At 43.7% G+C, this 60,948-nt stretch overlaps 1 protein-coding gene and 1 long non-coding RNA gene across 4 annotated transcripts; one reads left to right on the top strand and one right to left on the bottom strand.

Moving 5' to 3' along the window:
- Positions 1–253: 253 nt before the first annotated feature.
- On the bottom strand, positions 254–41,944 carry LOC122433120 (coiled-coil domain-containing protein 166-like). Of its 3 annotated transcripts, XM_043455692.1 has the most exons (5): positions 40,786–41,944; positions 10,700–10,739; positions 10,467–10,485; positions 1,732–2,240; positions 255–1,638 (listed from the first exon to the last, which is right to left on the bottom strand). In XM_043455692.1, the coding sequence occupies exons 4-5, from the start codon at positions 2,167–2,169 to the stop codon at positions 913–915; spliced, it is 1,164 nt and encodes a 387-aa protein (XP_043311627.1). In that variant the 5' UTR covers positions 2,170–2,240; positions 10,467–10,485; positions 10,700–10,739; positions 40,786–41,944; the 3' UTR covers positions 255–912. The 3 variants fall into 3 exon arrangements, with proteins under 3 accessions (XP_043311629.1, XP_043311627.1, XP_043311628.1); XM_043455694.1 differs by lacking the exons at positions 10,467–10,485; positions 10,700–10,739; positions 40,786–41,944 and having other exon boundaries at positions 254–1,638; positions 1,732–2,111; positions 2,145–2,787; XM_043455693.1 differs by lacking the exons at positions 10,467–10,485; positions 40,786–41,944 and having other exon boundaries at positions 10,700–11,371.
- Positions 41,945–49,104: 7,160 nt separating this feature from the next.
- Positions 49,105–54,914, top strand: LOC122433125. The gene is made up of 3 exons (XR_006267032.1): positions 49,105–49,148; positions 52,657–52,795; positions 54,676–54,914. It is a non-coding gene; the product is annotated as an uncharacterized LOC122433125 (long non-coding RNA).
- The last annotated feature ends 6,034 nt before the right edge of the window (positions 54,915–60,948 follow it).

The raw sequence follows: 60,948 nt of genomic DNA, 5'->3' as shown, positions 1-60,948 counted from the left end.
TGTTTTTCTGGAACGCTCTTGCATTTTCTGTGATCCAGTAAATGGTGGCAATTTGATCTCTGGTTTCTTAGCCTTCTCTAAATCCACCTTGAACATTTGGAAGTTCTTGGTTCACGTACTGCTAAAGCCTAACTTGAAGGATTTTGAGCATTGCCTTGCTAGCAGTACGTTAGTCTGAACATTCTTTGGCATTGTCCTTCTTTGGGATTGGAATGTTAACTGACCTTTTTCAGTCCTGTGGCCACTGCTGAGTTTTCCAAATTTGCTGGCATATTGAGTGCAGCACTTTAATAGCATATCTTCTAGGATTTGAAAGAGCTCAGCTGGAATTCCATCACCTCCACTAGTTTTGTTTATAGTAATGCTTGCTTCCTGTATTTCTATATTTGGGATTGTTTATGCCATTTTTCTGTTCTTAATGTGGGCAATGGAGAATTAAGGGCACTAATTTAAATGAAACGGAGATCTTGAAGTGGACTTTTGTAGTTTGTTGACTTGTGCTGTTTTTTTTGGCTACGCCACAGGGCTCGTGGGATCTGAGTTCCCCAATTGGGGATCAAACCCAGGCCATCAGCAGCGAAAGCCTGGAGTCCTAACCACTGGATGCCAGGGAGTTCTTGACCACATGGAGTTCTGAGGCCACATGGCTCGCCGTCCTGGGAAGTGGGACGGGCCCGCATCCAGGGAAACTCTCGCAGCGCCATTTCAGCAGAGCAGAGCGCCTCCACTCAGAAGATGGACTCAGCCTCCCCCTGGCCTCCCTGCCTCCACCCGCTGTCCTCTCTGGGGCTCCTGAGGCATTCTGAACTGCACAGGGGAGCTCGCTGTGTACCAGGCTCCACTCCAGCATGGCTGACCCCCGCTCCCTCAGTCCACTGCAGCTGGGGCATTCCGGTCGTTTATGGATGAGGCTCAGGACGGAGGCTGCGTGGCCTGCCCGTGGAGAGTGGAGGAAGGAGTCACGCCTTTATTTACCACGGAAAGTGGACTTTTTTCCCGCCACCTTCTGGCCTCACTAGCCTTCCTCGAGGTAGGTTCGGGCTCTCCCGAGGCGGCTTCATCTTCGTCGCTGTCCACTGGGGCCGGTGGTGATGGGCTATAAGACCTGCGGACGAGCTTCCCAGGGAGGGTGGGGATCGTGTAAGCAACTTTAGAAGTGTAACCCTCAGAGTCCGGTCGGGACGGTGTAAAGGACGCGACCCCGGACCCCGGGCAGGATACACTTACCCTGGCAGGTCGGTGGGACACACACAAGAGCGGGAGCTTGGAGCCCGCATCTGATCGCTCATATCGGCCCAAACGGGCCAAAGACGCGCCTCCGTGCACGCACGCCAGGCCCCGCGTGTCCTCCAGCTCGCCCTGGTCCGGCAACTGGCGCGGCTGGTTCCGCAGCGCCTGGGCCCGGTGGGACGGCAGCAACTCCGGCCGCAGGGGCCCGCGGTCCGCCTGGATGGATGTGGCTTGGATGCGCGCCCGGAGCGCGCCCACCGCCTCCTGCTGGCGCGCCTGGCGCAGCGCTGCCTTGCTCTCCAAAACCCGCTGCCTCGCGCAGTGGAGTTGCTGCCTGTCCTCCACACCCATTTTCAGCAGATCCCGCTGCAGAGCCCGGGTCTGGGCCAGCTGCTGCCGCTGCAGCTCCTGCGGGCGGGGCACGGGTCAGCACCGGTCCGCGGCGCGCACCCACCTCGCCCGGCCCCAGCCCGGCCCGCCCGCGGGCGCGCGCGCACTGACTATGCCGAGCTGCAGCTTCTGCTCCTGCTGCTCCAACTGCGCCGCGAGCGCCTGCACGTTCACCAGATGTGCGCGCAGCCCGTCCTCATGGGCGCAGTAGATGGAAGTCAGCTCTGCGCGCTGCCTGTAAATCTGCGGCAGGTCCACGCCGCCCTCCCGATCACGCCTATGGGTGGAGTTGGTGCAGCGCTGCGCGCCCCTGCTCCAGTAAGTGACGGAAAACGGGTTCCCTTCGTGCAGGCGCGCCGCCTCGCTGTCAACCAAACGGTCGTCAGCCCTCAGTTGTTCCAAGCGCTGCCTGCAGGCCTGCAGTTCCTCCGAGCACTCCTTGTGCTGCCGATGCAGGTACTGACGGCGCTCCGACAGCGGCGGCTCGGCGCCCTCTCCCGCCGCGGCCCCCTGGCGCCCGGCGCGCAGCCCCTTCTTCTTAGGCGCCATGGGTCGGGCCCGTAGCCCCGACCCCCCAAGCCCGAAACTTCCGGCTTCCACTGACTCTAGGAGTCACGAACCTGCGGGAGGCAGAATCAGGAGTTTGGGGTCAATCAGGGTTCAGCGTATTGTCCCCAACCTTTACCAGTGGGGTCTTACCGGACCCTGGCCGCGTCCTTCTGAAAGTTCAGGGCTGGAAGGCCCCAGACCTTACCTTGAAGTCTTGTCATTGTGAGGGGACATACATCTACTTCAGACATGTCTGCTCTTCTCAGACTTAGAAGCTAAGCCCCTGGGCTTGGGGCCCACCCTTTCCAGAATCAGGCCCAGCTATACCCTGATTCCTCTGTCTTCCACACTGGGTCTCTGGTTTTCAGAGTCTTCTGTCCTTCCTCTGGCCCCCATAGCTGTTCCTTCTGTGCACCCCATCTCAATATCAACACAATAATGCCATATCTAGTTACAGGTCTGCTTGCCCTAGGGTAAGCTGAATTCCCCAAAGGCAACAGTTAGAACCGGACATGAAACAATGAACTGGTTCCAAATTGGGAAAGTGCAGTTCAGTTCAGTCGCTCAGTCATGTCTGAGTCTTTGTGACCCCATGGACTGCAGCATGCCAGGCTTTCCTGTCCATACCCAACTCCCAGAACTTGCTTAAACTCATGTCCGTTGAGTCGGTGATGCCATCCAACCATCTCATCCTCTGTCATCCTCTTCTCCTCCTGCCTTCCGTCTTTCCCAGCATCAGGGACTTTTCCAGTGAGTCATTTCTTAGCATCTGGTGGCCAAAGTATTGGAGCTTCAGCTTCAGGATCAGTCCTTCCAAAGAATATTCAGAGTTGATTTCCTTTAGGATTGACTGATTTGATCTCCTTATAGTCCAAGGGACTCTCAAGAGTCTTCAACACCACAGTTCAAAAGCATCAATTCTTTGGTGCTCAGCTTTCTTTATAGTCCAACTCTCACATTCAGACATGACTACTGGAAATACCATAGCTTTGACTAGATGGACCTTTGTTGGCAAAGTAATGTCTCTACTTTCAATGAGACATCAATGACGTCTAGATTTGTCATAGCTTTTCTTCCAAGGAGAAAGTGTCTTTTGCCCCTTTGCTCACAGGTGGGGACTAGGGAGGGGGACCTACCCAGAAGGATGGCAAATGGGTTGTGGGCAAGCTGAGAGCCATGAAGGATGTTTTATGGGAAGGACACTGAGGAAAGCAAGGCCCCTGACGCCTGCTCTGAGGCTGATATCAGACCACAAGGCTGTGAGATACACCCAGAGTCTTGCCTTTCCTCTGATAGAGAAACTGAGGTTTCCTGAGCCTTGGTTGCTTTCGGGCAGTGAAGATACCACCAAAAGAGATTAATCTTTCTTATCTCCCTTGCTGACTCTGTGCGACCCCGTAGACGGCAGCCCACCAGGCTCCCCCGTCCCTGGGATTCTCCAGGCAAGAACCCTGAAGTGGGTTGCCATTTCCTTCTCCAATGCATGAAAGTGAAAAGGGAAAGTGAAGTCGCTCAGTCGTGTCTGACTCTTAGCGACCCCATGGACTGCAGTCTACCAGGCTCATCCGTCCACGTGTGCAATGAGTGTGGTTGTGCAGTAGTTTGAACATTCTTTGGCATTTCCTTTCTTTGGGATTGGAATGAAAACTGAGCACATGAGTCATGATTATATAATTAAGAAGTATCCTGCTATGTTACTTCTGGGTTTACATGTGTGGAAAATTGCCTTCTGCAGGATGTAAGCAAAAACGTGTTCCACACTTAGTCTTGCACTCGTAAGAAAGGCGGCTTTGGGGTCTGAATAGGATTTTGAGAGGTAGAAAACATGAGATAATGGTGTAAAAACCAAGAGACAGGAAAAGAAAAGCAAGTTTGCGGAAGAATGAATATAGTGTTTTGGCTGAAGCAGAGCTACATTAAAAGATAGCGTTGGGGACTTACCTGGTGGTCTAGTGGTTGGGTAGAATTAGAACAGGAAAAAATTGAACAAGTGAGGAGGCAAAAGAGAAGTTTATTGTGCTCACCTAGGCATGAGGGGCAAGGGCCAGAAGGAATGAAACTTGGAGGGAAGAAAAAGGGAGTGCAGATGAAAGACAGCCTTCAAAAGACAAGTCAGCAGGGCTTGGACACATTAAATGACAGGTGAGCAAACGGAAGAAGACAGAATGACACCAGTATTTTCATTTAAGTTGGTGTGGTGTGTACATTGACATCAAGAAGAGCAAAAGTAATATTTAGAAGGGCAATGACAGGTTTGACTTTTTCATGTTGAATATGAATTAACAGAGAAACATTTGAAGTAAAATGTCCAGGGGCATTTGGAAAACTTACATTGCTCTGACCCGCAGATGGAGTTGGAAGTCATCTGCATGGAGGACAGAACTGAAAGAGGTCTTTATTATCCAAAGATTTATAGTGGAAAGGTCATTTAAATAACTTCATACAGAACACCACCACTACATACCTGTAAATGGTGGAAAAATTTAATAGGAAAAAAGTAATTACAGTTATTTGTATGTTATAATTAAAGCAATTTCTATTCTAATTCCAACTGGCCACTAATTCCTAGAATGAGCAAAGAATTCATTTCTTTTTGTCGCTGTTTTATATACCCAGTGAATCTGTGCACCAGTCTCTCGGAATCTACACTCTGTGTTACTTTCTAAAAAATTGTGTAAATGTACATTTATTTTCTAATCTTTTTGTCATCACAAAGTTTTTTTTTTTTTTAACAAAAATCATTGGTATATTGATTTGAGTTTTGTCTGGTCTCTTATGCACAAATATCACACATAGTAAAAAAGTCAGTCTTGGACTCTTCAACATGTAGTGAAACTTTAAAGACCCTTTTAGCAAGCAATCTGAATGCAAGATTCTTTGATATTTTATTATTGTTTGCCTTGAACTAGCTTTTTGATATTTTTTTTTAAATTGTAGTAAAAGACACGTAATATAAAATGTATTAATACCATCTAAAACTTTTCAAGTGTGCAGTTCAGAGTGTTAAGTATATTTTACATTGTTATGCAACCGATCTTCAGAAATCTTTAGTCCTGAAAAACTGAAATTTCATAACCATTAAACAATTCTCCATGTCTCCTTCCCCTTAGCTCCTAGAAACCACCATTGTGACATTTTCTTTTCTTTTTTAACTTTTTAACCACACTACAAGGCACGTGGGATCTTAGTTCCCTGACCAGGGGTTGAACCTGTGTTCCCTGCAGTGCAAGGGCAGAGCAAGAAGCAGGATTCTAGGTGTTTCTGGGTGCGCAGCTACAGTATCATTATAGTAGTACTAAAATCTCACAAGCACATGTCAAGATCAATATATTTTATTAGTCTAACGATTACAGGGAGTTAAGTTATTGGCCTTAAACAAAGGGCCAATAACTTTGTTTATGTGACATAAAGAATGGAATGAAAATTGGGGGATTTTGATGTCTAGTTCTGATTTTATCACAAAATATGTGACTTTACACAGGTCAGTTTACTACTCAGACTGAACCTCTCACATTTCTTCTGGCTGTGATTCTACACATAGTACGATACACCTTTCCTAAGGCTGACATCTAGTGGATACACTTAAATTTAGTATTTAAAAATGAATAAGCTTAGTTAAGCTATTTTAAGTAAAAGACTCACTAGGAAGCCTGGTTATGTGCAATAAGTACAATAAATTAGGAGACCAATATTGCTCCTTAAATGAAAGTGAACCATGATAAAATAATATTACATCAGATTGTCCTGGCATCTTTGAATTTGATTCAGAGATTACGGGTACTCTTCCATACACCCAGCCATTAAAAATTAAGCCACTAGGCAAATTAGCCGCCTGAGTTGCAAATTTAGAAGAAAGCAAAGAAATGCTTCCTGCTCGAGTGTCCTGCATTCAGGGACAGACACAGGATATGACAAGGGCTAGTACAAAGTTCTAAGTAAGTGACTTAGGAGTGTATAAGATGGTGTATGATGGAAACATGAAAAAAAAGTTCTGAAACTCAAAATTACCTATTGTATAAGGATTATGAAGGTTTTTCTTTAAAAACTATGACCACTGAACAAAAGCAGTATTCTGAATTCACTTTCTTAAAACCTACCACTATTTTGAAATCACGGAAAAATTACATATATCAATACCTGTATGTGGTAAAAATACATACATTGAAAGGCAAGGGAATGATAAACACAAAATCTAGGATACTGGTTATCCCTGGGAAGGCACAGGGCCACAGGAATGGGAAACTTCAGAGGTTTAGGGAATACTCTAGTCCCTCAATGGCTGGTAGATTCATGGAATTCTTTTTAAGCTTTTAAATTCCTAAATAAACTCTAGCCTCCAGCAGACATTCTATTATATAGTCACTACTCAATAAACATTAGTTGAATTAATCAATGAATTAAAATTCAAGTGAAAAAAGCTTGTTCATCAAAGAAGAGCGTATCTAAACCAAGGGCATCCGTAAAAGGTGCAGCTTTAGGTCAAATGAAACAAACTGCAACTTTACAAAGTAGGCGGTAAGCTTATGGAATGTGCTAACTACAAAGGAATAATTAAACTGTAAGTTCCACAAAAGCTGCTGCTGCTGCTAAGTCGCTTCAGTCGTGTCTGACTCTGTGCGGCCCCATAGACCGCAGCCCACCAGGCTCCCCCGTCCCTGGGATTCTCCAGGCAAGAACACTGGAGTGGGTTCCCATTTCCTTCTCCAGTGCATGAAACTGGAAAGTGAAAGTGAAGTCGCTCAGTCGTGTCTGACTCTTAGCGACCCCATGGACTGCAGCCTACCAGGCTCCTCCGTCCATGGGATTTTCCAGACAAGAGTACTGGAGTGGGGTGCCATTGCCTTCTCCGCCACAGAAGCTGAGAAACTTAATTAAGGGCAAGGCTAACAGGCAAAGGTTTACTGCTGATAAACTGCTGATAACTAGACAGCAATGTTATCTTCCCACAACACTCTTTATCACCTCCGAACAAATATGCATTGGTATTTCTCATGTTCTTATGCATTACAGCAGTGAGAGCCAAAATTCTTAAAATCTTGATCCTAAAATGTTGGGGTCCTTTAATGGACCGGAACCTTGTGGTGCGGAGTCGACGATAAGAAAGTGAAAGAGAGAAAGAGAGAGAGACAAAAAAGACCCGGGGACCTAAGCTCTGATGGAGCAAAGGTGCTTTAATGATTTTTCTATGAGTATATATAGGCTGCAGTACAAGAAACTTCTTTCGGGAATGATAGAGATCAAAAAACCAAATGTACAGCAACTGTTACCACAAGGTCAGGAGACAATCCATATCTCAAGAAAGGGGAAGGAGATTAAGCTGTTTTGTCCTAAGGAGAATGTTTACTAAAGGAGACTCATGCTTGCCTCACATAATGACCTCAGTCCCTGGGAGCAGCGTGCTGTTCCGCTTGAAGAGGGACAAAGGACTCATGAGAGACAGCATGTAGGAATCCTCCCGTCAAACATTCCCTGACACTAAAACCTAACATTCATCCTCAGAAAAATCGCCTCTTAACATATCTTGGCGGGGAGGGTAAGGGCTACAGAGACGTTTTCGTCCACTACATATACACATTCTGCCTCATTTTCAAGGAACTTGGGCCTCACTCCCAGGTAAGGAGGTCTCAAGGTGGTGAAAAGGAGGAAATAAGAACCCACCATCATTCTTTTCCCTCAGAGATTTCAGAGCAGAAGAAAAGGGGGAAAGCAGGAGACCTCCAAGCTCAAAGAAATCTGCCAGTATTTGATAAACACAAATAAGAATCTCTAGTTAGTACATTATGACTGTAATGGTTAAGAGGCTCTTAAAAACTGTCCTTCAGGGACTTCTCTGGTGGTCCAGTGGTGAAGACTCAATGCTTTCACTGCAGGGCGCACAGGTTCGATTCCTGGTTGGGGAACTAACATCTTGAATGCCACAAAGCACAGCTAAAATAATTTTTTTTTTTAATTAAAAAAAAATTTGTCCACTTTCCCTCATAATTTGAATACCTTTTAAGGTATTCTCTGAAGCAAGAATTCCATTTTTTTTTTTTTTTTTGGATGGACTGTGGTTTCTTCTTTTTTTTTTTGGCTGTACCGTGTAGCAAATTCGGATCTTAATTCCCCCACCAGGGATCAAATTTTTGCCCCCTGCACTTGAAGCACTCTTCCTAACTACTGGACCATCAGGGATGTCCCTGTGGTTTCTCCATAACGTTAACAGTCACCATGAGGAGTGAAAGATACCAGACAGAAAGGTTTAATATCCAATCATCAACGAGTAAGAAAATCTTAGACCAGGAAGGGACCATCCACACTGGCCTCGGACTGATTTTGAGCTTCCAAAGCAGTGAGAAATAAATTTCTGTTGTTTATGAACCACCTAGTCGGTGGTCCTTTGTTAAAGCAGCCCAAACTAAGACATGCATTAAAATGGAAGACTCAAGCTTGACCATCTAACCTTAGTAAGAATGTATTCTACAACATCTGTCTTTGCCAAGCTGTAATCGAGTCTCTGCTTAAATACTTTATTCTGCATGAGTACATCCAAAGAGGAAGTCATTCTGTTTTCAAATGACACCTTTCTAGACTTGAGTCAATTTTTTAAAACTTTTTAGAAACTTCAGCCAATAATCAAATGACACACTTAATCTGACATGAAGCCCATCCTCAACCACCACACAAAACCTGCATGAAGCTGAAACTTGCTAATTTCTCCTCCTTGGTCCCAGTTCTCACCGGCCTCCTGGAACCAAACTAACCAAACAATCCCTGTGCTGCTTGACAGCGCGGCTTTTAAGAACATCTTTAAAATATGGTATCAGAGTCAGATTACAATGATAGAAAGAATCAAAGGACCACAAGCAAAAAAAAAAAAACACCCAAAACAAAAACCCCACAAATGTTCTATTCAAAAAAAGCAACTGGCAGACACTTGGTGACATTTTACAAGTCTTGACCTTTTTTTTGTGCTTCGGTAACACAAACATCAGAGCACTTACTATTTGCATCCTCCCTATGACAGTTATGACATTTCTTGTGTTAAACTTTAAGTATCTCAAGCTGACATGCTATTTTTTACATGTTTATTTCATATTCCTTGAACTAGAACGTGAGTTCTCTGAAGGCAGGGTCTCTCCAAGGTATAACTCCTCTTCTACTCCCTTTTCTACAGACTAGGTTGCTGTTTCTGTGATTACGGATTAGCAACTAGAAGTTTTTTCAAAGCTATTTCTGTTAGGATATTTCCTAAGGAATGGATTGTAACTCTACTTCTTTAAGATTAGTTATACAGACATAAAAAACTCTACACTTACTCAAACATGATGGAGAAAGAAAGGTCTAATGGATTTTTCACTAATAGGAGTTCTTTATCTGAGGTTCAGAGAAAGAATTCGGTGATCTGTGAACCTGAACGGGAAACTTCTTACTAACCTTTATGTGAAATTTAGCAATTCCTTCAATTAGGATTATAGGCAACAAGCCACTGTAGGATTAGAAATATCTATTGAACGTGTTATTGGTGAAAATCACAGGTATTTTCATATTACAATTACTACAAATTCATCATTATTTATTTTTTATCATTATTTGAAATTACAGTACTTAACTAAATTGTCACTAAAGGTTATTCTCTAATGTGAGAAGCATCAAAAATTTGTATTTTTAGTATTTGTTAACTGTATTTCAATAATAACGGGTTTCTTTTTTAATTCTATGCATTTTACTTCATAAAACCATGGATCATTATTAGAATTCATGAAACAACAACAAAATAAAAGGGGGGTAACTCCTGCCCTATAATAGAGAGTGTGGGTGAGGTGATTACAATTCCAAAGAATGACCATAACTGTCATAATCATATCCATTATAATAAAATGACAGGTGAGTTTTAAAATATAAATACCTGCTTATGATTAGAAAAAACAAAAAGGGACTTTAAGCTGATCATTTTCACTTAGACAAGAAAAAGTATATCTATAGAAAAATTAATTTTCAAATACCTATTAACTTGTTATAATTAAAACAATCACAGGATTGTAAATGGTTAGGTACTCAGGACCCTTTAACAGCGACTATTTACTGTTGCTGTTGCGTTCTTTACTTTCACCATTTTATAAAAGGACCAAAATCCATTATAGCTAGAATTCTTATATTAAGAAAGTATGTAAAAATGTCTTTCCTTCTAGCTAGCTTCAAAATATACACATACATTTTATTTCTAACTACTAGAACTATGGCTTGGACTTTTCCTGCTCAACTATACTGGTGATAGCTAAAATGACTTAGAAAGGAATTCAAGGAAAAACACATACCTCTCCTATTGAAAGGAAGCTGTAAAAAAAAAAAGTTCCAATTAATCTACATTACTTCCCATTCTAAGACAGAAACTAAACAATATAAGGTATTTTCCTAGAGACATTTTTAGCAGTTCAATAATATGCAGAGAACATTTTTCTTAAATTATGTTTAGCAGATATCACTTTTCATTTAAACCATAACTTTTCACATGTATCTGAATAATCATTTCCCCCAAAGACATATTTACCTTCAGCCAGTGCTGGTGATTCTGTTCGTGTCCCTCCTATCTGTTTAAAGAAAGGAAAAAGGAAGACAGTCTATAACATTATTTTTAAAACAAGGTTTAATTTTATTAAAACTAACTTTAACCACTAAGTTCATCAATGCTATCATATATCACATGTATAAGCCATATCCTTCCCCTCTTGGGTTAACTCAACAACTCTTTATGGAGGACTTACTAAGGCGTTATCTTAAGCCCTGAGAAATATCAGTAAGTGATATACCCTAGTTGTCACCATCAAGATATTCAAAGACAAACAGGTGTACCAAGTACTCAGTTCTCATCAGAGCTTATGAAGCAGGAGGTAACAAGAGAAAAAAATAAAGAAATTCTTTACTCAGATGATAAGAGAAAAAACTAGCAATTCCTCCTTATTCATGTAAAATTATCAAAAGAGGCATGTTTCTATATTCTTATCACAATTTAAGTTCAGTTTCAATGTATTAGAAAATCAGTTTTACTACAAGTACTAAGATCCTTATATTCCATGACAATTATGCCAGAGGCACATTTGGCTAAACTCACTGAACCACAAAGTCCTCTCAAGGACTGGTTTTCCTATTTCAAAGCCTTATTAAATAATTTTAGGTGAAATAAAGTTTTCAGAATGAATTTAACTTTGCAACTAAGAACAACTATAGCCATATAACCAGCTGAATTCACATAGAATGAGGGGAAACATTTGACTAATGTAACTAACCACTTTTATGAGAAGATTTCTTTCCCTATTTATCTGGTACAACCCAAGAGTCCGAGATTAACAAATTTAACAAAACTTCCTATGTATAAAAAATTGGCAGCATCTTGAGGGAATTGGGCACAGTTCTCCCAGTGGTACACGATCTGACACACTCTTCCCAAGGTAGAAATGTGGTGCTATCTCTGATAGAGTAAAAAAAAAAAAGAAAGAAAGAAAGAAAGAAAATTATACAGATATAGGAACCAAAAGATGAACAGTAGATTGGCAACCTTAGGGTCCACTGAATTAAAATTTCTGATTCTAGGGGAGAAGGGAAGGCACTTCTGTCAGGAGATGCAAGAAGAATTCTGAAGCAGTAACCAACAGGAGAATAATGGGAGAGGGTCCTGTAAACTGACCCCTCACCATGAGGACTCATGGCAGCTCCTACACAAGAGACAGTGTACAGAGAACCCAGGGGATGGGACTGAGGCTGCCATGCCCACTGACAACCATAAATGGACAACTATCGCAACACAGCCCAGAAAGCATAAAGTAACCACAGGCGCTGATCCCTTCGGGAGGAAAAGTCTGGGTCACTCCACCAGGAAAATGCCTCAGCCTGTTGAAGGGGGCTGGCTGAAGGTGAGGACAATCTAAACTTAGTAGTTGACTGAACTAAAGAACGTCATTCCTTCTGTCGTAAGTCTAATGTAGAAACTGTGGTCAGCCACCATCTTGAAAGCTTAGTAGTAGGTGGAACTAAATGGCAAGCACCTAATGGTGGGCTGCACAGGACACCCTCCCGCCCCGCCTCTCGTTTTTACTCCAGCTGAGGCACCTCCCCTTAGCGGCTTGCTGCACTGGTGGGGCTCACTTCCTGCTCAGAGGCTTTGCAATAAGAGACGCCTACAGGAACTCTTAGGCCATCCTGAGTCATAATGAACCTGGAAGTATGAAGGTGTTAATACCAAGAGCCTGGGCAATCACTGGCCATTGGTGAGATGAAGTCTGGTAGACAAACACCCTCCTCCTCCCACCAATAGGCGTATTCTTCATATCTTCTCAGGGGGTTTCTTCAAGATCAAGCCCAAATGCTCACAGAAGTGACCAGGTCAATAATACTCCCTTAGATTGACTTTCCTTTTCTGTTTCACTTGCCCCAGTTCTCCAACTTGTGTTTCTCATTAACACTTCCCCCAAGAAATCACCTGTCTGAAGAGTCCCTGTCTTGGGCTCTGCTTCAGGAGGTGAAAACATGTCTAGACACTTGTCCTTCAGGACACCACACCTCCTTTCCTTTCTGTCCCACCCCACTGGATGCTCCCTCTTCATCTCCTGTGCTGAACTTTTTTGAAATCCCTGAATGCTGACATGTCCCAGGACTCAGTTGCAAGTCCTCCGCTCTCCTTGTGACTTCATCCTATCTCATAACTCTCTGAGTCTAAATTTAGCAAAATCTAAAACTTGCTCAAATTTATTTATCCAGTCCAGACACTTCTCCGTCTCTGCACTTTCATAGCATTCCCTACTCAGTATCTCCACTAGGATGTTTTAACAGATAGCTCAAACTTAACATGTTCAAAACTGAACTCATCTCACTCCCCATGCCTGACCGACCCCGCAGTCTCCCCCATCATTTGATGACACTTCTATCCTTACAGTTGCTCAGTTAAAAACTTTGGATTTCTCTGCAATTACTCTTTCTCACATATCCCTTTTCAACTACAACTCTCACTACCTAAAATCTTCATGCTTTCTATTCTACCTCCTGTCCACTCACTGTCGAAGGCTGAGCTGCATTAACATTATTAGATCTACTATTACTTTTGTATTCAAGAGCCTCCAGAACAGGTGGTGCAAAGTGAGATGCTGAGATCATGTCGGAAGTGCTAACTGGGGCTTCATCTATAGATTGCCACAGCTACTAACATGTCAGGCTAAAAAGGCAGGTGATCCACTGCTAGGTACTCATATAAAACCATTTTGAGATGTTATGAAGTAATTGAGTACGTTTTGGAAACATTCAGTAGGCCAAAATAAAGAGTCTGAGGGCTGTATTTGGTTGATGAACCATCAGTTTGCAGCTTCTGCTTCAGAACTTTGTACTGTTTCTAATTGCTGCTATACTATTAATCCTTAATCTGTTCTTATACTTTGCTCGATCAGATAAGAGATGAACAGGAGCTACTTTTGTTCAAAGCCTAACCACTCTGGTTTTTCTCACAAGCTCCTCATGGATCAACGCTACTACAAATGGAATGAATAAACACAGTTCTGCTTTTCCTGCCAAACGAAAACTTCCTTCCCTAAGACCTACTGCAGCCACCCAGAAATAAAACAAGTGGCTTGGCTGGCCACTTGCATAAACCGCAGAAGAAAAACCAGTGCCACTTACATTAACACCATGGGGGAAAAGCTCTGTTGATTCTGTTTAATTCTTAGTAAATCATGAAATAATAAAACACCTGTAATTGTTTTCACCCTTTGAAATCAAACGTCAAGTCATAAGTAGTGAATATTAGATGATATGTAAATTAGACAATCCAGGATCTTTTATCTACAAACCAATTTCTTTGCCTCCAACAAAACATAAAATAGAAGAGTTATGACTTCAGAGCACTGTCAGCCACATTTACAGCTTTGCAGTATTTCAAATGATGGTACATAAATCTAACTGCATTAATAAATGGTGTTGAAATAACCCCATGGAAAAGTCCAACCTTTTCCACCTAGGTTGCAGTTCTCCTCCACTTGGGTATATGATAAAACATAACTGAATTCAATTTTTTTAAGTTCCCCTTAATATACACAGAGCAATTTAAAAAGCTATCTTAGAAAAGAGCACTTGAAATAAAGGGCCTACTGATTATACTCACAGATCAGACAATATTACGAAAAGTGCATTATGACATAATTCCAACAAATATCTGATAAGTTTTAAATCTGAGAACTTGACAAGGTATTCTGTGTCTATTTGAGAAAAAGGAAACATGCAAGTCTATAAAAATTTTCTGAGAGACAGAATAACAGGTGAGATGGATCCATCCTACTCATCAGAAATTAAAATTTTTTGGCCCTGGGTTAGATATACAGTGAGGGGAAGAAATCAGAAATTAGAATAGGTCCAACTGTATATACATGTTTAAAAAAGAAAAAACCCAACACCAACTATTTATCACAAAGTCTGTTTATGTATATACCACTAAAAGAGATACCCTAGGAGATACTACGATGAAAAAGATTGTGCACTCTAAAAATGTCTAGTCTGAGTATAGCAATTAAAATATTTAAGGTGAAAATGAGTATCATGAGAAATAGCTACACAGAGTGCTGCAGCAATCATGGAATTCCAGCTAGGAGTAGAGCCTGGAAATCAGGTATTAGGAAAGATTTTATGACGCTATGGAGCTCTGGTAGCTGAAGCAGATTTTGGAAAATGAATACAATCTGGGCAAGAAGAAAAAGAAGGTATAAGGTATAAAAAGAACATTCCATGGGAGGAATGTATAATCATCACAGGGCAGTGAAGAAAGAAAACTTAATAAACTGTGGTGAAGTAGTCCCACACTAAACTAAGATACAACCTTCTCAGCCTACACAGACCAGGCAGAGACGAGTCTAAGTCCTCACAGAACGACACGCTGCTGCGCGCACTGGTGTGGCCGTGGAGCCTCAGCGCCCGAGTCCAGGCGCGCCTCCAGCGCTGCGGCGCTTACACACCAGGGGGCGCTGCTCCAGTGCGGCGGGAAGACCCCCATCCCCAAACCCACCCACGGCCCCAAAGGTGGCATTCCTGTGCTGCGCCTGACATACAGATGTGGCCCCTCTCTGCAGAGGACAATCTGAGGGGACCGCTGCTCCAGTGCGGCGGGAAGACCCCGATCCCCAAACCCACCCACGGCCCCAAAGGTGGCATTCCTGTGCTGTGCCTGACATACAGATGTGGCCCCTCTCTGCAGAGGACAATCTGAAGAATTATCCTGGCTACACCCAACACAAATCTTTGTTGATGTAAGTTAAAATGTCTTATGATATGTAGAGGTCTTGATACCTAATGCCAAAATGCTTTACAAAGATACATCTCAATCTATAATGCCATCAGAACCATGCTTCCTGGACATGAACTTCACTGTTTGAAAAGTAAAAGGTGTGCACTACGGTGTGTTTCTGCACATGCACATACAATATGGTGCCTTCTTTCACAGTGTTTTTAGTGAGCTACTAAATAACGTCGACTCTTTTTACTCTGCATTTGTAAAACTAGTCCTTTCTCGTTTTTCTATCAAGGCCTTACTTATTTTTAAGAGGATCACTATCACTTTTGAACTCCTAGTTCAGACACTGTTTATATACATATATATATAAATGCATATGATAAAGTCAGACACTGTCTTCAAAAACGATCTACTAGGCTGCCATTTCATACGCACTTACTGTGTTTGAGACACACCGTGCATGATTTATTTCACTGAAGACTAACAATCTAATCAGATTAAAATTATTTGCCTCTTTTCCTTGATGAGGCTTTAAAGCGTGAAGTAGCTTGCCCAGAGTCACAAGAGAGGGAGACGGGAAGGGAGGCAGGGAATGAGTTGGAAAATTATTTTTCAGGAAACTGTTCAAGCAGTACCAGTTATAATATTCCTCTGTGTAATTGTGACTTTCTGTAAAGTAAATATTGGGTTGGCCAAAAAGTTCATTCGAGTTTTCCTGTAATACCGTATGGAAAAACATGAACAAACTTTCTGGGGAACCCAATGTTACCTTCCCATTAACATCCTCTGTAAAATTACGATGATTCCTTAAAGAATAAACCACAGCAGCATAACTGGAAAGCCTGAGGCAGTAGCTTCATAAAGATGATATCACTAGGCTTTGGGAATGTTGTCCAGAACCTTCTCACTGATCTCCTGGCTGCTGTCATCACCAAGCCCTGATTACTGGACTTTCTACAATGGGATTTCTCTAAGACCTAAACTCAGGTATGTTTTGAAACACACAGCAATAAACATACTATAAGATGCATTTGTGGACAACAGGTACTGTGATCATGCCAACCTAAAGATTCTACAGGCTTAAGTACATTGTGTAAAACAAATACATAACCTATTTTGCAGTTGCAAAAACTCAAATTCTTTAAAATAAATGTTTGTTTCAAAGAAAAGATAGGAATTTTTACTGTGGCTCATTTACTCTACTTCATATATTCAAAATTCATCATAAAATTTACACACATGATTAAACCTTAAAGAAATTATAAATAAGAAGAGTGAAAATAACAGGCAAAATAAAAAATTACAACTCTATATATAAAGAAAATACATTTTCCCCATGGACAATTTTGGAAAAGATCAAATAAATATCTATTCATTTCATTACACAGCCTCCTAAGAATATACAGGCTCCAAAATAATCAGTGATTGTATTAGCACTGACATGACCATCCTTTCTAGCTTCTTCCCTGCTTCATCACCTCCCACTACCACCCCTCCTTCCACTCCTAGCCCTACTCTGAACTAAAAAGTTAAAAAAAAAAAAAAATTTGGCTCATCTCAGAAAAGCAAAGTTGGGTCAGAAAACCTAGAACTGTTTTTCACCACAGTAACAGATGTAAGCAAAAAGGACTGACATATGATCAGGTCAAAGATGCACAAAGAGCTTTTCATGAAGCTATACTTGTGATTAAAAAAAAAAAAAAAAAACCCTTAGCAAAGAATAGAAGAATAAAAGATATCTACCCTTACCAAAGCCTATAATAAATAGTCCTTAATGAAGAACTCTTAAAACATTCCCTTTAGAATCAAAATGAGACAAACAAGTCCACGATCAATACTTCTACTCAACACTGTATGCAGGTCCTAGCCAACTTTATAAGAGAAAGAGATTAAAGGTTAAAAAATTTTTAAGGAAAAAACAATTCATGAGTCTGGCAAGGTAACAATATTTTAATCAACATGAAAATCTCAACTGCATTTCTATTTTCCAGTAAAAAGAACAAAAGAGAATTTTCCCCACAGACACAGTTCACAATAACAAAAAGCAATCAGTAACTAGGAATAAACCTAACAAAAGCTTTGTAATTTCTGCATGAAAAACAATCATAAAACTTTAAGAAAGCCATAAAAAAATGTAAAGACATGTTCACAGACAAGAAGACAATACTGTAAGAAATGTCAATCCTTTCTAAAATCCACGTTAATATTCAATGCATTTCCAACCCAAATCCCCAAAGTATTCTTTTATAAAACTTAATACGTTCATGCTAAACTTTACATAAAAAAGCAAAAATCAAAAAACAGTCAAAATGCTCAAGGACTCAAAACAAGACAACCTGCTCAATCAGACATCAAGATATAAAATGAAACAACAGTAATTAAGACAGAATGGAATTAACACAAAGACAAACTGGCAAATGAAAGCATTGCCGAAAAGCAGAATGCACAGTCCAGGAATACATACAGACCTTTATGAAGAGGAAGCAAATCCTGAGGGACTGCACTGCAGATCACTGGGGAGAGACTGCGGCATAAATGGAGCCAGGGTAATTAACTGTTCATAAAGAAAGTCAAATCCCTATCCTATACCACAGATAAATCAATTCTCATGGGATTAAAGACTTTAATTTGAAAGGAAAAACCTCAAATTTTAAAAGAAAATACAAAAGTGGTTCTTTATAATCCCAAGGTAGGGAAGTGAAGTGAAAACGCTCAGTCGTGTCCGACTCTGCGATCCCGTGGACTCTAGCCTACCAGGCTCCTCCGTTCATGGAATTCTCCAGGCAAGAAGACTGGAGTGGGCTGCTGTTTCCTTCTCCAGGGGATCTTCCCGACCCAGGGACGGAGCCCGGGTCTCCCGCACTGCCCTTCCCCACCCAGGGACGGAGCCCGGGTCTCCCGCACTGCCCTTCCCGACCCAGGGACGGAGCCCGGGTCTCCCGCACTGCCCTTCCCGACCCAGGGACGGAGTCCGGGTCTCCCGCACTGCCCTTCCCGACCCAGGGACGGAGTCCGGGTCTCCTGCACCGCCTTCCCGACCCAGGGACCGAGCCCGGGTCTCCTGCACGGCCCTTCCCGACCCAGGGACCGAGCCCGGGTCTCCAGCACGGCCCTTCCCGACCCAGGGACCGAGCCCGGGTCTCCAGCACGGCCCTTCCCGACCCAGGGACCGAGCCCGGGTCTCCCGCACGGCAGGCAGACGCTTTACCGCCTGAGCCAGCAGGGAAGCCCCGAGGGAGGGAAGGAGAGCTCAATGTAGATAAAATATTGGAAGTATTAACCACAAATGAAAAGCCTGATAAATTTTATTCTATTAGCATCAAAAAAATTCTGCTTATTGACACTTTAAAGAAACTGAATATACAAACCACTAAGCTACAGAAAGCTATTGATGACATATATAACAGAGAAAGGATCAGTATCTAATATATAAAGAACTGCTAAACTCAGTAAGAGCAAGACAAATAAATCAATGAAACAATGGACCACAGTCATAAAGTGGCGTTTCAATAAAAAGAAACACAAAAGTTAAATCCTCAGTCTTGACGTTTATAAGCTAAAGCTGCATGAAATATCATTTTACACCCATGTGATTAGTAAAAATAGAGCTTTAACAAGAGTTTGACAAAAATGTTTATCAACAGGTACTCTCAGATACCCAGAATGTGGGATTATCAATTGACAACCACTTTAGGTGATAATTAAGTGATTATCAATCACTTTAGGAAACATTTGGCATTATCTTGTTAAAGTGAACAATCCTACTCTCAGGTATATACCTAGAGAAACTCTTGTATAGAGAAGCACTATTTGTTACAAAGGAAAAAAAGTAACAAAACACTGCAAACAACCTACGTGTTCAATGATAGGAAAATGAATACACTGTAGCTTTTTCACACAATGAAAATTTACAGAGCAGTACAAAGGAGCTGTAGTCATCGAGAAGGATATGGATGGAATTTCAGAAACGATGAACTCATCAGAAGTCTTAAGAAGACTACATAATGATTTTCACATAGCTCAAAAACGGCATACTTAAAATACATATTATTGAGAGACACAGACAATTGTGATTTTTTTTAAGCTATAAAAGTGATAAACACATAATTCCGGAAAAATATTTTCCTTTAGGGGGCAGCAGGGAGACTGTATAGGGAAGGAACAAAGCAGCTTCCTAGACCTTAATCAGAGGTGACTTCATGAACTTTCACTTTACGCTTATTAACAACTTATAACTTATTTATCTTTCATATATGAAGTGTTGAAGCACATTATAAGATGGTTCAGGTAAAATGATTGTGTGGATTCTTGGTCTGCATGTCGCGCTTATGCTGATAGGAAACAAGCATGTTTTCTCCTATCAGTGTTAAAACAACAAATCTACACGCAGAGCACAAAGGTGAATGGTACAATTTACTACTCTTTCAGGAAGCTGCTCCACTTTGAAAATAGCAGAAGTTTTTGAGATAAGCCTTGCCTCCTTCTAAGGTGTTTACAGTAAAAACCCCTCTTTTCTCCATTAGAATAATCAGAGTCAGAAGTTACTCAATTCAGAAAAATTCTTCAGATAGATATAATATACATGCACATTCATCAGCTAATCCTGTTATGAAGACCAAGACACATTCTTTGAATACAGGTCATTTCTAGAGTACTGAACATGATTTCCTGCATAGCCTACTGAGATTTTTCAAGCTCTCTGTGGTGAAGGACAGCTGTTTCATTTTTAAATTTTCCACCCATCATGGTGGAAAGGGAAAAAATCCAGAATACTAACATGCTAGAGTTAAAAAAAAAAAGAAGAAGAAGACGAAGACGGCTAAAAAAAAGAAAAAAAAAGTTTTAAAAAGACTTACAAAATACAAATCCCAATTCTCTGCAGATTGCCAACAGTTTATGAACTAGAGTTGGATTACAAAGCATAACATATAAAGCAGGAACTCTGGAGCCAGACTGTCAGGCTTAGCTCCAGACAAGTTAATCTCTCTCTGACTGTCTGCTTACCTCGAGAGGGGATAACAAACAGTAATACCTACTTCAGTGGGTTATTGTGAGGAGTAAATGAATACGTGCTTAGCACTGAGAACAGCCCCTGACATACAAGTAGCATGTAAGGGTAAGCTGATGCTGCTGTTATTACTGTATAAACCACACCCACAAATACACGTTTTCTAAAACATCTGGCTGCCTTTTTAAAATGTAATGAGAAATGAAGACAGTGAAAACAGAATGTTTTATATGTTTAGTTTCATAACTTTGTACCCATTTTTACATCATTAGTGCCCGATGACAACCCCTCTCACAGCCCATCAGTGATCAGTCACTGTGAACGTCTGCTGTCCAGGTCACACACAGACCGTAAAGCACAGAGGCGTGTTTCCTCCTTGTCCCCCAGCGACAAACCCGTGGGACATTTTACAAAAACGGACAGCCAAACAAGAGGACTTGCCAACAAAGATAAAATTACAGTAAAGAAACAGAAGTGGTAATGTCGGAAGTCAAACTGTAATAGAACATAAGTGGGGTTATAGAAAAAAATAGCTGACTCCAAGAATGCTGACACTTGTCGCCATGAAGGAGACTAAATATGTAGTCAGAGGAACTCTGTGGAGACAAACCTATCAACGTGAGTGAGGAAAGTGGTCGTGAAGAAAAGGACAAAGATGTCCCACAGGAAGTGATGCCAGCAAAAAAAAATTCTCATTGAAAGAACTCACGGGTGTGTCTTATGACACTGAGAAGGCAATGGGTGAAATGCTGGAAGCTGACCCAGACCTACAAGTATGACAATTTGGCCAAGGCATAAAGACGATACTCCATATTGCAAGCTACACCACAAGGGGGAGGGAAGGCCTGGGATTTCACACTTTCAACTGCAGCAAACACTATAGATCTAACCCATGTAAAAACACACAAACACCAAAAGGGCTGACCTACACTAACAAAAGAAAATAGCCTTTCAGAAGCAAAGAACACAACGTCCATCCACTCATGTCCCTTTCTACAGCTGGCTGTTCACTGAGTACCTCTGAAAACCACACTTCACAGTAACAGAATCAGAGACAAGTCCACCATTGGAAAATCCAAAGTCCCAAAGCTAAGTCCACTTCTTAATTTTCTCTAGCCATTTTTCCTACTGTTGGAAATATACAACATAATCAACTGTTTAGCAGCAGTATTCCCAGAGTGCTAAATATTGAGATAATGCTCTACAAAAGTATGTATTTAAGTACAGCGTGTTCTCAAACTTCTGGGTCTGAACTGCAATACCACAAATTTCAAAATACAGAGTTATACTGAGTCATCTATGCAATTTTTTAAAAAAGCTTTATTCCATAGAATGAAAAAAAAAACAATCTATGCAAAATAAAACTAGGAACCACTAATAAAATCAAATGTACACAACTCACTCTTAAAATTGCTTAATCCTTACATAACATTAAAGATTAAATGAAGTAACTGACAAATTCTGGCTGTTGTAAAAGGTAATTTGTGTTGCTTACAAACAACATAAGCCAGTGTGCCATTCAGCGTGGGCTGCTGCAGCATGCCGTGAACCAAGCCAAGACTAAAGACCTGATCATGCTGGGCCTGTGAGCTTCAGAGAGAAGGTCTGTGCCTGGGACGTCACACCGTGCTCTGCTAATTCCAGAGAGTTCTATGACCAAACCAAACATTTAATCATCTTCCCGACAAAAATACAGATCCACACGTAAGGTAATTTGACAGAAAGAAAATCTCAGCTTTTAAACTTGAAGCAAGAATCTTAAATCTCCCAAAGTTTCAATTTCTTCATCTATAGGAAGGACTATAATATGTATTCATGAAATTGAGCGACCCAGAAATAAAGTTCGAGGGGCACTTCTTCTACAGTCTGGCTCTTTTCCCCAATCTTAACCTGTCAGCATTAGGCCAAGAGCACTCCCTCTGCAGAGATGTGGTCACTGCCGTTCTTGCAGTTTTCAAGGCCCAAAGATTTTAAGCAGCAACAGAGGTTAGAGAGTTTTTGTTTGTCGATTCAATCTTTATTCTGTCCCCAGCGGTGCTTGAGATATGAAGAAATAAGCCAGTCTTTATCCTGAAAGAGGCTAATGACTTCCTGTGGAAATGATACCTGCATATGTACAAACTAACAAGTCCTGAACAATTCTGCCCCTACTACATCACCGTTACAGATCACAATTGCAATAGAAATTTAGAGACAATTCCACAAGAATCCTTTTTCATGGGCCCCATGACACGTCACATCACTAGTGGTAATGTCTGGCTCTTTTCCAGGACTGAACCCCTGTTCACTGTTATTGTATCTCCTGCACTAAGCACGATGCCTGGCACACTGCAGCCTCCAACGCATAAATGCTGGCCGAATGAGTGAATTAAGCAAACACGATACATGATTTAAGGGGACCTGAGTAAATGCGACTTTAATTTAGAGTTATGGCCTCATAAGATTGGCTGTTCTGCCAAAAAGATTTCTTTAGGAAAATGAGAGATAAGGAGAGGCCATTAAAAAAAAAAAAAAAAAGTAACGGGCTAACTAGTAACATTTAGAAAAATCTGTTATTTCCCCTATTTAAATTAATAAAAAAGATGTTAAATAGAACACTCTCAAGTGGGCACCATGGTTTTATAGATATTGGTTCTTCCAAGCTAACAGAATAATTCAATTGCAGCAAGCAGATAGCCACTCAGAAGAGATACTGTATGCCTGACATGTAATATTACTTCACAACTGTCTAAGAAGCCATCAAACCGTAGATTTCTTCAAAATCATTAAAAAATGCCTTGTCACACAATCTTCTTTAAAAAATAATGCTAACCTGTTCAGCAATGGCAATTTGACAAAGATTAGAAAAGCCAGATTGTCACATGCAAGGCAGAGTACATACTGAGTAATATAAGACCTGTCCTCAAGAAGCTCACAGCCTGTGAAGGCAGGTAAATAAATTGCGACCATACAGTGTAATTAAGTACAATGCTACGCTAGAGTTCTGTGGATAAAATACTTTAGGAAAACAGATGAAAAAGTAATTGAATTATGCCTAGAGGACAGTGTTAGAGAAAGCTAGAGAAGTGCTGACCTTTGATTTTGCCTTTTATGTTTAAAAACACTACCACCACTAACAACTTTCGAAGATATTTTTTAGATGCCCTGAGCGCCCTGTCTCATGCATCGAACCTGCCTGGCGATCTATTGCACATATGATAATATACATGTTTCAGTGCTATTCTCTCAGATCATCCCACCCTCACCTTCTCCCACAGAGTCCAAAAGACTGTTCTATACATCTGTGTCTAAAAGAAGCATTTTAAACGCTATCCACCTGATTCCTAACAAGGGGCACAGAATAGATTAATGTAAAAGTCCTTAAGAAAAAGCTTTGTTAAACTGAGACTGAGGCAACATCAAGGCACATCTATCTGTGGGAACAGAATAGATAAGATTTTTCAGTCACACTAAATAACAAACACTACGCCAATTTTTTCAACAATTATTATCCTATTTGCTATGCATGTTTAAACTTTAATTGTCTTTTATTTCCACTTATTGCAGAGTCTAGTTAATTTCAGATATTGACTATTCAAGTCTGAACTTACAAGGGGGAAACATATCAAAAAAGGACACATACCTTTTATTGGAATTATTTCACAATATATGGAAGTCAAATCATCATGGAGTATGCTTTAAACTTATGCAGTGATGTATGACAACTATTTCTCAATAAAACTGGAATAAACAAAGAATAATGGGAAAAAATGCACTACTCTAAAAATTAGTCTTTAATGACCAAAGTGTGTGTGTGTGTGTCTTAAAGCTTTATGTTTAAAACACTGTCCAAACATGCTACACATCCTAAGATAAAATTGATGTTTTTTCTGTATCTTCTCTTTCAAGAAAAAAAAAACAAAACCTTACATATCTTACAGTTTTTCTCTTAGGAATGAAAGTAGCCATATGATATCTAACGGATTTAACAGATACAAAACATCAATACACACAAATACAAAAGCATCACATCATACAGCTTAATTTCTCAAAACAGCTGGTACTTTCTTAATGGAATTCTGCTTTTCCTAATTTCAAGAGGCTTTGCAGAGATATACAAGTGGAAAATAATCAGTATTTCCACATTTTGGCATACATAGTATATTACCTCGTGTTGCCTATTATGCAGTAAAGAGGAACTGCCATAGCCTGAAATGAGTCTATACATCTATGAGTCAAGGCCTGAAATGAGTCTCTACATCTAAACATGTACACACACCATTCTGTGGGACATGCTCAGAGTGCTCACAGCACTGTATCTGAGTGTTACTCTCAAACATTAGTATAAACACAAGAAGACAAATCAATAAAATAAAGCTTCTCCAACCATTGCAGAGAAAAAAACAGCTAGTACTGTGCTATCTTTATTGTCTAGACTTAAACTCCTTAAATGATTTAACAGGTTAATATCCACAAACCAAATGAATGCATCATTGCAACACAATAATTATTTGCCATAATTAATACTTTCATATCATCAATAATTTTTATGTACGTATTTTAGACTGAAAAAACAAACAGAAAAGGCTGGTAAGCATCACTTCAAATGAGGGATCAAACTCAGTATCACCAAGAAATGTGACAATCATTGGTATGCCTTCTGATGTGACACATGGGGACATTCTCAATACTATCCTCTGTAAAATACTTGTCAAATATGCTGTACCTCAATCTATGTATAAGGAGACATAAAACAGAAAAATCCAAACTACAGAACAACTTCTCAGACCACCTGCCTGGGTGGGAAGGAGCAGGTGCGTGCATGCCCAGCTGCCCAGTCGTGTCCGACTCTTTGGGACCCCACGCACTATAGCCCACCAGGCTCCTCTATCCACGGGATTTCCCAAGCAAGAATACTGGAATGGGTTGCCATTTCCACCTCCAGGGGATCTTCCCAAATCAGGGATCAAACCTGTGTCTCCTGCATTGGCAGGCGGATTCTTTACCACTGAGGTCAACAAAAAAAAGCAAGAGTTCCATTCATGTTAAATGTGCCAGGTCAAGGACCTCGGAGAGTCACAGGAGCACAAGTGTGTAGGTAGGTCATGGAAGGCCAGCCCACAAACACTGCACCTCCACCCCCATGGCTTCTGACTGATCGATCCAGAGAGGGGCACCTGGGGAATCACTGGCAGCAGCAAGAGCCCAGAGCCAGCGTCCCAACCAGACGATCGCCTGGGCTGGGCTTTCCTGGGGCTCGCCCTCCTTTCACGACTGCTCACGCTTTTTGAGGCTGCATTCCTAGTCTCTCTGCCAGTTTTGTGAGTTACTTGCCAGCCTCCCAATACATTCCTTTTCCATCCAAATTACCCTGTCAATTTCTGCAGGCTGCAACCTAAGATGCTTGAATGAATTATAAAGAATATTCTGGACTCAAATACAATGCTAACTATAACTTCCTTCCTAATTTAAAGCCATTCCTATAAATACACACATCTTAACTATGTTACAAATGTAACTCTGAGATGCAGACTGTAAAGATCTTATGAAATTAAAAGTGACATAAATCAGCTTTTTGAGACATTTAAGAGGTGCCTGTATTCCTAAAAATAACTAAAAAAACTTTAAGTTTCAAAGTACAAAATTTGAATGCTAGAGTATAAGAACATCCAGAAAGAAGAAATGACAAAACACCAAGAACATTTTAAACAGTATCAATCAAATAAAAAACTAAACTAGCTTTCCAGAAAAAGAAAACACTGATGCATGTTTTGAGAAAATAGGAACACTAGAATGGTACTGGTTTTTACAAAGTGTTTTCCCTGGGGTAAGAAGGCTTCTTTCTCCTTTATGAAAACCAAACCGTGGGCTTCCCTGGTGGTTCAGTGGTAAAGAATCCGCCTGCCAATACAGGAGACATGGGTTCAACACCTGACCTGGGAAGATCCCACATGCCAAGGAGCAACTAAGTCAGTGCACTGCCTGCCCCCCCGCCCCAAAGAAAGCTCCAAGAACAGTAATGAAAACAATTCTCCACCTGCGTCTACCTTTTCTCTAGATCCCTACTTCATGCTTCCTCACTAAAAATTAACACGTAAGTAAAACTACATTTCACTGTTTCTGAAAAGTTTTCACAATTCAATTCAAAACTGAATTTTTAGCTATATTAAAAGCTCACACTTCTTACATTCTTGATAGTAGTATCCAGTAGTCATTTAAATCCTCTAATCTATTTGGTATGCTAAAGAAATACATTTAGAGGAAGTAAAACATATGTGAAGGGGAGTAAGAACATTTAAAGTTATAGGAAACATCTGCTTCAGAGAGGAAAGAGCACTAGTAATATGTGTGCGCACCTATGTGTACCATGAATTTTGCTATAGACCAAAATCTCTTTGGAAAACACTAGAAAGCAGATGATGCTACCCCTTTTATGAAAAGTAAATGACAGAAATTAACCTAAAAAACTGGTTTACTCACCTCATGTCAGTGCTAACAAGGTTTTGGTTTGACTCAAGCACAGATCTGCCTGGCCCTAAAGGCAGTGTTTTACCCCCAACAAATGTCTCAATGGGCACATTCTTCTTATAAAAATTTGTTTTCACTGATATTTTTCTTATTAGAAAAGCAACAGTAACCATTACCCCGAACAAGCAGAACCTGTGGGATGTAACCATAAAGCAAATTTCTGTTCACTGCTGCTCTTTAAAGTTATTCTCTGGTGATAGTGCCCCGAACCTTTATTATGATTTTAGTCATTTTCAAGTTATAAAAACTGAGCTTAGAAACTGATAGACCCTGTTTAGTACCATATAGTTGTCAAAATTGTCATTCAAGGTTACAGCTTCTCCCCTATGCCCGGCTCTGCCTAAGGCAGGCTGCTGTTTAGTCGCTAAGTCGTGTCTTACTCTCTGAGACCCAATGGATTATATACCCTGCCAGGCTCCTCTGTCCAAGGATTTCCCAGGCAAGAATACTGCAGTGGGCTGCCATTTCCTTCTCCAAAAGCAGGCTAGCAGGCATTATTAAGAGGACTGCACTTTACCCCTCTTCCTTCCACCTTAGTAACCCTGGGTGAGGCAATTAAGGGTCCCTGTAGGACATGGGCACTCTCTTAGCTCACAAGGGCATAAAGCCAACCTGTGAGGAACTGCTTCCAGGATCCTGGGACGCTCTCAGCCACTCCAGCCCTTTGAGATCTCTCACTGCATTTCCTTGATGGAGAACATGCAGGTGCTCTGGGCATCCAGTCGTCTAGTCCCTGCTCCACTCCACACCACTTTGTTCCAGCGGGCTTTCTCTCACTGGTGGCCCTCACAGGATCCGCAGGAACCACGCAACCCTCGCCCCAGAGAACAAGGACCCACACAGGTCCTTTGCGTGTGCTGCCAGAGCAAACAGCCTCTCCTTCACCCAGGCATGAGAGAGACATTCATCAACCCGCTGTGTCCACGAACCGAATCAATCGCTGAGTAAGCTCTCCAAGTCACCCCATACTTGGGGTGGGGGGAACACTGAGATGGGAGCGGGAGTCAGAAGAAACTCACATCAACCACTTGGTTCAAAAACGCTTCCAATTTCCAACTTCCTGAATCTTTATATACCGACAGATGGGATAGGTGTTAGAAGTCACAAGATCCGTTTTCTGGCTCTTTCTCTTGCAGGACCTGCATTGTGTTCTTACAACGCATTTCAGAAATGTGCATCTACTGACTTAGAGCTCAACTCAGAACAAAAGAGCTTCATTGTAACATCTTATTACATAATATAGTTAATATTTTTTTCTAAAATTTCCACCAAAAGCAGGAAGAAAAATCTATAATCCCACCAGTTAGTCACTGCTAACTGGTTTTCATTCTGTAGAGTCTAGTTGTCATCTCAAAGTTTCTTATTTCAAGTTTTAACTTTTAAAAACCATGAAAAAAGCACTCATTTATATAATTTCATTGAGCGATCCAGTTTCCCACATAACCTAAGCATGACATTCTCAGACGAGATTGGGCACATTCAGGGTGATATGGCCATGGACTAAGCATGACATTTTCAAACACCAAATTTACACTGAACCAACCAATGTGCGCGGTGGCTTTTTGAAACTTGGGACGATAAGAAAGCTTGAGGATAGCCCCTCGAGTTTCTCTGATGCTTTGCTCCCCATTATGAGAGAAGAACCTGTGTGAAGTGAGAGGCAGGGGCCGGGGTACAGCCTGGTTCCAGCTGCCTGAGCCCCACGGCAGCCCTGCTCTTCCCAAGGCCTTACTGTTCAGGTCTTCTTGACCCCAGGAGAACTCCCTTTATCTTGCCTTTGATGTTGCTGCAGTTGTGGTTTCTGTTTAAATTAGTCTGAGTCCATTTCTGTTGCATACATCCTAAAGAACTTAAACTCATATTTAATAATTGAGCTTCCTAGCTTAGTTATCTAAGTGAAAAAAATGTTGCTGTTGTTGTTCAGTTGCCAAGTCATGTCCCATTCTTTGAGACACCATGAACTGCAGCACACCAGGCTCCTCTGTCCTCTACTATCTCCCGGAGTTTGCCCAATTCATGTCTATTGAAAAACCATTTGGTCTGATCTTATTTTTAGTCTCTTTCTAGAAGTTATTTCTAACCATCCAACCAGACAGGTTAGCACTACTTGGTCTTACATACTGCAAGCTCAGTAAGTATACTGCATACAATTTAGTAGACAGACAGTCCCTGACTTACAATAGTTTGACTTAAGATGAGCAGAAGCCATACTTTGAATTTTGTCCTTTCTCCGGGGCTAATGATACGAGGCGTGACATTCCCGTGTGATGCTGGGCAGCAGCAGCAGCCACAGCTCCTACTCAGCCATGCAGTCATGAGGGTAAACAGCTTACAACCTTTCAAGTTTTCACTTTCAGGACAGCATTCAATAAATTACAGATGTTCAATACTGTATAATAAAATAGGCTGTGTGTTAGATGATTTTGCCATCTGTAGGCTAATGTTAGTGCTCTGAGCATGTTCAACGTGGGCTAGTCTTAGTTGTGGCTTCCCCGGTGGTAGAGAATCCACCTGCCAATTCAGGAAATGTGGGTTCGATCCCTGGGATGGGAAGAGGAAAATGCAGGAGAAGGAAATGGCAACCCACTCCAGTATTCTTGCCTGGGAAATCTCATGGACAGAGGAGCCTGGAGAGCCACACTCCATGGAGTCGCAAAAGAGTCGGACGTGACAAAGTGACTACAGAACAGGCTGAGCTGTGACGTAGGTCAGGGTACTAAATGTATTTGAGTTGATATTTTCAACTATGAGTTTACTGGAACATAACTCCATCATAACTCTATGAAGATCTGTAGTGGTAAAGAACCTGAACTCTGAAGCCAGACTGAAGCTTTGACTCTCAGCTCCGCCTGTGGATTCTGTGACGTGCCGGCCACACACATCTCCTGTTAGAACTAACTAATTTAATCCCCCAGTTCTAGGGAGTGGTGCCAACAGCAGCTGCCTAGAAACTGTCTTCTACAGAAGAGAAGACAGCGGCTTACCCAAGGTCACAACCCTTTTCCAGGGACAATTTGCAGAATAGAGAAGCCCGCCCTGCTCCTCCCCACCCAGCAATGCTCCACCCCGATCCTCCCCACCCCATTCCTCCTGGCTCCAGAAAACTGCAGGACCAGACCTGCCCCAGAACTCCCCATGAGGTTCACTAAAGCCTCTGCTGGGACTGCATTGCACCCCGACTTTTTCTGCCCAGCCCCGCTTCCTTCTCTGCCCCCGGGGAATGATCCCGGGAGCGCTCCCTGACACCTTGGGTGCAGATCTCCAGACCACAGCCCACGTCCCGGGACACCCAACCCACAACAGCACACTTGCTGTGAGATCCTGCAAGTCGCTCAGCTTCTCTGTGCCTCAGTTTCCCCATCTATAAAAGAAGGGTGATGGTATGACCCACTTCACAGTAATAGGAAGAGGATTCAGTGAATGAATATATACAAAGTGCTCACGACAGAATGGCATCCTGCATGATGTGACACTAACTCTCACTCTTACACTTACCTCACAGTAACAGGCTGACTCTTACTTCCTTTTTATACAAGTGAAATTGATTGTAAAGATTAGACTAGTTCCCAAGGGACCCTAACTTTGAACACAAAGAAGTTCAGGCTTTCCAAGTCCCCAAATCATTTCCCTTCCGATTTGGTTCATTAAGAGTCCAAGGATGTAGGCCCTTAGGGCTCACGGAAGGAGATCCATCTTTTTTTTTTTTTTTGAGATCCATCTTTTAACTGGCGCCTGTGCCTGAGACAGGGCGATGGGGATTAGCCTTGGAGCCTGACTTTTGCCAATCTGTTGTTTTTGTAAGTGGTGCTTTATACTTGTGCCCAGAGGTGTGGATGATGAGTGCATTGCTATAAAACTCAACATAAAACATGTGAAATGGAGCCTAAATCATAAATACAAAAACTCTAACAGCAGGTTAGATTTTATGGCTCTAATCTGTCTTAAATTGACATGTAGCATGGCTCTTGGCATCACTTGTAGTGCCATATGCAAATCAAAGGTAAATATGTGCCGAGATAGTTAAATGTAGCTCCAAAGTGAGGTCAGTACTAATAAATGAGCACTAACCATAATTTTTGATGAAGGGATGCATTTTCTTTTTATTATTCTGTTGTGAAAGATAAGTAACATGTTTTACACTTGCTTTCACCTAGAAAGTGATTAGTGACTATTTCAGTGAAAGTTTCCTATGAATCCAAGGCAAAAAAAAAAAAAAAAAGGAGATTCTGTTAGCAAAAAAAAGGCAGGATCTGAACCACACAGAATTTGCCCCTCCCACAATTTAAAGTCATCACTGGCTGAGGGTCCTGATATATCAGTGAGGTGGGAATGGAGAGAAAGCAGGTATCAAAGGAGGCCAGCTGGCTGCAGCCTGGAGAAGAGGTTCTCCTGGGCAGTACTGTGGACTTTGAAGTGAAAAGTGTTAGGCACTCGGTCGTGTCCGACTCTTTGCGACTCCACGGACTGTAAGCCCACTGGGCTCCTCTGGAATTCTCCAGGCCAGAATGCTGGAGTAGGTAGCTGTTTCCTTCTCCAGGGGATCTTCCCAACCCAGAGACCAAACCTGGGTCTTCTGTACTGCAAACAGATTCTTCACCGTCTGAGCCTCCAGGAAACCCCTAAGTCCAAGACTGTTGATAGGTCGATAACTCCCACATCTACATCCATATCCTCTCTGTAAAATATGGGTCTCCTACCAAAAGTTTCCTTAAACAGCAAGTAAGTATCTCAAATATCACATGATGCTTGACTTGTCCTCAAAACCTGCTTCTCCCTTGGGTTCCTCCTCTCAGTAAATGACACTAGCATCCTTGTGATTGCTCAGATAAAAAACCTAGGCCTTATCCTTGGTTCTCAACACCCAGTTAATCTCCAAACATGCTCAGAATCCACGTGCTGCTTTCTGTCTTCAGCACTGCCTCCTGCATCCAGCTCCCACCTCGCTCTCCTAGGATGCTCCAGCCCCGCTGACTTTCCCTCTGTCCCTCAACCACCAGCTCTCTGCTCTTCACTCTGATTATCTCAGGTCACCCCCAGCTTCACACCTCTTTTTAACTCATTCCTTTGCCTCAAGGGCAAGAACTCCGGGTCTGCACCTCAGAACCTCCTTTTTGCCACTCCAATCTTTGCTTATATGTCTCCTCTCCAAAGATGCCTTCCCTGATCATCCAAAATAAAAAAGACATCAAGAACCTGTATCTCCTTAACTTGTTGCAAATTCCTCATTTCTATCTGATAGTTTGCACTGTTTATTTATCTTATCATCTGTCTTTCCTACCAGACTGCATCTTACAAGAAAACAGAGGAACTTCCCTAGTGGTCCAGTGGATAAGAATTCACCTGCCAATGCAAAGGACATGAGTCATGTCCTTTCAATCCCTGGTCTGGGAACATTCCACATGCCATGGGGCAACTAAGCCCATTTACCACAAATATTGAGCCCATGCTTCACAGTGGGGTGCTCCTCAACAAGAGAAGCCGCCACAAAGGGAAGTTCCCACACTGCAAGGAAGAGAAGCTCCCACCAGCTGCAACCAGAGAAAGCCTGTGTGCAGCAAACAGAGACCCACCACAGCCAAAAATTAATTAACTAATTTTCAAGAAACGGTATCACTAAAAAAAGAGAGAGAGAGAGAGAATAGGGACCCTGGCTGTCTCTGTCCCCACTGAATACCCAGTGCCAAAAGGAGTGCCCTGCCAGAAATACAAACTCAGCAAGCATTTGTTGACTGAGTGACCAGGTAGTGGTCACTGAAAACTGGACAATCAAGTCTAAAGCCAGAACTGCTTGATAAAGGAAGCGTTCTATGTTCACCACGTATGAGTTTTATCTTATTTAATCTAATCCACATCTCTGAAGTGGACTGTGTTATGATCATCTCAAATGCCTATGTCAATGAAACAAAAATTCAAAGAAGTTAAGTAATTTTCCCAAGGTCAGACTGCTAGTAAATACAAAGATAGATCTGGCTGTAGAACCCAGACCCTTCCTACAGTCACGCTGGTTTGCTATCAGCTTATAGTCTTACACTCATTTCTCTTTTTTATTGACAATGGGAAATAGGCAATCAAGATGAAAATTATTTTTCCATATCCTACTTGTGCAAAATTTCTCAGATTCCACTTATATTCTATGCAAAGAATTACCAGTTCTCTGTTCTTCATACTACTCAAGGAGAAAAAAGATTTGTATAGGAATAAAGTTTAATAGTAAAAATGCATTTTATATTTGTCTCTGGGAAAGAGACAAATATATTTTTAGCCCATTGAGCTAAGCTAAGCTCTGGCTGAAGCTTGTAGAGAGACAGGCTGGGTTCACGCTTCCTCCATCTCCTCCTCCTTCTGTCCGTTCCTCCTCTTCTTCCTCCCACTCCTCCTCTGTTGTCTCCTCTCTCCTTTTCTCATTAATACTGCTCCTGGAATTTACATCATAAATGTTATCTGGGGAACACAAGCTGGGGGAACCACAGACAAGAGACCCAGCATCTCTGTACTTCAGTTTCTCCCACTATACACACCCCAAGGGATCCCAACTGTTCCCACATTTGTGGTGATGCTGGGGAAGAAAAAAAAATCTGTAGACCATTCGAGTTTCCAAAAGTAAAACAGTGGTCATTATCCTTAGCTGGATTCCGTTGCTTCTCTGGAATGTAGAAAGCACAGCACATTTTTACAAATAGGACTGTTTTTATCTTTTGGCCCGCTACATGTGAAAAGAGGGGGTGGGACCAGATGGCCTCTAAGACCCCTGCCAGCTCTAGCCTCCCAGGAATCAACCAGCAGAATGAAAGAACTCAGGCTTTGAAGTAAAACACACTTAAGTTGCAACAGTGACTATCTCGGAACCTCTATTATCCTGTAAAATTGACATAATAAATGTATGTCTCATCGTGGGTTAGAGACCAATAAGGGCTTGCTACAAGGACCAGCACACACATATTTGAGTGGGGCCCACTTCGATTATTATGGGTTGAATTGTGTCCTCCCCCCAAAAAAGACACATTGAAGCCCTGAACCCTAAAGAACTCAGAATGTGACCTTCCTTGGAGACAGGGTCTTTTCAGAGGATATCATGTTGAAATGAGATCACTAGGGTGGGCCTTGACCCACCATGACTTACAGAAAGTCATGATTTTAGAGAAAGAAAACCCGGACACAGAGAGAAACATGTGCAGAGGGAGGATGCTGTGTGCAATGAAAGCAGAGATGAAAGGGATGGACCTGCAAGCCAAGCAACCCCAAGGACGGCCAGCAAAGCCCTGGAAGCTGGGAGAGAGGCAGGCAACAGGTTCCCCCTCGCGGCTTCAGAAGGAGTCCACCTCGCCAATGCCTCGATCGTGGACTCCCAGCCTGCAGAACTGAGAGACGGTTCATGTCTGCTGTGTAAGACACTCGGTCTGTGGGACTCGGCTACGGCAACCCTAGGGAATGAAGACACGATTCATAGAGGCTAGTTGCTCCTGGTGTATTTGTAGTAGCTTTTCCACCTGGAAGTCAAAGTTTTTCTGATGCTTTTGACAGCAAGCTCAGGGAGCAAAGGATTTGAGAGTCACAAGTAATATAAAATGATATTGGTTGTTATGATCTAAAATTCACTCTGACGTTTTCTATGCTGTTACTTTCAATCTGGTGGTGACCTACTAAATTAACTTCACAACCTGCCTGAGAAACACTAAGCTGGACCTCAAACTCCTTCAGAGCAGAGATTCTTCTCTCTTCTCACTCCTCTAACCCAACACAGGACTTGTCGTGAGCAAATAAACCTTTGACACAGAGAACAAACCTACAGCTGTCAAAGGAGAAACTGGGAGGGAGGGATGAGTTAGGAGCCCAGGATCAGCGGACGCACACTGCTACACATGAACAGATCAACAACAGGGTCCTACGGTACCACACAGGGAACCGCATTCAGTATCCTGTGATAAACCACAATGGGAAAGACTCTGAAAAAGAATATACACGTACATCTGAAGCTCTTTGCTATATGCCAGAGACAAATACAACATTGTAAGTCAACTATACTCGAAGTTAAGAAAAAGACAAACTAGATCTGGGAACTGTTCATGAGCCAAAACAAATTATCGCTCTGACACGGCCCAGGAGGACCCAGTAGCCAATGCCCCAAACTTTTCTCCTGGGGTTAGAAACCACACTCCCCCCACAAAAACCACCCTCCCTACCCTGATCCCCAGGGCAAACGTGGCAACCTCAGAGCTTCACCTCTGCAGCCTACACAACATGATTAGTTGGACATACGTTTTGAAAACTTACAAAAGTAAGACATTTTAACTATGTATGTCCTCTCTGAATTCCATGGTCTTTCCCTAATGCAGGGTGGTGTGGGAGAGGCCTCAAGTGGCCTCATCTCTTCCTGTCAGCCAAGGAAGGGTCAAGTTTAGGACATACTTGCGGGTGTTGTGGGAACTATTTGTGTGACTCAGTCAATTCTGAGGTAGCAAAGCTAACCCCCCAGTGGAAGAATGGCTTCGGGGAATTCTAAGGCCCACTCTGCTAACTCACTCAGCCTCAGGACATAAAGTTGGAGGGCCAGAAGTTGCATCATGATGTCAATGCTTCCTATAGCCTCCAACGCCACACAGACACAGGTTATGGAGGAAAAGCACTGTATCTCTCATATTTGAAAGAAACTTGATAAAAATTTTGCTAAATTTGACAGCACTCAAAATGCACATATTACTAACAAGTTGGAAGTTGAAAGAAATTTGCCAAATAACAATGAAAAATTAGTAAAGCAAAAAATTAATTTAACAACAATAAATTAAGCAAATACAATGAAATACCAATAATCTATTATAGAGGAAATAGTAATACATCTTCCTATTCTCTCTGAAATAGTAACTGGAAATCACGTAGACAAAAAAATTGTAGGAAAAAAAAACTCCCAGAGGTGTGTCAAGAAGTATAGCAACTGCCATGCACAGAAACAGTAAATAAAGTCAGCTTCATGGCAGGAGGTCTCAGAAAATCACACACAAACACACACACACACACACACACACACACACACACACACACACCCTTTCTGAAAGAAGGGTTTACCCTAAAGTGAAATGTATAGCTTTTGCAATTGCTAAGGATGTAGGGAAGACAGGTAGGAGATGGAGAAGGGAGATAAATACAAAAGGACTCAAAAAGGGTAGTGAAATAGAGGCAAAATACCTCAAAACTAACCAGGACAAATTATTTCCCTAAAGGGAATGGCTATAAAAACCTAGGCCAGGAAAATGCAACTCATTCTTTCTTGAAAAAGTAGTAAAAAATTGATATAACCTCAATATACTACAAGAATACTACAAGAAAAATGACAGGAAAAAGTAGCAAAACTTACCAGACAAAAAACATCCACCATGGAAAGGTTGTCACAGAACAGAGAAAAAGAGTGATGAAATACTTTGCCACAAATTTTTCTTTAAGTTATTTATTTAAAAAGTAAACCCATAAAGCAGAACTGTAGAAACTAGAGAATAGACTGTGAGAAAATAAAGAGCAAAGGGTGAGCAAATGGATTGACATGGATGAAATATTGTGAGAACTCAAGGAAAAAGTTAAAAGGAAAGGGGCTTTAAATAGATAAGAACTAAATTAAAATGAAAGCAAGAGAAAATAAGAAAGCAAGCGGCTTCAACAGTATGTGAACCGTGAAATTCCAGATGATTAAGCTAGTTTTAGAAAAGGCAGAGGAACCAGAGATCAAATTGCCAACGTCTGTTGGACCATAGAAAAAGCAAGAGTTCCAGAAAAACATCTACTTCTTCTTTATTGACTATGCTAAAGCCTTTGAATGTGTGGATCACAACAAACTGTGGATAATTCTTAAGGAGATGGGAATACCAGACCACCCTACCTGCCTCCTGAGAAACCTGTACGAAGCAACAGTCAGAACCGGACATGGAACAACAGATTCCAAATAGGAAAAGGAGTACGTCAAGGCTGCATTTTGTCACCCTGCTTACTTAACTTCAATGCAGAGTACATCATGCGAAATGCCAGACTGGATGAAGCATAAGCTGGAAATAAGATTGCTGGGAGAAATATCAATAACCTCAGATATGTAGATGACACCACCCTTATGGCAGAAAGCGAAGAACTAAAGAGCCTCTTGATGAAAGTGAAAGAGGAGAGTGAAAAGGGTGGCTTAAAACTCAACATTCAGAAAACTAAGATCATGGCATCCAGTCCCATCACTTCATGGCAAATAGATGGGGAAACAATGGAAACAGTGAGAGACTTTATTTTGGGGGGCTCCAAAATCACTGCAGATGGTGACTGCAATCATGAAATTAAAAGACGCTTGCTCCTTGAAGGAAAAGCTATGACCAAACTAGACAGCATATTCAAAAGCTGAGACACTACTGTGCCCGCAAAGGTTTATTTAGTCCAAGCTATTATTTTTCCAGTAGTCATGTATGGATGTGAGAGTTGGACTATAAAGAAAGCTGAGCACTGAAGAATGGATGCTTTTGAACTGTGGTGTTGGTGAAGACTCTTGAGAGTCCCTTGGACTGCAAGGAGATCAAACCAGTCAATCCTAAAGGAAATCAGTCCTAGTGTTCATTGGAAGGACTGATGCTGAAGCTGAAGCTCCAATACTTTGGCCACCTGATGGGAAGAACTGACTCATTGGAAAAGACCCTGATGCTGGGAAAGATTGAAGGCAGGAGCAGAAGGGGATGGACAGAGGATGAGATGGTTGGATGGCATCACAGACTCGATGGACCTGAGTTTGAGCAAACTCTGGGAGTTGGTGACGGACAGGGAAGGCTGGCATGCTGCAGTCCATGGGGTCGCAGAGTTGGACACAACTGAGCGACCGAACTGAACTGAAATTAAAATGAAAGCAAGAGAAAATAACTATTTGGAGGAGAATAGTGATTAATAATAATTATAGGTATTAAAAAAGCAATCAAAATAAGACAAATAAGAGCTTAAAAGGAAGAAGGAGTAATTGGGAGATGAAGGGAAAAAACAGGCAAAAGTTTCTACCATAATGTGCAATCAACATTCCATATGCTCAGGTACTGCATCCACAGATTCAACTAACTGTGGATTGAAAATATTAGGGGGAAAAAAAATCCAGAAACTTTCAAAAGGCAAAATTTGAATTTGCGACACCCTTGTAACTACCTACACAACATTTACATTGTATTAGGTATTATAAGAAATCTAGAGATGGCCAAAGTATTGGGGCTTCAGCTTCAGTATCAGCCCTTCCAACAAATTTTCAGAGTTGATTTCCTTTAAGACTAACTGAAAATTCAGCTCTTTTTTTTTTTTTTTTTTTATCAAATTATAGTTTCAAAAATTTGTTCAGAAAAGAAGAGTTGATCAGAGCAAACTCTGAAACTATAATTTGATAAAATTTCTGGAAAAAAGAGTTGAATTTTCATGTTGAAATGGCATACAATGTCCCTGAGGACGTTTACCCAGAGCAGTTAGGACTAAGACAAATCCTAGCAAAACTATTGGAATCTAAAGATTAAAAAAATAATTTCATTTGTCAGGCAAATTGACCAAGACACTGAGAAGGGAAAGAATTAGCCTCAGATCAGATTTTTTCATATCATTCAAAGTCAAAGACAGTATAAAAATTTCTAGAAGACTCTCAGGGAGAAAAGTGTGAGCAAAGGAATTTATAGCCAGCCAAGCTGTCTTTGTGAATAAAGCCTATTGGAAAACACCACTGCACATGTAATTCAGGCAATGTCTCTCTCGTGAGCCCTTCTTAAGGAAACACCTAGACAACAAATTCCTGCCAACTGAGAGATGACTGGGGAAACCACAGCAAAATGACTTCATATATTAAATGAATTTAACTGTAGAACCAACATTTAAAGAGGTGTGAGAGTTATGGGAACATCAAATTATAAATATCAAATATATATACACTCTGTGCCAAGCAACTGCCTTCGTGGTTATATTCCCTAAAGCAGCACATGTATCCAATGAGCTGTCTTCAAGAATTTTATTGCAGCTTTGTTTATTTAAAAAAGAAAACTGAAACAACCTAAATTCATGAAAATCTATATGCATGCAAAACAGTACAATACAATGCCTATGTATAAATACACAGTTAAAATCAGGATTAGTTACATAATTTTCAGGGCTTAGTGAAAAGTGACAATGCCTTAATATATTTCACAAGTACTGTCTTGACCTAGTTTTGAAGTCCTGGCAGAAAAACCTCAATTTCCCGTTAGCAGCAGTTCGCTGAACCCCCGCTCCAACCACTTCCTCTATCAGACTCTCACTCCTTGGGGCTGCTGTGCCCACACCTAATCAGGGACCCCACACCCCAAGGCCAAGTCCAGACCACTAAGGAGGGACCTTTCTTCCCTATCGTGTGAAATTATTCAGATCAGCCAACCCACGGGGTCCCCAGGAAACCTAGCTCACCCCATCACCAGTGTACCTTGCATAAACTGTTATATTAAACAGCTCCGACTTTGTTACCCTATGGGGGCCATCCTTTTTGAACCCCAAGTGGCATTCTTCTCTCATTTGCAGCTCTAAGAAAGAAATCTGCCCTTAACCTATCTGAGCATCTATCTATGCATCACACCATCAAAATAACCTTTAAAACTTACAAAACTGGGGCCACTTGCCTTGTTCAAAAATAGGAACATCAAACCAAATATAGGACCCTTCTAAACACAGGCCCTATACACACCTGTAAAGCCTTTCCTGGTTAAAAGTTTGAAACACATGTGATTCGGAAACAATGAATTCAGAACAGTATGGACTTCTAGAGAAGGAAAGGGAATTAGACTAGCAAGAACTTCACCTAGGATTTTTAATTTTGTCCAAAGGGGGAAAAAAAAAAAAAAACTGAGCCAAAGATGATGAAACATTAAAATATGATGAAGCTATAGGTGATGGTTATACGGGTGTGTGTCATATTTTCTGAATGCTTGAACTATTTCACTTTTTAAAAACTGATGCTTACAGTAATATAATTCATGCAGAGAACAGTTTACAATTAAATGCTAGGACAGTATTCAAAATTCTTTACGATGGACTATAGAGCTCATGAACTGTAAGACAGATTTTGAAAGCAGACTACAAATGAAGGGTGAGTTTGGAAAAGTTAGAAAGTAAATGGTGTTTGGAATTAGCTGGAGGAGGAGAAATGAGGACCTGCTGATCAATGGGCATGAAATCTGTCATGGGAGATGAAAAAGTTCCAGAGATTAGCTTTAGAATAAAACAGAGTGCTTATATTTAACCATACTAGACTGTACACTTGACCATCTGTTAAGAGAGTAGATCTAGTTATGCAGTTTTTATCACAATTAAAAAAAAAACCTACATTGGAGATTAGGGTATGTCCCTAAGTTTTAATTTATCCAACACTTAAATGACTTAAATTCTATTTTCAGCATTAGAGTAAGAGTCAAAGAATATATATTACTCATTTAGTACAGTCTTAATATTTACCATTGGTACAATTAGCATATTAGCATAACCCTATTATTGAAAAATACAAAGTAAGCTGTTCACAAACAAGGAAAACAATAGCAAACAAACCAAGAAAGTGGGAAGATGTTATTGTAACATAAAGTGTAAAGGGGGCTGGATCAAAATAAATTACCAATACCTCCCCCCAAATTACAGAAAATACCTTTACAATATACGTGCTTGTTTCTGAACTTTTTCCCCTTTTCTAGCAGGAAAGGGAAATTGAGATTCATGATTTCTCTGCATAAAGTCTACCACCTATTGATTTTGTTAATATTTTTCGTTTTTAAAACTGCAACATTATAGTCTGAAGACTCAGCGACACTTTGGTGTCGAGGTCTGTGAGAGAACACAGGTAAGACGGCTCAATTAGACTAGTTACCTAGAGACAGGTAAGACGGCTCCAGACTCAGTAGGTTAACTGCCATCTTCCGGGGCTTTTAGTTGAGTTTTAAATTCACTGCTGAAGACGCACGTGGGGCGAACGTGAGGTATCTCACTTCTTCGAAGAAGTTGAGCCATTTCCCTTCTTCGGAGAAGGTGAGGCATCGCCCTTCTTTGGAGAACGTGAGGAATCTCACTTGGAGAACGTGAGCCATCTCCCTTCTTCGGACAACGTGAGGCACCTCACTTCTCTGGAGAACGTGAGGAATGTCCCTTCTTCGGAGAACGGGAGGAATCTCCCTTCTTTTGAGAACGTGAGGCGTCTCCCTTCTTGGAGAACGTCAGGAATCTCACTTGGAGAACGTGAGCCATCTCCCTTCTTCGGACAACGTGAGGCACCTCACTTCTCTGGAGAACGTGAGGAATGTCCCTTCTTTGGGAACGTGAGGCATTTCCCTTCTTCGGAGAACGTGAGGAATCTCCCTTCTTTTGAGAACGTGAGGCGTCTCCCTTCTTGGAGAGTGTGAAGCGTCTCCCTTCTTGGACAGCGTGAGGCACCTCACTTCTCTGGAGAACGTGAGGCGTCTCCCTTCTTGGAAAGCGCTGAGGAATCTCACTCCGTTTGCAGGCCGCACGTCCCAGCCGCACGTCCCCGCGGGCAGCAGGCAGGACCACCTGGGCGCCGAAGCCCTGGCTCTCGCTGTCCAGGATCGCGTCGGTGACGCGAGACGTCGCGAGATCTGACCTCTGGCGGCACGGGCCGGGAGCGGGATGCATTCTGTGCGCTCCTCTGGACCGCGCTCTCGCCCCATGCGGGGCCCTGCGCTGTCGCCGACCTGCGCGCGCGGCAATGGGCTCGCTTGCAGCTCTCCCGTCCAGGTGGCTGTAGCCGAGCGGGCAGGAGTCTAGACCGGGGCGACGGCGAGGTCAGGGGTCTGCCCCTGGGTCCCGCACCCCGCCCCTGCACGGTGTGCCGGGGACACCTGGCTCCCCACCTGAGGCCGGGGCGCGGCGGACAGGCCTCCGGTGGAGCGCCCGCCCTGGCCGGCCTGTGCGGAGGTGGACGTCTGCGCTGCCCAAGGTGACTAGCCTCCTCCCCGCACTGTTTCCTCAAATCCTGCGGCATCTTTATTAGGCTCTTCACTAACCACCCAGTTGGAAGGTGCCGTCCATGTCCTGTTGAAACAGGGAGACAGGGAAGTGCAGTATCAGAATGACTCAGCCATTAAAAAGGAAGGAAATTGTGCCACTTGTGGAGACCTGGATGGACCTAGGGATTGATATAGAGAGTGAAGTAGGTCAGACAGAGAAAAACCAGTATCATACATTAACGCATATAGGTGGTATCTAGAAAAATGGTACAGATGATCTTTTTTGCAAACCTGGACTAGAGACACAGATGTAGGGAACTAATGTATGGATACCAAGGGCGTAAGGCGGGGAGGTGGAGGAATTGGCATAGATACACTCTTGATATACATGATAGATGATGAATGAGAGGCCACTGCACAGCTCAGGGAACTACTCACTGCTCGGTGGTGACCTAAACAGGAAGAAAATCCAAAAACGAGGGGACATATGTGTACATACAGCTGATTCACTTTACTGGACAGCAGAAACTAATGGAACGTTCTAAAGCAACTATACTCCAGTAAAAATGAATGCCCCACGGGTGACTCGGCCCTCCCCCCACCGCTCACTATCACTCTTTTAGTGGGGAAAACAAAAGAAAAAAAAAAAGAATTAAATATGCAGTTAAATATACTATATTATTAGCAATACCATAATTATAATTATTAAATGCTTCTGAACAAGTTAGTATTTTGTGGAAAACTTTACATCACTTAGGGCTTTCCTGGAAGTTCAGACAGTGAGGAATCTGCCTGAAAGGTGGGAGACCCAGGTTCGATCCCTGGCTGGGGAATATCCCCTGGAGAAGGAAATAGCAACTCACTCCAGTATTCTTGCCTGGAGAATTCCATGGACAGAGGAGCCTGGTGGGCTATAGTCCACGGGGTCGCAGAAAGTCAGACACGACTGAGCAACTAACCCATCATTTAGTCATTTATACCCTCATCCCCAAAACATGTAAGCAGCTTAAGACAGAGATTAGTCGCTCTTAAAGAAATAAAGAAGCAGAGCCCTGGTCCCAAACAACCAAATGAGTTGGAATACAAGTGTCTCACAAGAGGTTGGAACCCCCACTGGAAGTCTGTAAATCAGTACAGGGCTCCTAAGTGGTCTCACTGACACTCCCACCCCACTTAAACTACTACCTAGGAGCTTTAATGCACCTGATTTAACACCTTCCTTAGCTCAGGACCATAAATAATGGCTTTCATTGCCTGACAGTCTGTGTTGCAATAGGAGAGGTGAATCGAAATTAATAAGACGCTATGCAGGAAAAGCTGGCTGCCATGTCACTCCCAGCTAAGTATTCTGGGTCAAGGGACACTTATTTCCAGAAGGAAATTAGTCCCAGAATTTTTCATCTTCTTCTTTGCAAACCAAACCCAGAGTGCCCCCTGTGTATAAAGTGAAAATAAATGCCTACAGTTGCCATTATTACCAAGATAAGCTGATGCATGACTGCTGAGTCTTCTGACAAAAATACACAATTATGCTGATAGTTTTCAAGCACAATGTGCTTGAAAGTTGTCATATGGTGAGCATCATTACTTACAGTCCAAGCTATGTTTTGTTTATTGGTGGAGTTCCAGAAAACTCAGAATCTCAGAAATGGAAACAAGACTAGTTTTATGCTAAATTAAAATTAAAGGCCCAAATATCTAAGTGTTTTTCACATCTTGTAAATAGTTACCATTTGAGATTAAAAATTGTTAGCAGACTGTTCAAACACTTGAAAACTTATTATGACAAAATTTAGTAACCCTCACCATGGATGTCAAAGGTTTTTCTCTCATCAGGTCTTTTACCTAAATAATTTGCCTGGGGTAACTCCCTTTGGCAGCAATTAGAATCCCTGTTTTGGGGGGTTTTTTCCTGTGAGCCTTACTAAGTTCTCTGTGTTCAAAGGGCTTGTCAGAACAAACCCAGGTCATCAACCTGCAAAGGACTTCATCCGTCAATGAAGATTTAATTAAGGTTAGGCTATTAAGCAGAACTTCCAAAGCAGATTCCTACACAAAAATGTAAAAGTTACTAAAACAACTTCTGTATTTACCTCCTGGAAAAGTCATTCATCAGCCAATTCTAAAATTACAACTCTGAAAGACGAAAAGCATCAGTGATAGAATTTGTTTTTCAATAGAAATATTGATAATTAGTCAGTTCTGTAGGTAGCCACGAGTTTAATTTTGGAGAGGACACTGCCTGCCTTTGTGCAGAGGATTTACCAAGTTCCTTCTGTATGCCTGCATTCTCATCTATTTGCTGTGCTCTGGTGTCCTCCAATGGATGTTCTCGATAGTACTGCTATTACAGAATCTGTTTGAATCTGAGGATCACCAGGAGGCCAGGTGGACAAGAGCTTTGTGAGCAAACAGTCCCTAAGAGAACCCAGTTCTCCCCATCTGAGCTGAGATCAAGTAACACTTGAGGTACATTCAGAAATCATTCTCCCTGATAAACAATGAGTTCCAGAGTCATTCAGATTAAACTTCCTTTCTCTCCTTATCATACTGAACAATCTCAAACGTTGGACCCATATGTATGAAAGTTGTTGAAAATATAAAAAGAGTATGGCTTTAGAGGTATGTAGTACAGGGTTAGACTTTGGATGTCAATGAAGACACAATTAATATTGTTTGCTTAGCCTGGAAAATAACTGAAGGTACTCTAGAGCCCAGGGCTTCCCCGGTGGCTCAATGGTAAAGAATCTGCCTATAAAAATAAATGGGAAAAAAATAAAATAAAAAAGAAGGAAAACAAAAAAAAGAATCTGCCTGCCAATGCAGGAGACTCAGGTTTGATCCCTGGGTCAGGAAGATTCCCCTGGAGAAGGAAATGTCAACCAATTCCAGTATTCTTGCCTGGGAAAGTCCATGAACAGGGGAGCCTGGTGGGCAACAGTCCGTGGGGAAGAAGGAGAAGGGGACGACAGAGGATGAATGGTTGTATGGCATCACTGACTCAATAGACATGAGTTTGAGTAAGCTCTGGGAGTTGGCGATGGACAAGGAGGCCTGGCATGCTGCAGTCCATGGGGTCACAGAGAGTCGGACACCACTGAGCAACTGAACTGAGCCGAACTGTACTTGGGATCCAGAAGCTTATGACTTTTAGAGGATATAGCTGATCTCTCTGCTAAGTATCCTAAATACATGGACTTCCTTCTCTATCCTTTAAATAAATAAACCTTACTTTACTTATCCATGAGCTATCTCTGTTTCTCCATCAATCTGAATCTAGTATTTTCGTTTAACAATGCAATGATCACACAGTAATTTAAAGAAAGATAAAACCTGCATGTAAATTTCATTATGAAATTTCTATAATGCATACACTGTCTCTTGTGATAATCACATTTACTCTGCAGACTCAATAATCACACATTTCAGAAAAGTCACAGCTCCAGATAGCAAACTAGTCACAAGACATTTCAGAGTGAATATTCTGATAGCATGGCTACCTGTCTTATTCTATAGCCTAGGCTGTAGGGCTATCTGGTTCTTTTCATAAAAATGGAAGAAGTTAAAAAAGGCAAGCCCAACCATGCAAGTAAGTCCATTAGCCAAAGCAAGTTACATAGCCAAGGGCAAAGCCAAGTATCAGGGAAATACACTCTGCTCATCATGAAGTGACGGATGCATGGATGTGTGGATGCATGCCAAGTCATTTCAATCAAGTCGTGTCCAAATTCATGACCCCATGGCCTGCAGCACGCCAGGCTTCCCTGTCCATCACCATCTCCCAGAGTTTGTCCAAGTTCACGTCTGTTGAATCAGTGATTCCATCCAACCTCTTCTCCTTCTGTCTCCAATCTTTCCCAGCATCAGGGTCTTTTCCAATGAGTCAGCTGTTCAAATCAGGTGGCCAAATTATTGGAGCTTCAGCTTCAGCATCAGCCCTTCCAAAGAGAATTCAGGGTTGATTTCCTTTAAGATTGACTGGTTTGATCTCTTTGCTTTCCAGTAAAGGAGGCAGAGAGCTAAAGAACTGATGCTTTTGAACTGTGGTGCTGGAGAAGACTCTTGAGAGTCCATTGGAAGGAACAAGTAGACTGAATGATTTATGAAGTTTTATGAGATCCCAGTTATTCTCTGAGCTCATTATCTGTCACTTTAAATCAATTCCTTCTCCTATCATGCATGTCATTTTCAAAGTCATCAGTCTCCAGTTCAGGATCAATAGATTAATGCTTGATTTCTGTAACTGAGTAATGACTCACTCCTATTAACATCTCCTTTCAACTATATTTTCTGTAGGCCTCAGCCCCTCATATATATTCCTTCCTGTCCTTGACATTTAAATTTAATCCTAAATTGTTGAACAAATGTCCTAGAAGATGTCATAATTCTTGTATCACTTAGACTACTTATTTTTCTAAATAGCCCTTCCTCCAGTCCACATCCAAACCTTTAATGAATTCCTCCCCACTGTTCCCTACAGGCCCCAATTAATTAGCCCATTGTTCAAAGATTTCCAAATTCACCTCTCCTTTCTTTTTGCTGTTCACTACAGCCACTCCACTTGAAGGAAACAAAATCATCCAAGTATGCCAACCTTCTTTCTGTATGCTAACTGTCCTACTGTTAACTAAAAACTCATCAAACACATGGAACAAAGGTTGAGTACCATATCCATTCAATGCCATTTGGAGGCATTGCTTAAAAGGTCCACCCGAGGATTATTTAAAGGCATATACTTTGTTCAGCCACTGTTTACCATTAAATAAAGACCAAGATGTAAAGAAGTGGCTGGTGTTCTCAGATGGTAAAGAATCCACATGCAATGTGGGAGACCTGGGTTCAATTCCTGCGTTGGGAAGATCCCCTGGAAGAGAACATGGCAACCCACTCCAGTATTCTTGCCTGGAGAATCCCATGAACAGAGGAGCCTGGGGGCTACGGTCTGTGGGGTCTCAAAGAGTTGCACATGACTGACCACTGACACAATTTAACACGTATGTTGACATCCAGATTTTTGTCTAGCAGGAAAGATAGCCCAGTGTTACAGTTTACTGTCTTACAGAACATTATCTAGTTTTGCCTCTAACCCAGAAATCATATCCTAACTTTCCTGCATTGAATTTCTGAGGATACCCAGCATCTCGGATGCTCTTGGAAGCAGTCACTCCATTACACTGAATTCTTCAGTATATGAATTAATGAGATGAATAAGATCTTTGGCATGTGTTCATTTTAAATTTGTAAAACAGCTGTTTTTAACTTTTTGAAAAGTGTCCCTTATCACTAATCTCTTTTTGAAAACTGCAGGCTCATGGGGAACAGAAGAGGGTGAACTGCAATGTCACTCACGCGTGACGCTGAGGGAAAGCACATTCACAGCCTTGAAAGTTCGCAACTTGAAGGTTTGTGTGTAGGGGACTTGCTGTAATTGTTACCTTGGTATCTCATAAAATATTACAGAGTGCTTTAGAAAAGAAGAAAAAAGTTGAATGAGGAGACATTCAACATCAAAAACATATTCATTAACACTTTTACTACTTTCCTAGGTCAGATTAGACAAGATCTGGGAAACGCTCTAAATAAAGTCTTTGCAAAGTGAAAAGGAACCAGCACAGACAGAAAGAAGGCGCCAGACACAGCGATGGAGTCAGCCTTCTGTGGGAAACTCACTTTTAGAGAAGCACTTGTAAATTTATGTAGCGCCCGAAACACTGTCATTTCAGAAAGAAACCCACTGGGAAGCTCCCGGGGAGGGGAGTGTGAGGCTTCTTGCACTCACTCAGCGGTGGACCAAGGCCCTCCTGTGTGTTTGTTTAAGGTCTTCTCCCTCAGCAGGTAGATGTTGGAACAACTATACTTGGGCACAAAACGACGGGAAAATTCAATTCTGAGCTTCAGTTACAGTTTCATGGAAAATTCTTTTTATTATTAGCTAGTTGTTTCAGCTGGGAACACCATTTAAAGACACTACCCACATAAAATTGAAATTCTACATTTTTAAAGCCGATCTAGAAGGAAAAGAAGATGTCCTCACTATTAGCCCATTAACCAAGTTTCTCTTTCTGGAGAGCTCCTGGGAGGCCAGGCTGATGGGTAGATGAAGAGCAATATTAAAATCAGGCTTCACGAACCAGAAAGTTTGCCTGACTCTCATCTCCAGGGCCACTCCACCTTCCTGATAAGGCCATTCTAAGAAACCTTCAGTAGCCACACACTGGCCCCTAAAGAAACTCCCAGCTTCTCATCCTGCCACTCAAGACTCTCACCCTCTGACCCCAAACTACCTCTTCTAAGGTGTGGGAGGTCTATAGGCTATGCTACAATATTGCTTATATTTCTTCACATCCATATCTTGGTCCTATTCTTTTCTCATTTAAAAAGACCCTGATGCTGGGAAAGATTGAAGGCAGGAGGAGAAGGGGATGACAGAGGATGAGATGATTGGATGGCATCACCGACTCAGTGGACATGAGTTTGAGTAACCTCTGAGAGATGGTGAAGGACAGAGGTGCCTGGCATGCTGCAGTCCATGGAGTCCCAAAAAGGTCAGACAGGACTCAGCGAGTGAACAATTCTTTTCTCTGCTTACCACATCCTTTCCCAATCATCTCTGCTTAGTCTTCTAGGTTTTATTCAAATACTGTGTAATCCCTGAAACATTTCCCAGTCACCACAATTCAGAGTTATTTGTTTTTCTAAATTCCTGTATCTTTTTGTTTTGTATTCGGTTGACCAAAAACTTTGTTCAGATTTTTCCGTAAGATCTTATGGAAAAACTTGAACAAACTTTTTGGCCAACCAAATATTATTTTGTTTTGTTAATCATATAATAGGCACATGTATTTCCTCCCTTATACAATGAAGAGAACAGCAATCCATATCTTATATTACTCTCTCTCTCTCCCATAACATAATAGACCCTCAACAATTTCTTGTTGAGTGAGTGAACTGAAAAGAAATGATAATAATGCTTTATGCTGGTTTTAAAAATTCAACTTTTTAGAATTCAATCACTTGACAATTTTTGTGTTGGGTTGATCATTTGACCATTTTTCTGTTTTCTCCTCATCCGTGCTTACAGGCGTTCATGCTAAGTTGCTTCAGTCATGTCCAACTCTTTGCGACCCTTTGGACTATATAGACCACCAGGCTCCACTGTCCATCGGATTCTCCAGGCAAGAATACTGGAGTGGGTTTCCATGCCCTCCTCCAGGGGAGCTTCCTGACCCAGGGATCGAACCTGCATCTCTTATGTCTCCGGCATTGGCAGGTGGGTTCTTTACCACTAGCACCACCTGGGAAGCCCATTCTCTTCATAATCAGGCAATGAAAATGTCTTTCATGACCTGAAGGTTGACAAGCCTATAAAATTCTAGTTTATTTAAATCAACCTCTTGGTTTGACCTTAGCATAACTTTCTGACAACATGGTACAGAATATGTAGGACACTAAGTTTCCCTTCCAAGAAAACTGTTTAACAGTTTTAATCATTATTATTACATGTGAAACAGATCGCCAGTCCAGGCTGGATGCATGAGACAGGGTGCTCGGGGCTGGTGCACTGGGATGACCCTGAGGGATGGGATGGGGAGGGAGGGGGCAGAGGGGATCAGGATGGTGAACACATGTACACCCGTGGCTGATTCATGTCAATGTATGGCAAAACCACTAAAATATTGTAAAGTAATTAGCCTCCAATTAAAATAAATAAATCCTTTAAAAAAGCTAATTGCAGTTGCCAGAAGAACCCTCAGGAAAATCTGAGGTCGGGGTTCGGGATTAAACAGTTCTTAGAGTTTATCAAGTGCTTTCACATACATTGATGAGAGCCCCTGGTGCAAGATGGGTTCGGGAATTTTGTGCAGGATGTTTGTTGGAAATGTAGGGCATTTCCAGGAGGAGAGCCTGGCAGGGGAGAAGTTGGGTTGCAGTGCAGTTATGACCAAGCCCTGATCCCAGGAGGATCCCTGGGGCTGGCATCACCCTGTTCACGCCAGGAGGGACCCAGATCTTTGTACCCCTGGACTGATAGGTGATGCACTGCCCTGGGAAGCAGTCACCTCGGGCAAGGTGGCACTCTTCAGTAGAGGCAATTCTCAAAGAGGGGTGAGGCGATCTCTCAGTGGACAACCTCTGCATTGGGAGGAATAAATCCTTCATTCCCTAAGGAGAGATTTTGGGCAATGAAGTCCAGTATCCACAACTAGCTCTAAATACCAATGCATCTCATGTTCTTTCCATTAAGTACTAAAGTTTGGTGTGGTTTGCTAAGCACACCTTTATTCTAGATGGCAAGGAAGTGTTTATACTCCCACATTTCTCTCGTACATTATTCCTGTCTGAATTCTTGATACGAGTCCAAAATATGTGTCATAGTGCTTTCCCCTAACTCCAACGATTTTTGATTCTTGAAGCAAATGAAATGTGTGTTTGTATCTCTTCCTTTATGCCCATGGTCTTACTGCAACAAGAAAGATAAATGAAAAGACATATTTGGAAAGTAATGAGATCTATAATTATTTTTTTATTCTAATACTTCCATAAAATTAACCACTGGTTTTTCTGTCAAGTTTGTCCCTTAGAACATGCATATATTTAGTGTTTTTATTCCTAAATATTTACAGCTGCATTGTTTACATACATTTGTGTACAAATTTGTGTTATGAAGATGATCTTACTGTGCATACTCTGCAGCCAGGAGATGCTGCCTCTTCGTGAACTCACTACTTGGAAGACTTCTGGAGAGGCAGCACATGAGAGGCCAAGAGCATAGGTTTGGGATTAAACAGGACTGCCAAGATGAATGGAATGCAGAATTTAAAAGCACGGATCCTAGAGTCAGACTGCCTAGGTTCAGCTCTACCAACTATGTGCTGTGTGATCTTGCATATATCTCTTAATCTGTTTATGTCTTGGTTTCCTTAAATACAAAGGAGAAATTAATCATGGAATTCTTGTGAAAAATAAAAAGCACACAATGCCTTTAGAGCAAGGTCTCACCGCACTTAAACTGTAATCAATTGTTGCTTGTTGTTGCAACTGTTATTAAAATCTTCACGTTCCCAGCTTTAAAAAAAAAAAGGTGAGATATTTCCAGACTCACACTGTAGAGCCTTCATTTTATTCTACTTAGGGATGCATCTAAGGCAATATTATATTCATAAAATATTCTGAAAAGCCCGCAAATACTTGGCAAAATTGAACAAACAGGATAACTGAGGGTCTGCATGGACTTATTTGCCCCTTGGGACTAACTCACTAGTTTTGCTCTCTTTGCTTTAGAGTGCTTTCACATACATTGATTAGACATTTTATCAATGATTCTGCAAAGCAGCCTAAGATGATGACTGTCTCTAAATTTAAATATACAAAGTATAATCCAGAGAAGTTAAGTGGTCTTTTCAACATCACACAGTTAAGCAATGAGAAGCGTGACTCCTTAGCTTCCCTGTTCTCAGCACACAGACAGGTCTGACATCACAGCTGCAGATGTCAACTGTGACATTGCCACCCACTGCAAGACCCTCACAGGTCATCTGTGGCTGGAAACAACACGTGAGGCTTGCAAATGATGGAACTTGCAACCCTTCCTTTTATATTTAAGGAAGGGTTTTCTGCATAAATATCTATCTCTTGCTCATATTTGTGTTCAGAAATGCTTTCTCTAGTAGAAATGGCTCCAGTGGGAAGAAAAATGTTTAGGGCTTTGATAAGCCTAAGGGGGTGTGTCTGGCATGTGAATGTTATTTATCTGGTGAGTCTTGGTGGCAAGCTGCACTGCATCACCCTGCCTCTAAGATCTAGAACCATGCTTCCCCCTTTACATTTGCCTCTACAGACAACACTTGAATTTTGACATCACCTCTAGAACTCTTTTTAAAGACAGAGTTAACCACACATCAATTCCCTAAAATGACTAACTAGCTGCTTACAGGCTAATCAAGCCCAGACTCTTTTCTCCTTTCCTCCATCTACCATACCTAGTCACTTTTCTTCTTTTGTGCCTAATTCTGTGTCAGGACAGCATTTCATCAATAAGGCCTTTGTAAAGCATAGAGGACTAAACTCAGAACAACAACGTGAATATTGATGTCGGGGGAGTTTGTAATTTCCTCGGTTCTGTCTAATTGCAACCAAAATTTGAAGCGGTGGAACAGCATTATAGCCCTTGAATGGAGTTTTATTTAGAAAGAAAGGGAAAATACATCCTCGAGGCATGAGAGCAGGCCAACCCAAAAAGACAGAAGAGAAGAGAAGCCCCCCACCCAATTTTGGCCCCTCTTTTTCTATGTTTTTTTCTCCTCCCCTGGGCCTGCACTATGTAAACTGGGCCAGCCAGGAGGGCTGCTTGTTTCACCTGAGGTCCTCACTCTGGTCCTCAGACCTTCCTTTGTTCTATTTTCACAGGCTTTTCCCTTCCTTGTCTTTTAGCCACCGCCATTCTGGACTGCTTTTTCCTATTCTGACTACCTAACATTTACTTATTAGTGATTGCAGAATTGTGCCTACATACAGAGACCTGCATTTCAACATGACCAGGTATTAGGAAAGACTGGTAGAGCATCCGCCCCCAATGGCACTGCACCATCACTAAAAATACGTTGATATTTTGGTCCTATTCTGCACACAACAGGACTTTTAAGGAACAATAAGATGGAAAAGAAAAACCAACGTCAAGCCAACAAACTTCTATTTGTCACTAAAAGCCATGAAACATACAGTATACGTTAGGGTAACGAGAAGATCTCAAATCTTTCTAAAGATTCTTCTTTTAGCAGGGGATGCCCACTTCTTGCTTACATAAGACTGAAAATAAATCATATAGGACCACAGTGTTGCTAGAACAGAAAGAAGCTGATTTTTCAACAAGCTGATTCCAGAATATAATCAAATGAATCGGAGGAGTCACCTAGAAAGGTAAACAATGGATGAACAATAGTTTCACTCATACTTAGTGAAACTTATTTCAAAAACTACACATAAAAAATGAATCTCTCCAATGGGTAAATAAGTAAAGAAAATATGGTATATATAAGCCATGCATATATACAATGGAATACTATCCAGCCAAAAAAGCAAGGAAACCTGTCATTTGTGACAATATGGATGGGCCTTGAGGACGTTACCCTAGGAAAATAAGCCAGACAGACAAAGATAAATACTGGCTGCTCTCACCCATTTGTGGAATCTAAAAAAAAAAGGGAAGAAAAAACACTTGAAGCAGGAGATAGATGGGCCCCAGGCTAGGCATTTACAACTGGTTTCCCATTTACATTTCTCGGGGCAAGAAAAAGGTGGGCTTCAGGCTGGACACTTACAACTAGCCTCCTGTTTGCATTTCCTAAAACAGGAGATAGGTAGCTCCAGGTTAGATATATGCAGCCAACCTACTATTTGCTCTCCGAAATGGAAGTCACAGCTGAAACAGGGCAACCAGTCAGGCTTTGTCTGCTGTGGACCCCTGAAGAGGACAGTCACGGCAGGGACAGAGAAGACTGAGCCCTGTCTGACTAGAGGACCAGGAGGTCACTCACTTCCCATCCTTGGGACAGAGGAGACATTGCACACACAGGCTCCCTGGTGGTGAAAAACGAGGGGGCACCACCCCAGAGCAGGTGATGCCCCCCATAGACCTCCGGGCTGGAATCCATCTTGGGGAAAAAAAAATGGGCCTGCATGTCAGGGAGGGTCCTAGCGTAGGTCAGGTCTGGAAAAAGAAACCAGGTAATTGCCTGAGGGTAAACAAAGACCCAGACGAAGTGCCCCATATAAATGACGGAACCGCCTCTTTCGCGCACCCCTCCTCTCCAGGAGGGACGCCCACACCCTTTCCCTCTGCGTGTGCATCGCCGCCCTACTTCTGCCCTAAGTAAGCAAGCCATTTCTCTGCATGCTCCCCCACTTGTGGGTCTGCTGTGTCTCTAATAAAAAACTTCACACCTGCATTTACAGCTTTTAACTCTGCGAGAGATACATTTCTCACTGAGGGCAAAGGTCCAGGGAAAATAGCTTCTAGCCTCTAGCCCTGTCTGGTCTGGTGGCTAGGATTCCCGCTTCTCATCCAGGCGCCCCAGGTTCAATTCCAGGGCAGGGATTTAAGGTCTTGCTTCATGCCACTGCGCACTGCTGCCTCTCTGGGGAACAAACTGAACTCAGAGATACACAGAACAGACCGGTGGTTGCCAGAGGCGGGTGAAACGGGAGAAGGGAGTCAAAAGGTACAAATTTTCAGTTGTAAAATAGGGAGGCAGACAGAAAGACGGGGCTGTGGGCAGGGCAGAATAAGGATGGTGGTCCCAGTGGGAGGAGGAGAGAGTGAGAAGAGGGAGTGTAGTGCTGATACTTGCAGTACCCCGGGTAAATCAGAAAGCTAGCGGAAACGCGCCGCCCAGCCCGGGAGCTCAGCCCAGGGCTCAGCGCGTTTCCGCCCAGCCCGGGAGCTCAGCCCAGGGCTCATGATGACCTGGGGGGTGGGGTGCGGAGCGGGAGGGAGGCTCAGCAGGGAGGGATAGACACACACTTCCCACTGAGGCATGGTCGCATCGCAGAGACCAACAATTATTCTCCAGTTTAACATTTTAAAATAATTTTTTGAAGATCTCATGACAAGGAAACAGTTGTAGCTATGTATGGTGATGGATGCTAAATACACTTACTGTGGTGATTATTTCTCAGTATACACACCTATAAGAAGTGTTACTCTGTACCCCTGAAACTAATAAATGGTTTGACATATATGTCACTTGTATCCCACTAGAAAAGAATGAGTCTTGCCTGATCCGTCTTCTCTACTGCAGGGATACCTGCCCAGGACATTTTATAACTCCTGTCTGTGACTCTCTTCAAAGCAAGTCACAGTAACTGCCAATTACCGAGCTCTTGGAATATTGCATGAACCATACAAATCATTTAAGACGTTTCATCTAACATGATCCTTCACAACAGCAGCATGAGGTGGTCCAGATGGGAAAAATCCCAGAGATTACGAAACCTAAAATGCCGAGTGGTCCCAAGTCAGGGGCTGGCAGGTAAGGAAGCGGGTATTTGACCTTTCTCCTTCCGAGTCACTTCACTGTGCAGTCACACAGGGCCGTCACAGCCGGTCAGATCCATGACTTTGCACTGTGACGGTGAGAGACGGAATAGTCCTCCCTCCTGCCACATCAGAGGATGCCCCGCAGTCAGCAATCGCAGCCCTTCATTCAACACGAGCCGATCAGCCCCGAGGAAATGCAGGGCTGAAAAGAAAACCTGTAATCCAGCAGCTGGCAGGGGCCCCCCGGTGCCTCAGCGGGTAGAGAATCCGCCTGCGATGCAGGAGACCCTGGTCCCACCCCTGGGTCGGGAAGATCCCCTGGAGAAGGAACAGCCACCCACTCCACTGTTCTTCGGCCTCCCTGAGGGCGCGGATGGTACAGAGTCCGCCTGCGATGCGGAAGACCTGGGTGTGATCCCCGGGTCAGGAAGACCCCCTGGAGGAGGGAACAGCCACCCACTCCAGCATTCCCGCCTGAGAATCCCACGGACAGAGGGGCCTGGGGGCTCAGTCCACAGGGTCACCAAGGGTCTGACAGGACTGAGGTGCTAGGCATAGCAGCTGTCAGCCTGCGGCCACGCCCTGAGGAAACTCAGGGTGTGGAGATGCAGGATCCTGGCTCCGGTTAGCTGAGGTGCATAACCAAGGAATGGTCTCAGTGAGTCCAGACTCGGAATCTTCCCTTACAGAGAAAAAGGCTGAATTCCTTAACTTGGGAAACCTGGCTTATTCAACATCAGCAGTCTTGTGGTGCTCCCAACTACCCGTCCTTCTTGCAAGACTTCTATATACCCTACCTCTTCGGAGCAGTTTCTCTAGCTATCTGAAATGCTATCTCCAGGATTCAGTCTTCCTTTTGCCCCAAACAGAACTGCAGTTGTATAGGCTTGCGGACACAGCGGGGGAAGGAGAGGGTAGAATGAATTGAGAGAGTAGCATTGAAACATAACTCGCACGTGTAAAATAGCTAGCTAGTGGGAAGCTGCTGTTAGCACAGGCTGCTCAAGCCGGTGCTCTGTGAAAACCTAGAGGGGTGGAAGGGGCAGGGGTGGGAGGGAGGTTCAAGAGAGAGAAGACACATGTATGGTTACGACTGATGTACGCTGCCGTGTGGCGGAAAGCAACACAATATTACAAAGCAATTATGCTTCAATTAAAACATAAATAAATAAACCTGAGCTTGCAACCCCCATGTTGTGCACATTTCGAAATCAGCAACAGTTTTTACAAGCTTGTGTAGACAGCCAATGATTTCCCAGGTTCCATTCCAAGGCTATCAGAATAAAAGAGAGAAGTCACCAGAAAATAAGACATAGGTCCTCAAGGGGCTTCGAGGTTGCTCTTGATTAGCACCAGACTCTTACCATAAGATAAATCCACCTGCAAAGGATGAAGCTTAGCCACACTGGAGATGGTTTTTGAAACGAGGGGACAGGGAGGTTGCAGACGGGAGGCGTACTCAGACGACAGAGCCTCGGGGATCAGCCCCAGACGAGGCGGAGCTGCAAGACCAGTGCCGCGATTACAGGGGTTACGCTCAGAGCAAACGCGGAGGAGGATGACGGCACCTGAAGCTCTGCTGTCGGCACAGGTCCTATCGCTTGGTGATCGCTCTTTTAGTGTCTTTTAGGCTTCTGAGCTCATGAACACACCCTCTCTTTGTCCTTCCTTGTTTATTTCTGGCTGCCCTGCGTCTCTGTTGCCGCGAGTAGCGGCCCCCCCGTGTATCAGGGAATGAATTAGCGCCTTTAGAAAACGGCACAGCAGTGAGTCACTGTCGCCGAGCAGGTGCGCACCTCACTCTGCCTGGTAGGAGCAGAGACTCACACTGCTCTGGCACTGCCCGCTCCACTGCACGGGCCGGCGGAGCCGGGGGTCTACACCCCCAGGTGTGCCCTCAGAGCTGGTTGAGCTAGAAACAGTCATGCCCCTCTAGGAGCCCAGGATCCCCCAGGCTCTTCTAGACCTCCCAGCTGCCCCTCCAATCTCCCCCAGGACCCCAGGCTCTCCCAGCAACACCCCCACCCTGGGCTCAATGTCTATACGGAGGGTACCAGCTGACGTGGAGGTCCAGGTGGTGGTGTTTGCCATAGACTGTGAGCCCCTTGAGGGAGGAGCTGGACCTGGGATGCAGGGAGGGGAACCCAGGGTAGGTCAGCTCTGGAGGTGATGGGGAAGGACTGGGAGACCCAGAGGGGCACAGACCCTCATGTGTCTGCATCTGCAGGTCTGCTCACTCTGCATGTGTGCCTGTGCAAAAGGGAAGGGCCCAAGGTGAGGCCACCCAGAGTCTGAATTTGCTCAGGACAGTTCTGTCTCCTGAAGATGCTCTGCTTCCCATGAGATGGACCTGAGATCTGTCTGTCCTTCACAACCTGGGACTGGGGCCCCTGTCCCTGCTGCTATTCTGGTAGTCTCAGGATCGTCCCACTCATGGACTCGTTCATCCATTCATTCTTTCAAAATAGGAGTTTAGGAGCCACTCTGTCCCAGATGCTTGCCAGGCACCAACTGTGGTCTGATGAGGTGGCTGAGCCCTAGCCTCCCCTTCCCAGCCTCCCTCTCCTAATCTCCACCTCCAGCCTCGACTTCCCAGTCTCCCGCTCCCAGCCTCCCCCTCCCAGCCTCTACCTCTCAGCCTCCCCCTCCAGCCTCTACCTCTCAGCCTCACCTCCCAGCCTCCCCCTCCAGCCTCCCCCTCCCGGCCTCCCCCTCCCAGCCTCCACCTCTCAGCCTCCGCCTCCAGGGCCCCAGGGTCCCTGCGGGCTCCAGGGCTCACTCACCCGTCGCTGCTCTGAGAATCAAGGGCAGAGAACTCAAGGTCTGCAGGAGAAGCCCCTGCCCACAGTACAACTGATCAGGGGCAGCAGCGAGGACCCTCCCATCTCAGACACCTGTCCGATGCTCACACCTGGGCAGCTGCAAGCCCCTCTCTCTTCTCTCTCCAAAAAAGCAGATGATACCGGCCCATCTGTAGCCAGAGGGGGGCTCTCGGGGGCTTTAGGATCCCGGGGGGCAAGGGGAGCAGTTGGGGTCAGGAGAGACCAGAGTAGTGTTCTCAGCTCTCAGTGCGGTACAGCATTGCTACTGTTTTTGTTGTTGTTATCAAGTTCTGTACCTCCGAGAACAACTGTACATGTGCAGATAAAGCATTTGATCATGTCTAACACCCTTCCATGGTAAGAACACTCAACAAACCAGGAACAGAAGAGAACTTCCTCAACTTAATCAAGGGCATTTATGAAAAACCCACAGCCAGAGCGGAGAGTGGAGGAAGGAGTCACGCCTTCATTTAGCAGGGAAAGTGGACTTTTTTCCCCGCCACCTTCTGGCCTCACTAGCCTTCCTCGAGGTAGGTTCGGGCTCTCCCGAGGCGGCTTCATCTTGGTCGCTGTCCACTGGGGCCGGTGGTGATGGGCTATATGACCTGCGGACGAGCTTCCCAGGGAGGGTGGGGATCGTGTAAGCAACTTTAGAAGTGTAACCCTCAGAGTCCGGTCGGGACGGTGTAAAGGACGCGACCCCGGACCCCGGGCCGGATACACTTACCCTGGCAGGTCGGTGGGACACCCGCAAGGGCGGGAGCTTGGAGCCCGCATCTGATCGCTCATATCGGCCCAAACGGGCCAAAGACGCGCCTCCGTGCACGCACGCCAGGCCCCGCGTGTCCTCCAGCTCGCCCTGGTCCGGCAACTGGCGCGGCTGGTTCCGCAGCGCCTGGGCCCGGTGGGACGGCGGCAACTCCGGCCGCAGGGGCCCGCGGTCCGCCTGGATGGATGTGCCTTGGATGCGCGCCCGGAGCGCGCCCACCGCCTCCTGCTGGCGCGCCTGGCGCTCCAGCGCTGCCTTGCTCTTCAAAAACCGCTGCCTCGCGCAGTGGAGTTGCTGCCTGTCCTCCACACCCATTTTCAGCAGATCCCGCTGCAGAGCCCGGGTCTGGGCCAGCTGCTGCCGCTGCAGCTCCTGCGGGCGGGGCACGGGTCAGCACCGGTCCGCGGCGCGCACCCACCTCGCCCGGCCCCAGCCCGGCCCGCCCGTGGGCGCGCGCGCACTGACTATGCCGAGCTGCAGCTTCTGCTCCTGCTGCTCCAACTGCGCCGCGAGCGCCTGCACGTCCACCAGATGTGTGCGCAGCCCGTCCTCACGGGCGCGGTAGATTGAAGTCAGCTCTGCGCGCTGCCTGTAAATCTGCGGCAGGTCCACGCCACCCTCCCGATCACGCCTATGGGCGGAGTTGGCACAGCGCTGCGCGCCCCTGCTCAGGTAGGTGACAGAAAACGGGTTCCCTTCGCGCAGGCGCGCCGCCTCGCTGTCAACCAAACGGTTGTCAGCCCTCAGTTGTTCCAAGCGCTGCCTCCAGGCCTGCAGTTCCTCAGAGCGCTCCTTGTACTGCCGACGCAGGTACTGACGGCGCTCCGACAGCGGCGGCTCGGCGCCCTCTCCCGCCGCGGGCCCCTGGCGCCCGGCGCGCAGCCCCTTCTTCTTAGGCGCCATGGGTCGGGCCCATAGCCCCGACCCCCCAAGCCCGAAACTTCCGGCTTCCACTGACTCTAGGAGTCACGAACCTGCGGGAGGCAGAATCAGGAGTTTGGGGTCAATCAGGGTTCAGCGTATTGTCCCCAACCTTTACCAGTGGGGTCTTACCGGACCCTGGCCGCGTCCTTCTATTTTCTGAAAGTTCAGGGCTGACGTCAACCCGCCCTCACGCCCTAACCCTAACCCTAACCCCAGCCCCAACCCCAACCCTAACCCTAACCCCGACCCATGGCGCCTAAGAAGAAGGGGCCGCGCTCCGGGCGCCAGGGAGACGCAGCTGCTGGAGACTGAGGCGCGCGCGGCGCAGATGGGTTAGGGTTAGGGTTAGGGGTTGGGGTTAGGGTTAGGGTTAGGGTTAGGGTAGGGGTTGGGGTTAGGGTTAGGGTTAGGGTTAGGGTTAGGGTAGGGGTTGGGGTTAGGGTTAGGGTAGGGGTTGGGGTTAGGGTTAGGGTTTGGGTTTGGGTTTAGGGTTAGGGTTAGGGGTTAGGGGTTAGGGGTTAGGGTTAGGGTTAACCCCTGAATTACGGTGAACTTTGAGGAAGTAGAGTTGCAATGTCCCTGAAAACATACTCCCCACCACGAAAAGACAAAGACTCTGCTCCCAATTTCCCCAACAAAACCTCTCATGTTAAACATGCTGCAAACAGATAACATTAATATTTATAAACAAGAACAAGAAGTTTTCAAAAGTTTTAAAGCCTTATATAATAATTCAGTGCAATGTCTAATATCACTAGAACTTAAGTTTTCCTTATGCTTAATTCAAACAGCTTTCTAGATTTGCTAGTTAAATGTGGAGCACTTAAAATAAAAGGCAAGAACTATATACACTGACACCGGAGGACGCCACTGAGATAAGATAGATCACCTTATAAAAAGCATTTGGGTCTCATCCATGTGCAAGGAATTCATGACCTACAGGCATCTGAGGAAAGCCTTTGCCACAAAGGACCAAGACAGACAAAATTGAAAAGGGACACAAGCAGCAGCAGAGGCAGTGAAGAAAGCAGAAGGAAAAGGTGAATATCCTCAGACAGCCAAGAAAAAAATGACTATGAGACGCTGAAACCAGGGAGGCAAGGAGACGGACAAAAGAAAAGATAAACAGATGAAAATGGGGTAATTAGGGGGTTTGTTGACAGCGGAGGCGGCGGCGGCTGCAGGCTCCAAGCCGTAGGAGCCAGATCGGGGGTGGGGCCGGGCCCCGGAGTCAGCGCCCGGCGGCCCTCCGCCCCGCCCGCAGCCCTAAGGGCAAGGTAACGGCCACGGGGTCCCTCCCTCCCCGCGCCACGGCGCGACCCCCATCCCGCCCGGGGATCCGGTCCCTGGGATTCCCAAGCTCCGCCCCGCCGACCCCCGGTCTTCCCCCAGACCCCGGCCCTAGCGTGGCTAGATCCCCTGCCTCCGCAGGAGCTCTGGCTCGGGATTCTCCCCGGGCCGCATCCTCTGCGCCTCTTCGCCGAGGAAAGCACACCCCGTTCGTTCCCGGGGCCAAGGG

The sequence above is a fragment of the Cervus canadensis genome, chromosome 32 (genome assembly GCF_019320065.1).
Source record: "Cervus canadensis isolate Bull #8, Minnesota chromosome 32, ASM1932006v1, whole genome shotgun sequence".
Lineage (NCBI taxonomy): Eukaryota > Metazoa > Chordata > Mammalia > Artiodactyla > Cervidae > Cervus > Cervus canadensis.
Note: the sequence above shows the minus strand (reverse complement) of the source record. Positions and strands in the feature narration are given on the sequence as shown.

Excerpts from the sequence above, each read along its gene's own strand:
- LOC122433120 (XM_043455692.1), bottom strand. The coding sequence starts at position 2,169 with ATGGCGCCTAAGAAGAAGGGGCTGCGCGCCGGGCGCCAGGGGGCCGCG. Across the intron at positions 1,639-1,731 it reads AGAAGCTGCAGCTCGGCATA|GAGCTGCAGCGGCAGCAGCT; the intron begins GTCAGTGCGCGC and ends CCCCGCCCGCAG.